This window comes from Acomys minous (genome assembly GCF_964271855.1).
Source record: "Acomys minous genome assembly, chromosome: 9".
Taxonomy (NCBI): domain Eukaryota; kingdom Metazoa; phylum Chordata; class Mammalia; order Rodentia; family Muridae; genus Acomys; species Acomys minous.
This window is the reverse complement of record NC_140490.1, coordinates 117262454-117334542: the sequence shown is the minus strand read 5'-3', so window position 1 is coordinate 117334542 and position 72089 is coordinate 117262454. Positions and strand designations below refer to the sequence as shown.

The following is a 72089-nucleotide window of genomic DNA, read 5'->3' as shown; positions in this document are numbered from 1 at the left end:
TGAAAGGAATGCTGTCAACCATCCTTCTGTGGTTGACTGTCTGCCTTCTGAGACCACAGCTCCCTAGGCTGTGCTGCAGACATTGTACTCAGTTCAACTTCCTACATTTCAGAAATGAATAAGACAAGCTTCAAAAGAGCATTGATTATTGGGAGAGGCAGCCCTCGTTCCGAGACTCTAAATTCAAAGCAGAATCCTCAAAGCACCATTGATCATACATCTGCCTATCTAACGGGCTCAACTGAAATCACAGGGACTTTCATTTTGTTGGCTTTTACAGAGAGTGTGAGAGAGGATTATGAAAAGCTGTCATGGTTTAGTTTGTGGATGCTTTTTTTTTTCCTTGTCTGAACTACTTTAGTGGAGGGAAAAGAGAAGGACAGCTGGGAAAGAAGCCAGTTCAGCAATTTGTTTCTTCCTGAACTACTGTCTGTGTTCCTCTGGGATAGAATCCTGGGGAATACATGGCAGGAAATCACAAAACAGCTCTAGAGTCTCTTGGAGAGGGAGTACAGGGAGGCAAAGCACAGTGTGAACGATAAGATGAAGTAACAGAGTCGTTCACTCCCTTTGGCACATGGCAGAAAGCTGTCCTCATGTCTTTGAGAACGAGGGCATGTGAAATTAAATGGCTTTATACCCTAAATGAAAGAAATATCATGCTCTAATGCAACAATCATAGGCATCCTTTAGGAAGATGAACACAGAAGTCAGTGTTGGAAGCATTATGCAGAATCACTGGGACTGTAATCTCAGAGGGCGTATCTTCATGCCAGTAGCATCTGAAGTCATAACACTGCCCTTTTTGAGTGGGAAGTTTGGCTCTGTTGTTTGCCACTAAGTGATGCACCATTGGGCACACTATCTTGTAGATATTAGCAACACGGTGAGCTGTGAGTACCCACCCGCCCCCGTCTTCTGGGGGCAAGCAGATACCTTCTACATCTTGTGTAGAGTAGAAGGCCACAGCTTTTAAAGTGCAGAACACTGTGTCTTCCACACAGGTGCTCCAAAACAGTTCAATAAAACAATATCCCAACATCTTCTTGTGATTTCCTGTAGGATTCTGAGTGCTTTACACCTGTTTTTTCTGGCTTTAGTTCCTTTCTGCCTTTATCACCTATCACCTGTTTTAGAATCCCTGTCCCTTTGTTCTCCTCCCTGTTTTACATACAGAAGCTGGTTTTCCAGGTTTCTTTGAGACAATTTACCTTGTTCCTCAACCTTCCCCCATCCCTCAAAGAATGTATTCTTTTATCAGTTGCCCCTGAAATGCCATTTCCCTGGTGAAGAAAGGAATTCATGTTAATAGCACAACTTTGCTGACTTGTTAAATTACAGCCTTCCAGGGGCCTGCATATTTTCTCACTTACACAATTATTTTTAGCAGTAATTCTACATTCTGACTTGGGCGATTTCTCCTACTTGAGTCTACCAGTCCTTGGATATTTAGTGCTCTCTCAATTTCAATTTTGAAGTTCTCATGAGGATCAATATGATGCCACATGTAGAGTAGGCATCCACGGAATATGTGCAGTAAGGAAGTAGATCGAAGTAAATTCTGATAGGTACCCAGCCAATGCTTTTCTCTCACCCAAGTGTGCCTCAGGGTTGTAAGTTATCCACAGAAAGCAGGAGAGGGAAATACATGAGGCATCAGTGTATGGACGGCAACCGATATGAGGCCAATAGTGAGACTCACAAGAAGCTTCAGGTAAGAGGCTTCAAGTGCCTTGATTTTTCAGTTATTCAGAGGTTATATGAAGGAAAAACATGGAAATCAATAAATTTAAGGCACAATGCAGTACATTCCACAAGCAGAAGCTGCAAAAGTATTGCTTCTATGATTCTTCCCCGCTGACATTCCGTCAGATTTTTAATTTACAAATTGATGTCAAGTAAAATCTCAGTCTCTTGATTGTTCTTCATTATATTTTATCTGGAAAGCAGGAAACATGTCAGTCATGTGTGTCTGTGCTTCTTTTGGTCCTCTTCCTAAGGAGAGAGGCACTTACCAATTTGGGTATGAAGGTTAAAAGAGCAAGATAATGAAAAACAAGCAACAACTGCATAGCAATTTGCAACCTTCCAGCTCTTCAGCCTGCTGTTGCACTTAACTCTCAAGGCAGCATTATGAAACTGCTATCGTTGTTCCTGCTTTGCAGAGGAGGAAAGTCGAACTAATGATGTTTAAGTGACCCGTGTAAGGTTACATAAAAGCACCAAGGCTGACAGGATGCTATTTATTCAGAGTAACACAGAACTGAACTCCAGTCTGGTTATACAACAATTTTCTCTACAATGATATGTACCCCTTGCTGATTGATCATAGTGAAACAGATGCTGTTCTGAGCACTTCATGTGTATTAATTCATTTAACTTAAACGTATCCCCATGGATTATTACTCCTCTCACTTCACAGAGAAAAAAACTGAACTCTATACAGGTTAAGTACATTGGTCCTGCTCTCATAGGAAATGAATTTCATAAAGAGTTGGAACCTAAGCAATATGGCTATCAAGTGCATTCTAAGAAATTCTAGTATTTCCATGGTGGTCATCTGCCAATGTGAGGTGGTGAATTTAGTCAATAAAATCAGAATGGTTTCATCCTTTAATAAGTTTACAGTGTTTTAAAATTATGATTTTCAAAGTCAACAAAGGTATTTCAGACACATAATTTGGAGACTGTGAGTCATTCTTTACTGCCAAGTCTGAATTTACTGCTTTCATCTCCCGGACCATACATTAGTTACTTCCATGTTCATTCCTAACTTCTAATAGAGACAACTTCATGGGGAAAGTGCTTACTTTGACCTATATTGCCAGAGGGTTCAATCCACTCTTACTTGTCCTCATGTATAACCCGTGGGGCCATGAAAAAGCTGTTCACATCCTGGCTTACATGCAAGGAGAAAAAGTAGGAACCAGGAATCAGTAGGGGATAATACATACCCAAAACATGCTCCAAGTGCCTTCTTTATGTGAGTATGTCTCACCTTCAATAACCTCTAGAACTTCACAAAATAGCAACACCAGTGAATCCTAAACATTCAACACACGAGCCTGTGGAAGTGCCTTCCGATTCAAATTTTATCAGATGTAATCACTCTCTTCCTTTCCTCTGCTAACCCATTACTCAGAACAGTACAGTAAACACAGGAAGGCTTTAAGAAAACATCTGTTGAATGAAGAAAAATAATTCCTTCAATGTTCAGTAGCCAGCAGCTGGGAAAATCAGCTTGTTTGGCCTGTTAGGAAATCAGATCACATATTGCTCATTCAGTTTCTGCATTCAGGCTGAAACCTGGTTTTCTTCTTCTTCTTTTTATTTTCCAGTCATTTTTCATGGCCAGCTGTTACTATTTAACATTTGTTCTAAGTGTATACTACTTGCTTTGAGAAGTGCTCCTTGCTTATCCTCCCTTTATCAAGTGTGAAGCACATGCTCTGGAAAGGAATATACAATGTTCACATTTTACTTTTGAATAATTTTTGCCATACATATATTTATGTCCCATCCAATGTTATTATTGCATTCACACAAGTGCACACCCAAATGCACACAGACTATGATCCTCCCAGAGCCACCTTGATAATTGTCTTATATAAAAGCCAGTTATGAAATCCTCAGCATAGTCACATAGCACTTGCATGCTGGCATCAGCATTGAGGGTCTTCCACTTATTCTGTTTCCATTTGGAATGCCTTAAAGAATGCTTACTATGCTTTGTAATTTTTGCTACTACCTCATAGCTTTAACAAAAGTTTTTTATTACAATTTCATTTCTACTCCTGAGAGAAGAGAGAGAGAGAGAGAGAGAGAGAGAGAGAGAGAGAGAGAGAGAGAGAGAGAACAAGAGACAGAGACAGACAGAGAAAAAGAGAACAAGAGAGAGAGACAGAGAAAGGAAGAGAAGAAAGGATGGAGGGAGACAAAAAGAGGTGGGAAAGGAGAGAGGGAGGGAGAGGAAGAGGGAGGGGAGATCAAGCAGGAGAGAGCAGGAGTTTTCCAAGAATATTTGTATGTTGGCTGAAGAAGATACTGAATGATGACAGAAGAATTAGAGTCTTAGTGTGGTCTCCAAAAAAGTAAATACGATAGAGTATATTTGGGAAACATTTAATCTTAAGTGATCTAAGTTTAGATTATATCACCTCACTTGAATTAATAGATCCGCATATATTTACTTTGGTTATGTTATGTGTATCTCTGGTTTGTGTTTATTATATTTTTATTAAAAATAATTCTTTCTTACAAGGCATTTTGATATGGTTTCCTGTAACTCTACTCCTCTAAGTTCCTCCCATGTCCCCTTCCCGCCTAGATCTATACCTTTCTTGTCTCTTGCTAATGACTATGTCCAAATGGTTGGAGGAGCAGAAATAAGCAGAAGTCCCATATGCTGTCTTCATAAAACATCCTCTCAGGGGATCCAAGATGGCAGCACCGATCTCACACTGCATCTGATTAGCAGGACAACCAGGACTTCACAGTAACCTAAAGACCAAACTGAGAGCTACAAAACACCAATGCTGATTCCCAGGTGAGCAATCTTAAGCTTGGAGCTCTCTTGCTCTCAACCTGCCTGGCTAACATGGGACAAGGACAGCACCCTCATTGGAAGAACCTCTAGGCCTGGTAACACCGTAGACAACCATATGTGTAGAGTACAGTGCAAGAAGTCTAGCAACAAAACTCAGAGACATAGAACAACACTGGAAACCAGTGATCCTAACATACAACCCCTGGAGATATGAACACTCACGAATTCCAAGAAGACTTTAAATCTGAGGTGATGAAAATGATGGAAGCTTTGAAAGAGGAAAATAAATCACTCAAAGAAACACAGGAAAATACACTCAATCAGATGAAGGAATCAAATAAATCCTATAATTATCGGAAGTATATCCAAATATATGAAGAAATTGAATAAATCCTATAAAAAGTACAGGAAAATTCAATCAAACAGGAGAAAGAAATGAATAAGACTAGTCAAGACCAAAGGAAGGAATTAGAAGCAACAAAGAAAACACAACCTGAGGCAATGTTAGAGTTGAAAAACATAGGGAAGAGAACAGGAGTGATGGACACAAGCCACACCAACCAAATACAAGAGATGGAAGAGAGAATATCAAGTGTGGAAGATACGATTGAAGTTCTCCATGCATCAATCAAAGAAAACATTAAAACTAAAAAGTTCCTGGCACAAAGCCCAAAAAAAAAATCTGGGACACTATAAAAAGACCACATCTAAGAATATTAGGAAAAGAAGAAGAAGACTCCAAGATCCAAGGCCTAGAAATCATTTTCAACAGAATCAAAGAAGAAAGTTTCCCCAGCCTAAAGAAAGAAATTCCCATAACCATACAAGAAGCCTACAGATCCAAATAGATTTGACTAGAATAGAAAATCTTCCCACCACATAATAATCAAAACATTAAATGTACAGAACAGACAAAGAATATTAAAAGCTGCAAGAGAAAAAGGTCAAGTCACATATAAAGGCAAATCTTTCAGAATTACACCTGACTTCTCAACAGAGACTATGAAAGCTAGAAGGACCTGGATGGAAGTCATGGAAACATTAGGAGACCACAGATGCCAATTCAGAGTATTATACCCAGCAAAATTTTAATCACCACAGATGGAGAAAATAAGATATTCCATGACAAAACCAAGTTTAATCAGTACCTAATGACAAATCCAGCCCTACAGAAGGTACTAGAAGAAAAAATACAACTCAAGAAGGCTAACAATAGCCAGGAAAACATAGGAAATAAATAACTCCACGCACACAAATACAAAAACACAGAAACACACACATTCTTCCACTACCGCCAACATCAAGACAAAAGGAACTAACAACCACTGGTCATTAATATCTCTTAACATCAATGGTGTCAAATCCCCTATAGAAAGACACAGGCTGACAAAATGGATGCAAAAACAGGATTCATCATCCTGCTGCATACAAGAAACATACCTCAGCAAGAAAGACAGGCATTATCTCAGAGTAAAGGGTTGGAAAACTGTATTCCAAGCAAATGGACCCAAGAAGCAAGCTGGAGTAGCCATTCTAGTACATGATAAAATAGACTTTTAACCAAAACTAATAAAAAAGATGGGGAAAGTCACTACATCTTCATCAAAGGAAAAATACGCCAAGATGATATCTCAGTTCTGAACATCTATGCCCCAAATGCTGGAGCACCCACATTTGTAAAAGAGACATTACTAAAACTTAAATTACACACTGAACCCACATTAATAGTGGGAGACTTCAACACCTGTCTCTCCCCAATATACAGATCATCAAGACAGAAACTAAATGGAGAAACAAGGGAACTAACAGGCATCATGAAACAAATGGACGTAACTGATATCTACAGAACATTTCACCCAAACACAAAAGAATACACCTTCCTTTCAGCAACTCAAGGAACCTTCTCCAAAATTGACCACATACTTGGCCACAAAGCAAACCTCAAGAGATACAAGAAAGCTGAAATAATCCCTTACATCTTATAAGACCACCATGGATTAAAGCTGGAACTCAACAACAAAAGAAACAACTGAAAGCCTACAAACTCATGGAAACTGTACAACTACCTACTTAATGACATCTGGGTAAGGAACAAAATAAAAAGAGAAATTAAAACTTCCTAGAATTCAATGAAACAGAAGGCAGAACATACCCAAACTTATGGGACACAATGCAAGTAGTTCTAAGAGGAAAGTTCATAGCACTAAGTGCCTACATAAAGAAACTGGAAGGGTCCCATACTAGAAACTTAACAGCACACCTGAAAATTCTAGAACAAAAAGAAGCAGGCACACCCAAGAGGAGTAGATGGCTGAAGATCATCAAACTCAGGGCTGAAATCAGTAAATCAGAAACAAAAAAAAAAAAAAAAAAAAAAAAAAACAATTCAAAGAATCAACAAAACCAAGAACTGGTTCTTTGGCAAAATCAACAGGATTGACAAACATTTAGCCAAGCTAACAAAAGGCAGAGGGAGAAGTGTCTATACTACATTTTCTCCAGGATCATTTTTTCACTCAGATAGAATCATCTGCATAATTATGAGTATATAACTTATCTGTATTTAACCTGGAATACAGGCTACAGGTAGTAGCCTGCTCTTCACTGTGGCATTTAGGAGGGATGGCACACCCATCGACTAGGCAGGATAGAGAGGTGGTACTCCACCCCCTCCACTCCCTCCCCCCGCCCCGCCCCGCCCCGCCCCGCCCCGCCCCGCCCCGCCCCGCCCCGCCATACCTGTGAGCTGCTGGAGCGCATGAAGGGGCCAGTCCTGCAGGGCCAAAGCTGCAGACAGGATCTCCACGACACGTGCAGCCACAGGGTATCTGAGAGGAGTTCCGGTGAGGATCCAGTATCGATAGCGTAGCAGACGGCAGAGACCTGGAACCAGAAAAAGGACTCACTGCAATGAACATTTGTAAGTAAAGCTCTTTGTGACACCATGAGACACCACAGCTTCCACAACAGGATGGTTGGTTTTGTTTTGTTTTTCTTTGGGGGGTAGGTTGCAGGGGTGGAGGGTGGATACGGAGGGGCAGGGAGATGAGTGGGATGGGGTGCATGATGTGATAGTCACAAATTTTAATGAAAAGTTTAAAAAAAAATAAATCTCAGGAGAAAACTGTTTGCTGAATGATTACATGAAAGAGTAAGGAATCCAGAATGAGCCAAGTGGCAGCACTGTCTAAAATAGAAATAACATGAATCACATAACTCTATGTTGGAAAAAGATATCAAGGAAGTTTATTTGCTATAAACTTGGGAAATTCCTTAAGATAATATTGAAAATTTTCCTTGCTTCCTTTCTAAAATGGCAAACATATAAATTTATAAATATTTTCGATTTCTTAACATGCATTACATATGATATAGACACTAAAGGCTTACCATACAAAAGTGTATGTTGGCGGGGATTAAAGTACACTTAAAACAAATTATACAATACAAAATTTCAATCAAACAAAAACGGAATCCCTAAAACTGAAATAGAAATTCTAATTTTTGAGCAAGAGGAGTGTTTAATAGATTTTCGCCATCGTGGAAAAAAAAGAAAAAAAGAAAGAAAACCCCACAAAGCATCATTTTGTAAGTTTAGCCCAATAGTTTAAGAATGTGTTTTCATGATGGATAACAGTTTTCTTTTTTCAGTTCTGTTTTGGTTTTCTTTTATGAATTTGTTGTTTCTTTGTTTTGGGCTTTACCTCTGGTTCAAATATCCTTTTTTATGTATGTCCCATTGAAGCCATCAGCCACTGAAGCAAATCTCTTGACTCACCGGCTTTTAGCTTTTTCATATCTTCTTTGGCTATGTAAAAACAAATGGACTGGTAAGGGAAACTTTAGAGTTAAGATAGTTCGGTATACATTATAAATGTTTGCTTGTTAACTCTTATTTAAAATATCTTTTTGGATGAGCCTGGTGGCACATGCCTTTAATCGTAGCACTCAGGGAAGAAGAAGCAGGCGGATTTCTGTGAGGTTGAGGCCAGCCTTGTCTACAAAGCAAGTCCAGGACAGCCAAGGCCACACAGAGAAACCCTGTCTCAAAACACAAAACAAACAAAAAAGAACCAACCTTTCTGGGTCTTCAATTCGATTCCATTGATCAACCAGCCTATTGCTGTGCCAGTACCATGCTGTTTTAAGTACTATTGCTCTATAGTACAGCTTGAGATCAGGTATGGAGATTCCTCCCTTTGTGGGGGAGGCCCAATGGCACTCGGAAGAAGGATAGAGGACTGCCAAGAAAAGACTTGATACCCTAGCACCATATTCAGGGGGAGGAGGTCCCCCACAGCCACAGTCATAGGGAAGGGGGATTGGGGTGAAAGTGGGAGGGAGGGAGGAATGGGAGGATGCATGGGATGGGATAGAAAATGAGATGTAATAGGAATTATTTTTAATTTTCAATAAAAATGTGTAAAAAAAAAAAAAAGAAAGGTAAAATTCCATGTGTACATAGATTTTTCTATATATGTGTAAATTTTAATATATGCATAATGTAAGCAATAAGGTAAAAACTGGCCATGTGACAATAGCAAAATGATTAAGTCATTTAAGTATATTAATCACAATACAACTTATGTTATTTAAATTCAGTTAAATGTCTATGAACAAAAACAGATAATTTTGTTAGATATAAAGAGTAAGTTACAAATCAATGTGTAAAGTATATTACTGCTTCATAAAAAGATGGTGTTCGAAATGAAAGTATTTAATCCTAATTTTAATGCATATGCATGTGTGTGCCTGTCAGTATGCACAAATGTTTTCAGGTACCCACAGAGGCCAGGGAAGGGTATTGGATCCCCTAGAGATGGAGGTTAGGCAACTGTGAGCCACAGGATGAGGGAGCTGGGAAGTGAACTTGGGTCCTCTGCAAGAGCAGTCGTTGTTCATAACTGCAGGGCCAAGGCATCAGCCTCCTAAGCTTAAAATGTTGTGAGGAACAAAAGGCAGATATGGAATAAATATGTGTTCAATCATAAAAAAAAAAAAGAACCAACCAAACAAAAATAAATATAATAGTAAAACAAAATATCTTTGCCCTGATGTATAGTCAAAAGAAAAAACAGAGACACAATGTCTCAAGCTGTGTCAGATATGTGTGAATAGAACTGCTGCTCCATGGTTCTTGAGCAAAGTCCTCCCAGGTACTTTGAGTTTTGGTGATTAAGAGGAACACTGAATGTCTTTCACCAGGTTAATGTAAGAATCACCAACAAAATATCTCAGTCTTTAGAAGACTAAAAATACACCCACCTTCCTTAAGAGGTCAAACTGAGAACCAAACCCTTCTGAGAATAATTTATGGGTAGGGTATGCCTACCAAGGCTAAAGGTTAGCTATTACAGTGAGAAATGTATCACATACAAATGTCTATAACTGTCTTGGCTTGCTGATTACTGCTTGATGCATAATTAATGTTGAGGTCAGAGTTGTCACATTCTCTTCCTTCCTATTTGCAGCTATTGGCTTTCTCAGTGGCAATTTAAACTGCCATGTCAGCTTGAAGTAGCTGTACCTAATCTGAATAGAAGGAAAATGTTCTGAATCAAAGAGTAATAAGACCTACAAAGATTTGCAAAAATGTACTTGAAAACAAAGTCCTGAATTTGCATAGCTTTTTCCTGTGAACCTGATTTTAAGCTTTCCAAATGTAAGTATCTTGTTATAAATTAAAAACATGCTCTTCCAAAATGCTCTGAATTTTTCTGGGGGAAAAAAACAAGTTAAAGTTTGAAAGCTTTCAGTTAATAGCATTCATAAAATCAAGAAATGGACCTCCTCCCCCTCTATATAATCATAGGTTATCAAGTCACTTCTTGGTAGCCTGTTATCCTTCCTCTGAGTGCCTCCTGGCCTCCCCACCAAGGGGATGTGGTCAAATATGGGGCACCAGAGTTTGTGTGAAAGTCAATCCCCGTCTCCACTCAACTGTGGAGAATGTCCTGTCCATTGGCTAGATCTGGGTAGGGGTTCGATGTTTACTGCATGTATTGTCCCTGGCTGGTGCCATAGTTTGAGCAGGACCCCTGGGCCCAGATCCACCCATCATAATGTTCTTTTTGTAGGTTTCTAGGACCCTCTGGATCCTTCTGGGGGAGTGGAATAGGGTGAAAGCGGGAAGGAGGGAGCGAGGAATGGGAGGAAACAAGAGATGGGATAACAATTGAGATATAATATGAATAAGTTAATTATATATATATAAAGAAATGGAATATGAAGCACTTTCCCCAAAGCAACAGCCACTACAATAATTTTTTTGGCATTTTCTTCAAATGGATCTCTGTAGTTTAAAAGGAGAAACTTCAGGCACAGTTCAACCTTATTTCCTGAAAGTTCTGTTTTTAGAAACTTCTATTTTCAACTCACCTGTTAGAAGATCTCCACAAATAATCATCCCACCTCCAGCTTGTATTCCAAGGTAAATACAGATAAGTTATACACTCACATTTTTGCAGATGATTCTATCTGAGTGAAAAAATGATCCTGGAGAAAATGTAGTGTAGACACTTGTTCCTGAGAGTTCTTATAAATGCACTGCTATACCTATATGTACACATGTTTATATACATTGTGTACTTCTGCTATGCTGCAGTATCATTGCTATTGTTCATATTTTCTTGCTGAACATTAACTTTGACCAAATTCTCAAGTGTAATCTTATATAACATTTCACTGGGTGTTCTGCCCAGAATGATTCTCCCACCAGATCAATGGAGTGATCCATCTAAGTGTTCTGAAATCTAAATAAATTACTGGTCAAGTATTGATTGATTTTTTTTTTACAGAATTAATTTTGTCCACTTAAAAATAGCCATTACATGTTTCTAATGTTAGAGTTTAGACAGGATACCAATATTTATAATTCATCATCTCACTCTTATAAAATCTGCCACCTATGTTGTAATGAAGGAAACTGGCCAGAATCTGAGAATTAGTTTGTATCTAAGTACAAAACCGCCATTAACTCAATCCCAATACTCAATATTCTTCATCCCACTTGGATCCTTGTTTCTGGAATCCTAAACTTCAATACTTCAGAATATCTGTCAAGTCAGAACACATTTACTTTGATAGGATAAGTTAGAAAGTGAACTCTTGTAGGTTTCCAGGACCCTGTGGGTCCTACTATTTCCCCATTCTTCCATGCTACTCTCGCCTAAAGTCTCAATAGGATGTCCTCTCCTCTGACCCACTTTCTTGGTAAGTAAAGTTTTTCATGGTACGTATCCCTTGAACTAGTGTTTTGATATAAGTGAGTACATACTGTTTGTCTCTTTTTGCTTCTAGGTGAACTCACTCATTATGATAATTTCTAGATCAATCCATTTGTCCACAAATTTCCAGAATTCCTTGTTTTTAATAGCTGAGTAGTATTCCATAGTGTAAATGTACCATAGTTTCTTAGTCCATTCTTCTACTGAGGGACACTTAGGCTGTTTCCATGTTCTGGCTATTATGTATAAAGCAGCTATGAACATGGTTGAGCATATGTCCCTGTTGTGTGGTAGGGCATCTTCTGGGTATATTCCAAGGAATGGGATAGCTGGGTCTTGAGGAAGCCCTGTTCCCATTTTTCTGAGAAAGAGCCAGATAGCTTTCCAAAGTGGTTGTACTAGTTTGCATTCCCACCAGCAGTGAAGGAGTGTTCCTCTCTCTCCACATCCTCGCCAACAGAAGAACTTTATGACAGGCAGATCTGGGTCCTGGGGTCTTCCTCAAACTAAGGCACCAGGCAAAGAGAATATGGACAGTAAACTTTGAACCCCTACCAAGACCTAGCCGACGAACATGATATTCTCCACTGTTGAGTGAAGAGTGAGAGCTGACTCTCACATGAACTCTGGTGCCCCTTTTCTGACCACGTCCCCTGGATGGGGAGGTCTGGCGGCACTCAGAGGAAGGATAGCAAGTTACCAAGAAGAGACTCAATATTCTAAGAGCATATATAGGGGGAGGAGGTCTCCCTCAATCACAGACATAGGGGAGGGGAGAAGGGGGGAAGTGGGAGGGAGGGAAGAATGGGAGGAAACAGGGGAAGGGCTAACAATCGAGATGTAATATGAAAAATTAATTTTAAAAATGTAAAAAAAAAAAGGAAGAAAGTGAAATCTTTAGAGATTGCAGTTGGATACTAAGCCAGCAAAGCCTATAGAAAGGATGATGCTGACGGCACAAAAACTCATAGTGGGTCTAACATTACAGAATTTGACTCATTGTTTTAATTAAACAATATATCATGTGGTCTTTTAATCCCTAGTCTCCAGATCTGTAAGAGGAGATAGCATTTTCAGTCAATCTTCATGGACATGTTTGGCCTTCACAACAGAATTTTATAACAGGTGCCTTTCTGCTTGTTGTCCTCTGTCTGAAATTCTTGTGTACTGCCAGTTTTCAAAATCCACATAGGGAAGTTATCTTTGTCTTCTGAGCTTTCACTGTGAAAACTTCTCAGCATCTCCCGCCCTCATCCTGTACAGGAATGTTGTTCACAGCATTGGGAGATGGAACACAACCCTGATGAGACTACTGCAGATGCAAAATTTATGTTGGACTTAACAGTTGCATAACCACCACAACTGCCCATGCCTGAGATTCCAACAGCTAGCAAAGTTTCCAGTGGGAAGAGTCATAATGGTTTTCTTGAGTCAATTAATATTTCTTTTCATTGTCATATCTAATTAGAAAGGCCAATGTTTTGGGCAGGGCTGCCACATTGCTCATATCAAAGTATTGAAAACATACCATCTGCTTCCTGCATGCATGCCTTTATTCTCCTTAAGGTACAATTTTAAAGGTTTTGCCTCTGGGTTGGCACCTAGTGCATCATGACTCCTTTAAGAGGTAGTGCTTAGTGAAAGTTCTTTTGTGTCATTAGGTGTATGCTCCTGATTACAAGACCCAAGTCTTTTCTTCTCTTTGCTTCTTAGTTATACTATACTGTCAGAGATCCCAAAGTAACTGGGAATGTCACTAATAGACTATACACTCTCAAATTGTAAGCTAAAATGAATATTTTTGATCTATAAGTTCATTGTTTCTGGTGTTTTGTTATAATATGAAAATTAATACATTGTAACATCTTAAATCTTATGAGACTCGGTCTGAATAAATGCAATTCTATAATATTTGTGTGTATATCGTGTGTTTGCCATATTTTCAATGTATGCTTACCATATACATGTGTATTAGTATGCATGTGTATGACATGGTTCTTAGTAATAGAGGCACGTAGACATTTTTTTAAAAGTTTATCTTAACTGTTATGTCCACAATATAAAATTTTATAACTAAAACATTGTCCTAATATGTATTATAAAGGAAGAATTTGAAATTCAAGCTTTATTGACATTTTTCTGATTTGGATTAGAGTCCATTTTCCATCTCTTTATGGAAATCATACCATAAATATAATAAATTATTTTGCATTTAAAATCATATAATGACTGAATGTTGTCATTCAGAATATCATCATTTATTGTCCAATTATAAGCAAGTATATACCATGAGTGTCTTTCTGGGTCTGGGTTACCTCACTCAAGATGATCTTTTCTAATGCTATCCATTTGTCTGCAAATTTCAAGATGTCCTTCTTTTTAATAGCAGAGTAGTATTCCATTCTGTAAATGCACCATAATTGCTTTATCCATTCTTCAGTTGAGGGACATTTAGTTTATTTCCAGATTCTGCCTGTTATGAATAAAGCTGCTATGAGCATAGTTGAGCCAATGTCCTTATTGTATGGTGGAGCATCTTTTGGATATATGCCCAAAAGTGATATGGCTGAGTCTTGAGGCAGAACTATTTCCAATTTTCTAAGAAAGTGCCATTTTGATTTCCAAAGTGGTTTACAAGTCTCCACTCCTACCAGCAATGGAGGAGTGTTCCCAGAAAGGAGGGCCTTAATGCTTCATTCTTTTATCATTTTTCCACACCATTTTTTTTTTGGTTCATCAGTATAAGCCCCTTTGTACAACAAAGATAAATCCAGCAAAGCTAACTTTGTTGCTTCATCTTTTCCTCAAGGGCCATAATATATGGAGCCCCAAGTCTTATATGCCGCATAATCACCTGAGGGTACAGTAGGAAGCAACTTTTAATCTGACGTGCTGCCAACTCCTCTAGCCTGCTGAGTCTTGTTTTTCCTTTTAAGTTTACTTTGTTCTGATTACCTTACTCCTGAGTATGTACAGGGACAGATACTCTAAAAGTACTTTTGAGCAGAAGCCTTGTAATGAGACTCTGGCATCTTTAAAAGACCTTCCAGTGGGACAGATAATGATACCTCCCTAAAAGTGAGACAGGACTTATGTTGAGAAGTCGCCTGGGGAAGCTTAGAAGCAGACTCTTGGTAGAAGGCACAAGCGATTTATAAGAAATTTTTCATAAATCTAATATCCCCAAGTTGTACAAATATTAAAAGTCCTAAAGCATGAAACACGTGGAGATTAAGACCAAAAGTGAAAATGGCACAGCTACAATTGTATCATGTGGCTCAACTTTGCTGGAAATTTGTCAAGCAGCTGTGCTGGCTTTCTGACTTTCACTGCTCCTAATTAGATATGGCTGTGCCAGGTATATTACTGCATAGACTTACATCTATCTGCCCATATGCTTCAAATCATCTCAGGATTTCTTACCTAAAACAATGTATAATCATATGAATAGCTGTTATATTGTAGTATTTAAGCAATGTCAAACATGCATCTACACATGATCAATACAGACATTACTTTTCCAAATGTTTTCATCAATGATTGGCTGAATGCAAAAGTACAGAATCCTTATATATGTTCAAATATTATATCTTAATGAATATAAATTAATTAAATATCTTCCAGACTGTTAAAAAATGTTGCTTCATATATAATTCCTGACAGCTCCTTGACCAATAGTGTTTATTCTAATAACTATAGAAATTTCCAGTCTACTTTTATAGATAAACTGTTTCTTCTCATGTTCCAAAATCAATTAACAACCAATAATCACATTTGTTCTAGTAACCATGGTAAAAAAAAATAACATTTACATAAATAAAAATAATTCAACCCATTTCTTCCTTCTTACCAAAACCTATCTGATCTAAGCACTTCATGCCATGTGGACATGCTTACACAGATTCCGCATTGCTGTCTTCAGTAGAGTCACAGGATGCCCATCTCTTTATGCAGGTCATTATTATGCTAGGCCTTGGGGAAGTCTAAAGAACATGAAGAATCTTACAGAAACAAAGGTATAAGGAGACAATCTGTGTTCTGAGAGGATCGTGGACTAGAGTGACAAAGGAAATGGACCCAGATATTCTTAAACTAGATTTGAAGAGAAAAAAATATGGAGAAGGAAAATTTTTTTAAATGATACAAAGTATGGGCCACATATGTAAATAGTACAGGCAAGAAATCTAAGGTGGCTTATAAGTAGAAAGGAACATGCATTTTCATCCAGTACCAAGCTTTGTGCACACATAGCACACCTTCAGTGTGCCAAATGGGTATGGCATAAAAAGCTTTTACAGCTGGGCGGTGGGCAGAAGAAATGGAAATGTGGAAACAGGGGGGCTGTGATTGAATGTATTTTGTAAGAGAAGAATAAATAAAATAAAAGGAATTAACACAGCAAGGAAGAGAGAAACAGAGGGAGTGGGAGAGACAGTCCACAGTACAGCCTGAGAGCAGAACATGAAGAATGTAAATGTTATCAACTCCTTGACATCATGTAAAACGTTAACTGTGTGATGAAATGTATGTGGGGTAGAGAACATTCTGCTGGGGATCTGGGAAACCACAACTTAGAACACTTACAAAAATTCATTTGCTGGAAACAAGAGAGAAGAAACATTATTAAATTGGTTGCGCATGTATTGCCCTCAGCATGGGTTCTTGTCTGTTAAACACATGTGAGTTTGCACACATTCTTGGAATTGTTACTGAAAAATAGCATATTGTCAAGACTGAGTGATTTGCTGCCTGTCCAACAACTTTATTTTCTTAACAGTTGAACTGCTTAGTTAGTGTTAAACAGCCAGGATGATCTATCTGTTTATGTACCCCTTTTTTCCTAAAAGAATTTGACAGCTTTTTCCAGACCAAGGAGCTCTGATGCTTAATTTCTTTATGCTGAGAGGAAAGTACCAGACCAGGCACATAACCAGGCACAAAAAAAATGGGGGTATGAAGCTTATTTTATGAGTGTAGAAACAAGAGGAAAAGACACTGGATGCTACCAGGAATCAGATCACTAAAACACCACAGTCTCGGCTAAGGCATTCTCAGACTAAAGAAAAACATCTGTATAGTTCTTGACACACACAATATTATGTTTTATCAACATTTATAATGCATCAGGGGTCTATTAGTAGAGGTTTCCACATTCTAACATTGCTGAGCTGCTTAACAGTTACATAAATTGTTCAAAGTCTCTGTAAAGAAATGGAGTGTGGGCTGAAATGTAGTTCTGTGAGATACCAAATCCTTGTCCTTTGCTGTGATTTTTAACTCAAAGAATTTGCATTCTCATAATGATGTTGATGGTGGCAACCTGAGTGTGTGTATTAAATCATGTCTCATGTCCATGGGGTCAATGTTTCCAGTTATCAGTCAGTGAGCCCACACCATGAAGCAGAGTTAATGTTTGCAGTTATAAGTCAGTGAGCCTTAGTTGTACGCTGGCTCCTAATCTGCATGTAGTAGTGGAATCACCTAAGTGCTTGCGAGTACAAACTGGTCCCGGGACAGCAGAGGCAGCTTGATTTGTTCCTGCCTCCTATATATTCACCATGGAAAAGGTACTTCTGACAAAGCCCACAGGTTGCATTATGGGTCTGAACAAACAACAGCATCATTGCATGTGGCAGGAACAAAGGCATTAAAAAAAAAATAACCTTTCCAAGCTTTTCCCCCCCACCCACCTTCTAAAGAAAAGTCTGCATTGCTGCTAGTGTACTAATACATGTAACGGGTCGAGAGAAAGATAAAAACCGAGAAATTGATTTACTAAACATAAAAAAGATAAAGAATGAGAGGGCAGGAGGGTAGCAGGATTGAGGAAAGTGAGCAAGGGAAAGAGAAGGAAGATGGAGAGAAGGAAAAGGAGACAGGAAATGAATGGGAAAGGCAATAAGGAGAACACAGAGGGAGAAAAGGGAAAGGAGAGAGATTGTAGCAAAACAAGTGATACACCGAGTAAAGTTGAAACACCCAGAGAACATGGAAGCGATAACTCAGAAGTGGGCTTCTCAGTCTCTCCTTGATACATTTTCCAACACTTTTCAACATCTTAACAATAGAATGTCTGTCACAAATATGAGCCACCACAGTAGGGTGAAACTCAAGTACAAAAGAACTCCTTAATTGTACAGTTAGAGAAATAAGTTTTAACAGGTGAGAAGAATGAGTCTGTAAAGGAGACATGGGTCTTCCTTATAACTTAGAAGTGACTCTGTGTAGAAACAACTTTTCTCCAAACAGATATTGACCTAACTCTAAAAGCAATCTATAATAATAAGTAAATATTCATTACACCATTATAAAAGCATGTGTTATACCTTCTATCTCCTTGAGTGAAACCTTAAAATTAGTAGAAAGTATCTGTAAACCGTATTTTAGATACAGAAATATTTATTTTATATTTATATATCAATCATAATTATATAAAGAATATCCATATATAGTTAAACAATAAGTTAAGTGAATTCTGAGATAAATTTCTGACCAATAGAAAGCCATAGGAGAAGATATAGCTGGCCCATGTAGGAAATCTTCCATGAAAGATGTGCAGAATCACTTACACAGCAAAAGCAGAGGAGCAGTTTCTGCATTCAGAAACAAAAAATTACCTGGGCTACTATGATAAAGCAGCTTATGAATAAATTTAAGAACATACACCACCAATAAGCAGAGCTGTGTCCAGTCATACTCCAGTTATATTTTTGAAGATGTATTTTCAGGAGTCCGGGCAGAGTTTGGGTGGCCTGGCCACACGGAAGGACAGAATGCTACTGACCAGAAGCCCACTGTAAGCCTGGAGATGGAGACCATGCATCTCAGTGTGCTTGGGAAAAGGGCACATCACACAGCACGTTCTCTAGAAAAACTGTAGGAGAGGCAGCAGAGAGACTCTTTGGAGCACAATGTGGTGCTCTCCAACACTGTCAACATGATAGAAAAAAATAAGAAAATAGGTAAAGATGGAAAGGTACTTGCACACCTAAGTTTACAGCTGCACTACTCACAATAGCCAGGGCACGGAACCAGCCTAGATGTTTACCAACAGATGAATGGATTAAAAATGCCATTTCCCAGCCCCAAGACACTTTCCTACATACTAGATGGGCAGTATCTGTTGTGCTGCTTATGCTGGTCTTGCATTTGGGAATCCTCCTATTTCAGCCTTCCTGGTCCTGAATACCACCTGTGTACCAACATGAACGGTTCTGAGTCCCGCTCTTCAGCTTTTGGGTCACTGATTTCTCTCTGGGCCTCCTGTTCTTTCCTGAGGATCTGACCATGTCACATTTTTTTTAATAAGGAGAACATCTACAATAAGTTAAGGCCTGTTTTCATAATAGACCTTATTTTATTCCATTTACCCATACTAAAAACCTATTTTTCCAAAAAGATTTATCATCACAGATATCTTAAGGTAAGACTTCATCATATAGACTTCAGGATAGGATATATAAATATCCTGGGCTTAGCTGATAATTTTTATATGATAAAAATTAAAAATAAACTATATTCTTTCTATCAAGGACTGAAAACACACTCCATTCTGACTCTTAAAAAGAGGTAAGTAAAGAACAGTACAAACAATTTATTCAACACTATTCTCAGAGCAAATAAAAGCAAATTTTGTAGCATTTTAGACTCTTCGATTTTGGCTACTAATATGATACTAAAACCCACTTTTGGAAAAGTACAACCATAAGCTCCAGGCTTACATGTTTTGCTTAACCACAGAGTCAATTTTAAAGTACATAAAAGGGCAGATTAGTGGTCTTATTTAGCATAACTTCCATCAATCTTTTTGCTTATTGTTATAAACAGGTGTTCTTCAAGTTAAGCCGTTCTCAATAACAGGAAGCTACCCACAAAAAGATCCACACAACTTAGTGCATAATCAACACCAAAGCAGAGAAAGGAATCATTTTTTCCTGACTCCACTGTCCTGTGCCTTTAGCGTTGCCATCACCTACAGGACTTGGAAACGCAGATGGTACAGCTTCCTCCCAGCATTTCTAATTTTGAAGTGAGACCCAAGATTGTATGTTTCTAAAGGATTTCCCTTTTCTATCAGTGTCATGGGTCCACCACTGCCCAGTTGGACCTTGAGATGATTAAGTGATTTCTTCCAACATCCTCCCCTTTCTTTAGAATGTGGGGCAAGTGAGTAGGTAATTTGCTTCTGGGAATCGGGATGAAGACAATCAGGTACAGTGTGATGATGGCTTCGGTTCTCTCTTACGTGCCAAGGTGTTAAGCTAGTTTGGTGAATGTATGGATGAGAGGCTGATAAATCCTCTGCTCCTCCCCCACCCAAAAAAAAAAAATATTCCAACCAACCAAGCAAAACCCCTTGGATTGGAATTGGCACAAGATTAATGTTCTGAACTCTTCATGATGCTAATTAAATACCCTTGTTGTCATCCTATGAAGAGTCTTCTTATGAGTTTTAAGCTGCAAAAGCAGGATGTACTGTGGTGGTAGAAGTAGCTCTTAGTAACGCAGAAGGAATTTCTGTGAGAAAGCTTGCCTCCCATCCATTTCAGAGCTAAATGATCAAAAACCATAGGAACCTCTGCTGCAGATTAAATCTGTGCAGCTCGTGCAATCTATTCACTGTGCCTGCTGTTTCTGGCTCCAACCCAGGAAGAATCAACCAGTCCAGAGAAGCACCACACAGTAGGACACAAAACAAGAAGAAAGCCAGACTTCACTGCCCCCTGTGGCTTCCCATCTGTAGCACCTTTATCTAAAGATAAAGCAGCTCAGATCCAACCTCCAGTGAGGTTCCTCCAGTGAGGTTTCATTGCTACAACAGACAGGGTGATGCTAATGCTACTTGACTTTTATACTTAGAACAACCTGTCAATTTTAAGTATCTGAATAAACTCATAACTGCTAATGGACCTGCATAGAAATTCATCAAGGGACAAGGGAGCAATGAGTCTGCTAATCTTGTCTCTAAAGCTTTAATCATTTAACGTACCGCTCCTATCCATAAATCTACCCATTTAACAGCATTGAGATTATTTTCCCAGGCACAGGCACGTGCACTAAAGGCCAGCCAAATGCCTCAAGCTATCCCTCAGCACCTTCACTCTCTGGTGAACTGCACCAAGGCCTCAGGGCCTGAACAGGAATGGGTGCACACACCAAAGCCCAGCCAAATGCCACAATCTACCACTCCATGCCTGCACTCTGGCAGACTGAACCAAGGCTACAGGGCACTGGTGGCCACAGCCAGGGTTTCCAAAGCCCAACCAAGCACAAGATAGTGTGTTATACCTACACTCTCTCAGACTGAACCTTGGGATACAGAACACCAGCATCAGCATCTACTGGCACAGTGGGGAGCCCAGGGTTTAGAGCAAAGTCTGCCCCAGCTGAACCAAGGTCACCTGCATGATCCAGGGAAGGGTTCTCTGATCCCCACAGGTGAGAGGTCTCGACCTACAGACCAATGAACTGTTCTCCATGGGCAGTAAAGGACACCAGAAACTACCACCCAATGTCTAAACAGCAAGACGACTAAAGGCAAGTGTAAAAAACACAAACAACAGAAGCCAAAATATTATGACATCTCTAGAATACAGTTATCACAAACGAATTAACCCTGAAAACTCAAACACAACTTAAGCACAAGAAAATTGCCTCAAATTGTTCATAATGTAGATGATAATGGGGGAAATAAATAAAAGCCATAAACAAATATGAGAAGATGCATCCAAACATATTGAGGACCTTAGAGAGAAGCCTAATGAGAGAAAATGAAGAAATCACTGGAATTCATGAAAATGCAAACAATCTGATGAAGGAAATGAATAAAACGCTTCAAGATCTGAAGATGAAAATGGAAATAATGATAAAAGCACAGACAGCAGAAAACCAGGAATGAGAAAACTTGGAAAAGAAAACAGGAAGTGTTTTCACCAGTAGAATAAAAGAGATGGAGGAAAGAATCTCAGGTGTAGAAGATACAATAGAAGAATTTGATGCAACCACCAAAGAAAATGTTAAATCGGAAGAATTCCTGACACAAAACATCCAAGAAATCAGGACAACATGAAAAGATGAAACCTGAGGGTAATAAGAGTTGAGAAAAGAGAAGAGGCCTAGCTCTAAGGTCAAGAAAATATTTTCAACAAAATCATAGAAAAAATTCCCCCAATTTAAAGAAAGAGATACATATAAACACACAAAATGCCTACAGAAGGCCAAATAGAATAGATCAGAAAAGAAAATCCTCCAGCCACATAATAATCAAAATACAAAATGTACGGAACAAAGAAAAAAATATTAAAAGTGACAAGGGAAAAGGCCAAGTAACATATAATGGCAAACCCATCAGAATCATACCTGACTTCTCAGCAGAGACCATAAAAGCCAGAGGGGCCTGGGTAGAGGTCTTGCAAACCCTAAGACACCACAGATGCTAGTCCAGACTACTATATACAGTGAACATTTCAATAATCATAGATGAAGAAAACAAACAAACAAACAAAAACACTACCACAACCAACATCAAAATCAAGAGATGTAACAATTACTGGTCATTAATCTCTCACAGTATCCATGGTCTCATCTCTCCAATAAAATGACACAGACTAATAGAATGGATTCATAAACAAGACCGAACATTCTCCTGCATTCAAGAAACATATATCAGCCACAAGGACAGACATTACCTAAAGGTAAAAGGCTAGAAAAAGGTCTTCCAAGCAAACAGACACAGGAAGCAAGCTGGTGTAGCCATTGTAATATCTATTAAAATAGACTCTCGATCAAAATTAATCAAAAAAAAATGAGGAAAGACACTTCATATTCATCAAATGAAAATTAAAACAAGATGACATCACAATTCTGAAAATCTATGACCCCAATACAGGGGCAACCCACATTTGTAAAAGAAACATTAATAAAGCTTAAGCCACACATCAATTCTCCACACATTAATAGTTGGAGACTTCAGTACCCCACTTTCACCAAAGGATATGTCAATGAAACCGAAGATAATCTGAGAATTAATGATACTAACCTATTGGAACACTTCCCTTTGGTAGGAGGCCTGATGGCACTCAGAGCAAGGGGAAGCAGGCTATCTGGATGAGACCTGATAGGTTTTGATCATATAGTGGGGGAGGAGATGCCCATCTGTCACAGGTCTAGGGGAGGGAAATAAGGTGAAAATAAGGGAGGGAGGGGGAAATGGGAAGATATAAGTGAGGGGATAACAATCGGGATGTAATCTGAATACATTATTTTAAAAACAAAAATAAATGAAATAATTTAGAACATAAGTAAGCATGCTAGCAAGTATTCAACAACAGTATTACCCAACACCTTATGTATGGCATATGTGACCATGCTTTTGTTTTGATAATACCCATCTAGTGGGTTACATGGTATATCAGATTATCCCTGGGCAACTGTACTGTGTTGCTGTATTTTATGTAAAATTTTTCAATTGAATTCCCAAATAAAATATTCATTATAAGGAACAACAACAACAAAAAGATTATTTTCAGATTCTGAGGTTTTGTTTCCATCCACCATATATAAAATAAAGAAACTTCCTTTTTTAACGTCATTTTCAGAGAAAACATATATAATCATTTAGAATTATCAAAATCCCAAATATAGTGTCATAAAATATTTGTTATGGACTATCTTGAAATACTATGCAGACATAAGGAAATAAGCATAATATGTTCTACTTATGTCAATAAATGTAAATGGTGCATTTTTTAAAGGTCTTACAAAACTTAATAGTGCAGACCAGTCAACAATTGCCTTTTTTTTCTTCCAGAAATATTTTAATAATAATTGGCCTTTTCCAAGAAACACCCACTGCATGGCCATTAGTAAAACAAGAACTGTAACAAAATAGAAAATCTACCACGTGGCTATGATTTAAAGAAGAAAAGGCACAGCCCTGAGCATCTTAGCCAAGACAGATATTCAAGCCAAATCCTTCTCAGAGCCCCAGCAGGAGCCCGGACGGACAGCAGAGTAGAGCATAGAGCGTGGCGCCCAGAGCCACGTGAGCTCAGAGGTCTCGCAGCAGCACCCTCCTCAAAAGCCTTCAATCTGAGGAGTGATTTTAGGATAAAGCAGAACAATATCAACAGAACATACATGTGATCAAAAAAAAAAGTCTACAGTTCTGTAGATTCACTTACTGTGAATCTGAAAACGAATCTAGAATCTTTATTACTTTTCTTTAGACAGCTGTCAGGATCGGATTCAGATAAATAAAAGTCACGCTTTTGCTTGGTTTTGTTATCAGATTTAGGGGTTTGTTTTCTTGTGGGGATTTTTTTTTTGTCCTTTGTTCCTGTTTTTCTTTTCCTGTTTTTCACAAATACAAATAAAACATCAAAAATTTTACCTCCAAAAAAATTGAACAGTTCAATGGAAGTCCTTAGCTGTGTCCCCGACGTTGACAGGCTCCATCACAACTTAAAATCCAGGGGTAAAAATGTATTTCCGACTGTTTGGAGATTACATGTCAAGAGAACAAAGTTCTGGAAACACCGTTTATTCGACTAGCCACAGCAGCACGGACGCAGCGTCAGTAGCCAAACACGCAATTTTTCTACACCAGAAAGGATATACAATATGGATTTTTCCCGCTTCTAAAATGTTTATCAAGTCCTGTGTGTCCCAACAAATGAATATCCGTTGTCAGTGAAAACCGAGACCCGCGCCTTTGGGGAATGATTATTACACTCCAGTCAGTACATTCAGCATGAGGAGGAAGGCCAGTCTCTCCTCCTCTTTAAAAATCTATTCCTCCTAAATTATCTTTCTGGAAAACTGGAAGTGAGGAGGAGAGAGGGGTGGGGAGCACACGTGATGAACACAAGCAGAACTAAAATTGTACAAACTCAGGCAGTTTATAATAGACTACTGTGAGGCACCAAAGGCTTGGCTGAAGGAATCCATCATCCGTCAGAAGCCGCGACGGTGTGTTACGTGGAGATCTGGGCCAAGCAATTCATTGGTTTGTAGTTGTAATTTTACTGCCCACGCCAAACTCTGGCTTCTATACGCTGCCTCCTCGGGGAGGGCCTCACATGCGACTTCTTTGCCCACCACAGGTCCTCCAGGTCCCGGAAGGTGATTATCGCTGCGGACACCTTCCGTGGCAGCTCGAGTCTTCTCTTCCACATTCAGAAGGACCGCTCCTTGGAACATGATCGGCCGATTGTTAAGGATTTCTGCATAGGCTCAAATTTATCAAACACAACAAAACCGAAGTTGGGTAACTTCCCGCCACTGCAAATGCGCACATCCATCATGTTCTCATACTTTTGAGGGGAAAAAAAATCCTTCAGTTCTGATTTGTCAACCTCATCTGGCAGGTTCCTGGTGAAGGTCTGAAGGCTCTCAGGATGCCTCGCCGTCCTCGAAGGGTCCACATCTCCTGATTCACCAGCTTCTGTGGAGAGATACTGATCCGTTGCTCTCGAACTCGCTGCTCTCCCTGAGGATCAGGCTTAAATTCTGGATGGGCCTGTGAAGGTGGCACTTTGACTACAGGAGGTGGTGTCCACGCCACTGGAACAGTCCCACTGGGAGGAAGGTTCTTGCTAGTCACAGATGCCCAAGAAAACGTCCTCAAGTCATCCCGTTCTGGGGCCATGTTCTCTGGGGCCGGGGAAGCGCTTATCTGCACGTCCTCAGGAGCAGCTTCTCCCAGCGCAGGCTCAGCCTTGTCCTCTTGGATGTCGGGCACAGGTTCTGGCTCCGGCTCCGGCTCCGGCTCCGGCTCCGGCTCCGGCTCCGGCTCTGGTTCTGGCTCCAGCTGCACAACAGGGTCGTCTAGCTGTTTCTCCAAGTTTTTGTGATAGTCTGATGATAGAAAGTTCCTGAATCATCAGGCACCACGTCTGGTGTCTGCTGTCTTTCCTCAGGTTCCTCTACTTCTTCCTCAGACTCCTGTTCAGGCTCCGTGACAAAGCCATCAAAGACCCCATGTTGATATCTGAAGAGCTCGTTGTGAGCATAGAGTTTGTTGGTAACGGAGCCCTCAGGAGCAAGGACAAAGGGCTGCATGAACTTCCACAGAGCCGGATGGTTGGTCGCACAGTAGCCCCTCCACTTGGACCACCACCCCGTCATTCAGAGTGGCGTGAGCATCAAGACAGAGGATGTTGGTGGGCAGTTGGTGAGGTTTTGTGGCATCACTTTCCTGTGGATTCCCTTCTGCTCACAGACTGCTTCTGCTGTGTTGGAATCCAAGCCCCGTGGATAAAATCTGTGCAGCATGTCCGGGGCTTCTTTCAGCAGGGTGTAGTACTGTCCACAAACTCTTGCCCAACCAGCAGGGGACTAAGCCTCTACATAACCACCATTTTGGTCCATTCATCCTGTTCAGCTGAACAATAGAACAGGGCTGCTGCGTGAGAGGAGGTGGCTGCATCCCTTGCAAGATCTAACTACTGTTTCTTTAAAAAATGTTTGTATGATATTGGATTGACTCATTTCCTAAACCGTTTTAATTTTTTTTTCTATCGGCAATTAATCATTCCTACAAGATGCACATCTGCCATAAAGAAAATCTAAACTTTTCATATGTATGATATAAGGCATGTACCTTCTATGCATTTTTAAAGCCCTTTGTATGCTAGCAAAATAGCATAAAGGAACGGGACTATGGGAAGTCACAACATAGGCACACCAAAACATTTTACAGTAAAATAAATGTTTTAAACCTAAACATCACTGCACTATTTTCTGCTTGAAAGCATTGTGTGCCATGTTTTTTTCTGTTGCTTTTCATTGGTTTTTAATCATTATCCGTTAACTTTAATAGGAGGTGCCCATGCATCTTGAATTTACAACCAAATTAAGGCACATTGTCACAAAACATAATAAATGCTTATCTAACTATGTAAAATGAAAAATAACTCCATTTCCAATCAACATGTGCTGACTTGGCTTCTAAACTGTCCAACAAAATTTGTGTTCAAATTTAAAGTATTTTTTGTTGTGGTTACCAAACTGAATGTGAGATTTGGGGACATTTGTCAAATAAACATTACCTACAGACATCACTTTAAGGAAATATAAGAGATTTTCTACAAATGGGTCAAGGAATTTTTATTGTCTCAAAGTAAGTAAAACCATAACAAAGCTTTGCCTGTATTTTTATAAGTTTATTTAGTTATTCACTTTGTACACTGGATGCATCTCCTCCCTGCCCACCCGCCCACCTTCTTCACCCTTTGTGCCCTCTCCTTACTCTCGGAAAGGGGAGACCCTCCCCCCATCAACCCACCCAGCACATTAAGTTGCATCAGGACTGAGCAAATGATCTTATACTGAGGCCAAGCAAGGCAGCCCCACTGGGGTGGAGTGACCCAATAGCTGACAGCAGAGTCCATGTCAGAAACAGCCCCCATTTCACTTGCTGGGGGACCCACATAAGGATAAAGCTGTCCATTGGTTTTCTATATATATGTGGGGTGGGTAGGTCCACACCATGCCATGCATGCTCTTTTGCTGGTGCTTTAGTGTCTGTTAGCCCTCCTGGATCTGTTAGTTAACTCTGTTGGTATTCTTGTGAAGCTCTTGTCCCCTCTAGATTCTTCTATCCACCCCACCCTACACACACACACACACACACACACACACACACACACACACACACATACACACACACACACACACACACACACACTTTCACAAGACTCCCTGAGCTCCACTTAATGTATGGCTATGAGTTTCATCATCTGTTCTATTCACTGCTGGGTGGAGCCTCTCAGAGGTCAGTTATGCTAAGCTCCTGTCACAAGAGTAGTGTTAATAGTGTCAGAGGCTGGCTTTCCCCCACCGGTTATGTGTTAGTGTTATATATTTAACTTGAATATATTCTCCATCTACACCATTGCAAAAGCACAATAAATATAATACCCAATCATAGTAGAAATAAATTAGGGCAAGTGTTAGACAGTAGAGAACAAAGCAGTACTATAAAAAAAAAATCAGAATTCTAGGGATGGAAAGATGGCTCAGCTGTTAAACGCTAGGCTCACAACCAAAAATCAGTATTCCAGTATCAGGCAACATACCACAGCTCTAAATGACATTTTCATAAGTTCTGAGTAGTATTAAAAGAAAGGTAAGCATGCTATGACTCTATATGAGTACTGATTGTAACACAGCACAAGGCGATGTCATGGTCTATAAGTTCACCTGGGTTCTGCTTGTTGACTATATTGCCCACTTGCCTTACTTAGAACGGAACAGTTGCTCTAGAGTAGTCAGCGCCTTATGCTACCCACTGACTGACGCTATGAGTGATTACAGACCAAAGGATGAAGGGGGTGAGCAGAGGAAGAGAGGGAAAAGGGGCCTTTAGAACTAGCCAGGCTCAGGTTGAAAACATACTGTGCCATATCCAAAGTAAAAACCTTGGCCAAATTATTTGCCTTCTCTGTCTTATTTCACTTAAAAAATGAAAATAGTAATAATACCCACTTTCTAAAATTGTTAAAAAATATTCCATGTCACAACATATGTTAAAATCTAGTATAATATAGGTTTTCAGTAAATGGCAGCTGAGTTTTTACATCATGTATACAAAGATGCTTTTGGAATATGATGTGTTTTCCAAAGTCAAGTCACTAATATCATGCTCTATATTCATATAATGTTATAAGAGATTCTCTCAGGAAAGAGGCCCTGTGCTGTGTGGTCTACATTTATTTTCTCTGCTCATGTCTTTCCTTTGTCCATCCTATATTTTCCTTTAAACTCTTTACAGGGGGGTCTACTTTTCCCACCATCTTTAAAATCTATTATTTCACTTGCCATTTGACCACAGAGCACTGTACTTATTTAATGACTCTCTTTACTAAATTACTAATAATTTACCACAGTCTGGTATAATTATAAGCAAATATTCCTGTCCTCCAGATAGTTCCTTCATAAGTTTCCAGCTCAGAGAAACCTCATTTTTTTTTAAGCAATAGTGTTGTTCATGCTGAATTCTCTCCCCATCTATGTCACAACTACCGTAGTTTCATAAACAAATGTCTATTTTTTTTTAATTACAAAGAAATAACATATCCATATGCTAGATAAGTGCCTGAAAGATAATGCCCGAAAACTTTTTAAGAATTACACGCTGCAGCTGATGCGCAGCAGGGACCAAAATAACCACAACTCCAGTGATACCTTTCCCTAGACTTCCCATTAAAGTACAGAGAATTTTCAGGCTTCCCTATGCCAGTAAAACGCTGGAAGCAGGCAAGGTTTTGTAATAGGATCATTGGCTAAAACACAGTGTGTCAATCTGATCGATAGAAATTGCACATGCAGCAAAGAGCTCTTAATGGACCTGATCTCCATTAGGCTGAGCTGGAGGAAGTTGCAAGAGAAGCTGCATCGCGTTTCACTCACTTACAGCAGCACTGTGGTCTATGCACAGCTCTCAGTGAGCAAGAATGCTCATCCTCCTGTGCTTTGGGACAACCATCAATGGGACGGTGTGGACTTGCATCACTGGTGTTCAGGAAATGTCCTGGGGAATACTCTAGAGAATTGTCTCCAAGGTTTATTAAAATTTTAAGAAGGAGTTCATGATGGGTCAACCAGATGAACACTACCACACAAAGCTTTTTGTTAGGTGTAGTTAAATGTGGTTTATAATTCCTGAAAAATGGATAAAACCCAAAATGAATTTTTCAGCTTGTTGCCAAACGCCCACAGAGCATGTGCTATGAAAAGAATGATAAAGGTATGTTTTCCATAAAGGCACAAAGTTTGCAACTGACACATGAAGATCTGAAGGATAATGTAGCGTCTGAATGTCCTGAATGTGAAATTAACTTCTCTCAATTCAATATGCATTAACTAAAGAACCATGTCAAAATTCAAAAGAAAAGGAAAACTATACACAATTTAGAAGATTACCCATTGTTCACAGAAATTACATCACAATAACTCCTAATTAATTCTGATTGAAAACTTTGATTTCAAATAGTATGAAGTGTAATATATGGGCATTGCAATATATGTTCACTTACCCTCTTTACAAAGTCCTTGATATCAAAGACCAAAATAGAGTAATTAAGAGGAGAATACTACAGTTCTTTTTTTCTTACTTTAAGTAAAATTGTGTGACACAAATTCCAAAAGCAAAATCAACAAAAACAGAAACAAAAACAAAAAAATCCACCTGGGCTATGGTACTGATATGTATAGACCAAATGTTTCAGCTAATTACTTGGAAATATGTACTTTTTTCTATGCAACATCAGTAATTTTAACCACAGCTGCTTTTTTAATCTTTGACCTAGTAGAGTATCATTGCTTAATTTTGTTCACTTTGTACTTAATCATTGAGTATCAAGTGGGTCCTTCCTCACACCTAATTTCCGGTTAGAATATTCCAGGAAATTATTTGACATACACTCAATGAATAAATGAATTGTGTATCCTTTCAGAGCCAAAATGCACTTTTTAACAACTATTCTTATATGCCCATGACAATGATGACACAACACATTTTGTTGACTAAATAAAAAATGAATAAGTAAGTTTGCATATAATAATTTGAAACATATTTAGAAAATTTTGCTTATTTTATAAATGCTTGAATGATCTTTGTATGCATGTCAAAAAAATTACTTCAAAACAGGAATATAAAATAAGAGTCAGGTTTTTCTGTCTGTCTGAGTACATTCACAATGAAGATTATACCAACATCTGTGAACTGTTCAGACATGCTACTTTATTGTCTTCAGATACAGGAATTAAAAACATAGAGTTAAAAAGTTTTAATCATTGGATTACACCACTACTAAATAGAATGATCAAAAGAAAAATAGTCAGCCAACTAAATTTAATCTCCTTGGAACTGAACAGAGAGGTGAAAGAAAATGTTTAATACAAGTCAATTGCCAATGTCAGAGGGATCAATAAATAATTTGTTTAAATTATATTAATTTCATGCACCAATTGCTTTGATTTTGGAAAGACAGTCTTAGATGGGATGGTGATGAAACCATAGGAGTTCAATGTGCATCACTCAATGAAGAAATGAATCGACCTTGTTCCAAGAAAATAATGTAAAATAAACATCAAGCTTCCATTTGATATCAAGATAGCATATGATAAATAGTACCTATATACCTAGAATAAACAAATAAAAAACTACTTTTCTTTGTCTTTCATAATTATACCACAACCCCTTTGGGCCATTAGATGTCTTACCTGCTTCCAACAAGTTGGAAACAGGTACAATAACATAGGAGAATTTAAGGGCAGGGAAGAAAGGGTATTTTTTTATAGAAAAATAACTCTTGATAGAAGACATTTCTAATATTTTTACTTTAAATTCATTATTTACTACAAAAATATGTACATTAGATCAAATGAGAATTTTCCATCTCATATTTATTTCCATTAATAGTATGTAATTCATTATTGCCATTGGATTTTTTTATCTATATGTGAAAAAATCATAGAGAACCTAAAATCAACATTATTATACCTCTTTTTGATTGAAAGGAAAGGAGAATATGTCTTGATATAATAAATTCTGATTGTAGCAAGTATAGGATTAATTTTATATTAATCAAAATATTCTTTTATATATAATTTATTTTACTAAAAGCAAAACTCTAGAATTCAAGGTTATTATAAACCCATTACCAGGTTTGGAGTTCAGCTGTGAGGATAAACTAAGTGCAGGGCTTGAACACTGTGCCATTTTTTTAAAAAAGGAACCTGTACATGCTTGTCTCTAACAATGCCTTCATCAATGAATAGACATGGTGTGACTCACTCAGTAATCATGGTCCCTGCCTTTGCAATTTCCAATAACTGTTCTACCAGCAAAAAGTCAGAGACAAGGAAAGGTGCCCATTCTCACCATATCTCTTCAATACAGTACTTGCAGTTCTAGTTAGAGCAATAAGACCACAAAAGAGAGCAAGTGGATATAAATTAGAAGGAAAGAACTCAATGTACTGCTATTCACAGATGATATGATATTATATATAAGTGACATGCAGATTTCCACCAAAGAACTCCTACAGCTGATGAACACCTTCAGCAAAATGGCTGGATAAAGATTAATTTTTTAAAAAAAAATCAGTAGCCCTCCTGTATGCAAACAAGAAATGGATGGAGGGAGAAATGAAGGAAACCACCTCCATCACAATAGCCACAAATAATAAAAGGTATCTTGGCGTAATTCTAACCAAGCCAGTCAAACACCTATGTAACAAGATCTTCAACCCTCTGAAGAAAGTAACTGAAGAAGATAGCAGAAGATGGAAAGATGTCCCATGGTCATAGATATGTAGGATTAACTTAGTAAAAATACCCATCTTACCAAAAGCAATCTACAGATTCAGTGCAATCCTCATCAAAATACCTACACAATTCTTTACAGACCTTTAAAGAACAATTCTAAACTTCATAAGGAAAAACAAAACAAAACAACAACAACAGAATAGCTAAGACAATCCTATACAATAAATGCACTTCTGAAAGTATCTCCACCCCTAACTTCAAGCTATGCTACAGAGCAATAGTAATAAAACTGCATGATACTGACATAAAAATAGACTAGTTGATCAATGGAATCAAACCAAAGCACCCAGAAAAAATCCCATACATCTACAAACACTTGACCTTTGACTAAGGAGCTAAAACCATACAGTGGAAAAAAAGACAGCATCTTCACCAAATGGTGCTGGTCTAACTGGATGTCTACATGTAGAAAATGCAAATAGATATTTATTACCCTGAAAAAAACTCAAGTCTAATGGATCAAATATCTCAACATAATACCATATTAACAGTTAAAAATGGGACTTATTAAAACTGAAAGGATTCTGTAAGTTAAAGAACACTATCAATAGAACAATATGAGAGTCCACTGATTGGAAAAAGATATTCATCAATCCTATATCTGACAAAGGGCTAATATCCAAATTATATAAAGAACTCAAGAAACTAAACTCCAGCAAACAAAACACCCCAATTTAAAAATGGGTACACAACTAAACAGAATTCTCAATCTTGAATGATGATGTAACACACTTAAAGACATTCTCAAATTCCTTAGTCAGCAGGGAAATACAAATCAAAATTACTCTGAAATTCCATCTTACACCTGTCAGAATCACTATGACCAAACTATCAAGTAACAGGACATACAGGTAAGGATATGGAGAAAGAGGAACACGCCTCCATTGCTGGTGGGAGTGCAAAGTTGTACAACCACTATGGAAATCAATCTGGTGGTATTTCAGAAAATTGAGAACAGCTTTAACCCAAGACCCAGCTATACCACTCCTGGATACATATCCAAAAGATACCTCACCATACAAGAGGGAAATTTGCTCAACTATGTTCATAGCAACTTTAAAATAGCCAGAATGTGGAAACAATCTAGATACACCTACCAAGAATGGATACAGAAACTGTAGCACATTTACACAATGGGATACTACTCATGAAACAAATAAATCATGATATTTGCAGGCAAAAAGATGGACTAGAAAAGATCATCCTGAGTGAGGTATCCCATATCCAGGAAAACACACATGGTATGTACTCACTGATAAGTGGATTTTAGCCATATAGTACAAGGTAAACATACTACAATTCATAGGCCCAAAGAGGATAATAGCAAGGAGGATCCCAGTGAGGAAGCTTAAATCTCACCCAGAAGGGGAACTAGAATACACAAATGCAATGGTTGAGGAGAGGGACAAGGTAGAAGAAGGTACGCAGAGAGGAAGAAGGATAGAGATCAGACCTGGAGAAAGCAGGGGAGGAAGAACTGAAGACCTGGAAAGAAAAGAGAAACTGGGTAGGATTATCTCTCTGACATGATGGAGACCTAAGTCAGGGTAGGCTCCTGGTCAGATACACAGGGAACCCTAGCAGAGACTCATAGTAGCAGGAGCAAAGGAAACTGAAGAGGATACTCTTTAACTAGACAATTCTCCTAGTAGAGGAAGGGTAACATCAATCCACCCACAAAATCTTCCTCCCTAAGCTCACCCTGCCTACAAAATGTGCAGGGATAAAAACAGAGCAGGTAGAGCAGAGATTGAGGGAATACACAACCGATGTCCTGCCCAACCCAAGACCCTCCCCATGGGAGAGAGCAAACCTCTGACACCATTAATGATACTCTGCTATGCTTGCAAACAGGAGCCTAGAATGGTTGTCCTCTGAGGGGTTTCACCCAGCGGTGCTTGGATACAGATGCTAATACTCATAGCCAAACATTGGGCAATGTGTAGGGAGTCTTGTGAAAAAGTGGAGGAAAGAAAAAAAAGACCTGGAGGAGACAGGAGCTCCACAAAAAGTCAGAGCCAACTAACCAGGGCCCAGAGGGGCTTGCTGAGATTGAAGTATCAACCAAGGACCATGTATGGAATGGAACTAGGCTCCCTACACCTTCGCTCGGGGTTAGATTCCATGCCCAACTACCCTCTTTACACTGGAATTTTTGTCTGGATTAAGCTTGTGGAAATTTCTGGCATGCTGTCACAACTACTGTGAGTTCATATGTGCAACTGCTTTACTGTGTCTTTTTCAATCACACACTTGGGTCTGCTTTTACAATATTTCTATCACCTCTTCCTCAGGGATTCCTGATCCTTATTAGAGGCCTATCTAAATCTTCCATTTTGAGCTGAATACTCTCTTAGACTCTGTTTTTTGGTCAGTTGTAGGTGTCTGTAGGTAGGTGACCTATTGCAAATAAAAACTTCTCCAGTGAGGAATCAGAGTTGTATTAACCTATGCCAAATGAACTCCTGATGACTTATGGTCCCAATAATGATGCCATGTATGGAATGCATCCTGTGGAATGGGACTTAGATCTAAGCAGAAAGTACTTGCCATGATTATTAAGTGGGCACGTCTTGCATGGGGGTCATGACTGCACTTCAAAGGATTCACAGCTGGGCAAAATGAACAGTTGTCTCCTCCATTAGTGTACATAGCACTTAAAGTACCACCAAAACTAGGCAGTAGGGATAAAATTTCCAGGCACATTTCCCAAGTTCTGTGGTTCAAGTACATGGTGTGTTTTTAAACAAGGTCTTAACACCAAGATTTCAAGCATATGTATTTTAGGGTTTTTTTAATTCCTAGGTCTAGTCTATGAGCAAGCTATGTTATAGAATATTTATTATGCCCTAGAGGACTATGTTATGGCCTGGCTACTGCCCCATCAAGACAGAGACATATTGGTTTATTTAAATAAGCCTTAGGCACAACAGCTCAGCAGGTATGATTTAACTAACTGTCTAAGCTAGTCTGGCTGTCTCCCAGGTGCATTCCCTAAGGTACTTGCCAATAAGTCATGCTGTATAGACTGGATCCACTCCACCAGGTCATGGTCTCTTTCTCCATCTTGTTTCTTCTCTCCTTCTCCCACTTCTCCCAGCCTAATGGTCTCCAGGTGAGATCCCCCACTTCAGGAACCAAAGCTCTGCCTAGCCTACTTCTCTTATATTTAGTAATTAGCTGTCAACAACTTTAGTTAGCCAATCAACAGATAGTGGGGAGCAAAGCTTATACAACATTATTCAGTGTGCCTGACAATGTATTCCTCTGGATTACAGTTGCCCATTGAAACCCTGAGTATGTATCAATGGTATGTATGATGTATGTACTTTGTTTTCCAAATTCTGTAAAATGAAACACATTTCATTCCTTTTGGTACTCCTAGGGTTACTTCCAGCGGGTAATAGAGTTTGGTTATACAGAGAACACTTAGAACACTTTTTCATTATTTCTTGGTCTTGGCAAAATGAGGTTACAGGTTTTTTCTTTAAACCTTTACTGTTAACATGATGCTTTTCCTGAAATTGTGCTGCTTCTAACACATTTCCTAAGAGTTATTGGTTAATTTCCTTACTTCCTTTTGCCAATGGACTTGGTAAACCTGTGTGAGACCCAATATGAGTAATATATAATGGACAGTTTCTACATCTGTTGGCCTGTTGCAGTTCAATAAATAACAAAGTCAATTCTGAGTTGTCAGGACTAAATTCAGAAATTTCTATATGCAAAACAACTCTTTCTTCATACTGAGAGTCAGTAATTATATTGATATTCAGTTCTGATTTTTGAACTGAGGTATATGCGCTTTTGATCACCTTTGTTGTCTTGTCTGACTTATATCCTGCCATTCCCATCTTATATGCATAAGTATAGAATGCAGGTCCCTCTGGAATCGGTGTTCACTTTATAATATATGGAAGAATCCAAGTTGTTCTTTTTATAAACTGCATATGTTCACTTTTAAGGTATTTGTTATTAATTTCTCCCAAGTAGTTACTACAAGCTTTTTGACAATCTTTATTGATTACCCACAATGACGTAATCCCAGCCTTAGTAAGAGGCACTACATTGCCACCTGGGTCTTTTAGTGATAGGTGATACAGTCTTATCTTACCTTTTATAATTAATTCAGAAAAGTTTTCTATGTATATCCTTAATTTTTTACTTTGTTTATATGCTACAAAAATTCATTTCATATCCCACTCTCCCTGGAGGGGGAGACCTGGTGGTACTCAGAGGAAGGATAACAGGTTACCAAGAAGAGACTTGATATCCTATGAGCATATACAGGGGGAGGAGGTCCCCCTCAGGCACAGTCATAGGGAAGGGGAATAAGGGGAAAATGGGAGGGAGGGAGGAATGGAAGGATACAAGGGATGGGATAACCATTGAGATGTAACAAGAACAAATTAATAAAAAAAAAAAAGGAAAAAAATTCATTTCATAGTATTATCATCTCTTTTCATAAGGAACCCAGTAGGAAAATGAGTTGAAGGACATGTTTAGAATCAATTCTATGCACATATGCATCTTGTGGTCTTTGTTCTGCCAGAATTAATTCATTTTCTGCTTCAGACATTAAACACCTTGGACTGTTTAAGTCTGAATCTTCTTGTAAGGCTTGAAACAAGCTACTTAACTCATAAGTAGCAAATCCAATTGTAGGCCTCAGACAGTTAATATCTCCCATTAAACTCTGAAAATCATTAAGAGTTTGCAACTGGGATCTATAGATCGGTACCTTTTGTGGTCAAAGTTTTTGTTGAGTTATTTTATAGCCTAAACAGGTAATTGAATCTCCTCATATTTTTCTGGAGCAATTTGTAACTCCCAGCACTACAGAATTCTTTGAGTTTACTTAAACATTTTCTCTAAAGTATATGCAACAGAATCAGCCACCAAAACATCATCCCATGTAATGGTAAATGATAGATTGAGGAAATTGCCTACAAATTATTTCTAATGGTTGTTGCACAAAGTATTGACATAAAGTTTGACTGTTCAACATTCCCTGTGGAAGTACCTTCCAATGGTATCTCTTTATTGGACCACTACTGTTCAGAGTAGGTACTGAGAAAGCAAATCTTCCCCTACTCTGTTCATACAAGAGCACTGTATTTATGACCTATATTAGTGCAGAAAGAAAGCTAATGACTTTAAATTTGTGTTTTAAAACATTTTCAAGCTAAAAAGTTAAGTTTGTATTTCACAAACAGTGAAGGTCTGAAGGGTTACCTGAGGTCAAGGAGTCAGGTAATGAAACCGGTGTCAGTTCTTAACACAAAATAATGGTCCTTTCTGCTCTCTCCATGCTGCTGTTCTGCTAGGCCGCATGATCCAGTTTTCCTATTTTGGTGGTGACTTCTTTGTCCCCAAAGAAAAGTCCTATAACTGCAGTCCTGGAAATGATAGGATGTATATCAACCTTAATGGTAATAAGATTATTCATTACCTATAATTTACAAATGAGACAGATCATTTGAAATGCCAATAGCTCATTATGGCATAATTTTGGGATGTAAAAGGCTTGTCATAACAGCCACAGAATAAGAATAAGAAATAAGAGATGGTTTTTACAACATCTTAATAAAAGGAATAAAGAAAACTACCTTATGTGGGACTATGAGAGCTGACGTTAAACTCAAATTATGATACCAACCTCCCTCCCACCACAGCACTATACCACCTTATCTAGGATGGTCAGATGGTCAGATATTGGGTAAAAATATTGGGTAGGTCACATTTACCCTAAGTCATATAAAACTATTCAAATACGGAAAGGTGTGGTAAAATTTTACTAGCAATTTCACACTCATCATTACTTGAGCACTGTGGCTTGTTCTTGACATATTAGGCAAAGAGATGTACAAGCTCCACAGAAATTATACCATCTGCTTTTTCCCAACCTACCAGAGTTGAAAACCTAAGCCAGTTTAAGCACTGGAGCCATCTGAAAAGGAGAATGCAAAACCACTGAGTGCTCCTCCAGGAAAAGGACAAATCAGTCTAGGAGCAAATAGAGTTGTGTCATTGGGAGCAAAGGCTCGCACACATGGGCTGACATTTGGCGTTTACATCCTGGGATTAATGTTGCTCACAGTTTATCTCCTCCAATTCAGCTTACCTGGCTGTGCTCTCCCCAAGGTGGATGCCACTGTGAGGTAAACCAAAGATGTGAACCTTAGCTTCTAGGCTACATGTTAATTAAGCTTCTTTACTTGGCTTTGAAAAAAACAAACAAACAAAAAATAAATAAATACACATTGAAAAGACATAAGAAGAATATCTGGTAATCCTGACTCAGGATTTAACATCACATATAAAAACTCTCTTCCTTCTGTGAGAAGTATACATGGCTTGTTATTTGCCCTTCTTCCTCCTTTTGAATTTATGTTAGAAAAGTTATGGAAAGGTATTTTACTCGAAAAGTCCCATTCACACTAAATAAATTATAATATGTAACATTTTGTATTCATGTTTGCTAGTTTTGCTTAACTTTACGTAAAGCCAAGTCTTCTATGGAAAGGTTTATAGCTCTTAACAACCATGAGAAAAAGCAGGTCCATGTTCTGTATCTTCCTGTAATTTTCCATTCTGAAAGTTAGTGGCACTTCACAGAACAAAGTCTGGATGTTCTAGGTGAAAATAACATAAATTGTAGCTAATGTGCTTTCTGCCACTAGGAAAGATAAAATTATAATTTCAGTTGGGAGCCATCTCTTAGACCATTGTAAAATTTCTATTTGAACATTCTCGCCTCTGAGTTTTATTAACGCTTGCCTCAGGGGCTGCCAGAAAGTCCACGGTTTTCCCAGACTACTTTTCTGGACAGTATGTAATTTGATATGCTAACATAAACTTAATCTCTCTGTGTTTAATTTTTATTGGTTGTGATGGTAAATTTTTGTGGTATTTTGTTTTAACATACAGCTTAAAATTTAAACCACACTTCAATTGTCTAATTAATTATTTTGATGCTGAGTAATTCCTGATGCTGACATGTCAATTTTCTATCTTAAAAATGGTAATAGCCAGGCAGTAGTGCACACCTTTAATCCCAGCCCTTGAGAAGAAGACACATCAGGATCTCTGAGTTCAAGGCCAGCCTAGTCTACATAGTGAGTTTCAGGACAAGAAAGGTTACACAGAGAAACCCTGTCTCGAAACTGCCCCCTCAAAATAGTAATATGGATATGATTATATAGATTTTTTAAAAGTTGTTATACAATAGTGAAGTTCTGGCATGCAAGAGGTTCATACATGTTATATAATTTGCTAAAGGAGCAATCATCTTGTACCTATCACCAGAAGAAGCTAGTGCAAAGGCTCAAGAATGAGGCCACACACACACATGACACAATAAACAGCCAAGTGGGAAATGGGTACAAATCTTCCTGTCTCTATAGTCCTGCATGTGAGGTAAGGAAACATCAGACACATGGGCTTGTCCACAGGCACATGTTGAAGCAATCATCTTTTAGCATATTTCTCATTTGATTCAGGATTGAAAGGGTTAAAGAGAGGGCAACAGCTGGTTCCTAGGTGCTGGCTGTCCTTCTGTTTGTTCCATCTTGTTTTGTTCTGATGCTGTACCAGGAAAGTTCTGCTCCTCCAAGAAATATCTGAACTGAAAACGTAATTGGTATTCAAGACACACATGTTTTCTACCAGAAAATAAGAATAAAGTGCAATGGTATTCTTGAAGGACACTGAGTGTGCTTGTGTGTGTGTGTGTGTGTGTGTGTGTATGTGTGTGTGTTCTGAAATTCTGCATTTTCCAAAATGACAGCCGCTTTGTGAGTGACTAAAAACTCTAGAGAAAGAATTTGTAAGAGAAAAAGAAATTGTGTTTCTGATCACTTTTACTCCATGCTGTCTTCAAGTGGTATTTATTAGCTGGTCCATTTTTCCCCCAAAACATTGTCAAGGCAGGAGCTCTCCACCCCGCTTCCATTTCTGACAGGTTTGAAATGATGCTGCAGTGGTGAATATTTTTAAAATCCCTTTTAGCACTCCTCTCCCATATATCACCTTTCCTTTTGAGCACTCAAAAAATGTGCTTTCTAGGATCATAAATGAATATAATGTATCACATTTATATCCTCTGCTTGTAGGAGGAACTCAAAAAATACTGTGCCGTTTTCACTTCAGAAAGCTATTTTTCCGCAAGTGCATCAACAAATACAAATGTTCCACAGCCATTTTGTATTCATTCTCACTCTTTCTGATTTATTACTTCATAGTCTATAAATTTCCAATCTCTCCTTCACACAAATAAAAAGGTGTAGTATTTCATGTAGTTTTGTCAGCCAAATCCCAGTTTAGAGACGAATGTATATTAATAAGGTCATATGACGGTCTCTACTACAAAAGCACAGCTTCAGGATGGAGCCTTGCCTACCAAATCTACACATGGTCATTCTGCAAGGAGACCTTTCTTTATCCAAATAACATGGCAGATTATAAGTTCAAACTTGAAGAGACGTTGCTCTTCAAAGTAGGGGCAAAATTCTTACACTATAGCTGTGTATCAATGTCCCATTGCTTTGGTCCAGTATTTATGGAGCTATAAATCATAGAGAAATTTAATGTAATAAAGCTTTAGGAACTCTTCCTCAGTAGAGACCTCCCATTATCCCAGTTCGTCCATCTTCATTGATATAGTCCCACAATTTATAAAGCATCAGATACATCTGCTCAACGATTCTTTCTCAAAGCATATAGACACTCCAGTTGCGATATCTTAAATAATATGTAATTAAACTTTTTTGAATTTTTGGTTTTTCCATCCAAGCAAGCTTACCTCAATACCTTGGATATATAATCAATATCTATGGGCATTTTCTATCTATTCACTTTGTATTTAGTAACCCATGTCATATACGTATAGCATCATTTCATGCTGAATGAAAAAAATCAAAGCATGCCCAATAAAATCAAAGACAAGTCTAGGTGACCACTATGAATTTCTACTTAATATAGTGTTTGAAGTGTTACCTAAAACAATAACTCAAGAAAATTAAAAATATGTTTTAATCCACTTTTATTGTTTCTTTTGAGAACTTTCTATTAAGTTCTATAGCTTAGCACATTTAAATTTTTATTTATTATTATTTTTATGTATATTCTTGGCAATAATCCTTTATTAAATGTATAGATAGCAAAGAGTTCCCTCTTATTATTTGAGTAATCCCTCACTTGATTGTAAGAAGCTTTTTAGTTTCCTGAAATCCCAGTTGCTGGTTGTTAGTCATATTCCTTATGATAACTGGAATCCTATTCAGAAGACCCTTACTTGTGCCTATAAATATTAGGCTGTTTTTTACTTTTTCCTACAGCACTTTCAGGGTATCAGTTGTTATTTTAAGGCCCTTAGCTTATTTTGAGTTCAATTTTGTGCAGGATGAAATATAAAATTCTAGTTTTCTTCTTTTTCCATGGTGAAATTTAGGTTACCCAGCACTATGTATTGAAGAAAGCATCTTTTCTTCAGTGTATATTTCTGCTGTTTCTGTCAAAAATCAAGTAGGTATAGTTGCATGAACTTACATCTGGGATCTAGTCTGTTCCATTGACCTATGTGCCCACTTTTGGGTGAGTACCATGTTGTTTTTTTAATACTTTGGTTCTTTGGTACAATTTGAAATGAGTTATAGTGGTACTTTCTGTAGTATTTTCTCTGCTCAGGATTTCTGTAGATATCCTTAGTCTATTATGCTGCCATGTTTTTAAAGTGTTAACATCTTTATCCATCATAGAAATGCAGACTAAAACCAAAATTCCCTCTTCCTTCAGTCTGAAAGACAATTATAAGGAATACAAGTATCTGTTTCCTGGCATGGAAAGTATTGTTTAGGATCTATGGTCTGTCCCCTGAGCTCCATTGTCAGGCCTCAGGCTTCCTCAGCCTCCCTGAGGCATCTTTCATCAGGAACCAGGAACAGGGACAGCCAGATGACCAAAGGCCAGCATAACAGGACAATTAAGAAGAGCCAGGGTACCATCAAAGCCCAACTATCCAACTACAACAAGCCCTGAATACCCTAACAATGCCTAAGCTCAAGAATATGACTGTAAATTCAACAAAAAGGCAATAGAGGCCTTTAAAGAGGAAATTAATAAATCCCATAAATAAATACAAGAAAAGTCAGTTGCAATGACACATGCTTAAAATTACTCTCCTTATTTGTTTATATTTTAAATTTTATTTAGCTTTCAAACTATTGGGTGTGTATACCATATTTTGGGGACCATAAAATGCAGTTTTGCGGGGCAAATTAGGGTGTGCCTTATGGTCTGGTTGCTGTTTTTACTGTTTTTCTTGTTTTACTGCTCTAAAACTCAGTGTGTCTTGTGGTCAGATGTGTCTTCTAGTGCAAAAAATACGTAACTCTTTTTTGATACTTCCTTAGTTTTGATTAAGTCATCCTTTTTTCCCATTCTACCACCCCGTCCCTGTTTAGACCTTCTACTATTTCTTCTTCTTTCATATTGTATGTACTCTCCTGTCCTTTCCCATTGTAGTTTTTAACTGAGTTACAAAATAGTCGGTTTCCATATTTCTTTTTCATCCATCCTTAATTTTGGTTAGACTTTCTTCCTGCTTTCCCCATTTCTTCTATTCCGTAACCGTTGTCCTTATTTAGGCATTTTCACAATCGCCTTCACAAGTATTTGCCCATTTCACTCTAATTTCATCTGTGTTCCACTATTGCCATCCTTTATCGCATTCACCCTCAAATGCCCCTTTCTGGTTTTTTTTTTTTTTTTTTTTTTTTTTTTTTGGCTTCCATGTGTACTCTGAATTAACACATGTAAGGGAGGCCCCAGAGATGTTTAGAATATATCACAGGCTATTGCCCTTACTTTTGATTACCCACCATAAATGAAGTGTTAGAGCCTATAGGTGAAGATACTGTATACTTTGGATCAGGACATAGAAGGATAAATCTACAACTGGGCAACTTCTGCCCTACTAGTAAGATTTCATGTGCTAAAAGGTGATATGCAGGCCACTGGGGGAGAAACGTCATCCATGTTCTTACTCAGGGATGGACCCTGCATGCTATAATCCTGACCTACCAAGCAAGGCGTGGCTGCTGGTACAATAGTGGGATGACTCTTATTGAAATAACCGTCCACTTTCTTACTGGATTTGGGGCCTACATCACAGGAGGGATAAGATTAATGCCTGACACTGTAAATACGGTCAAAGTTCCATGCCCTGGGAGAGCTTTTATTTTAATTTAGTAAACAGTCATGATGTCAATTTTCTTCTAAACATTTATGATGTTATTCATAGGTCTGTAATGATCTCAACCATAATCAGAGAAGTTTCACTTATCAGTGATTAGTAGAGACTCACAGCTGTCCAAACTGCTGAAAACAATGATATTCAGGAAACATTTCACAAGAGAAGACAGAGAAAATATGAGCCTCAATATGGGGAGGAATACTTGAAATGTTGCTTTCTAGGTATGGCATGACTACGGCACTTATGAGATCACAGTAGCTGTGATTTCTGCATAGGACCTTCATAAGAAAAAGCCAGCCAAAACGCCCACATGGATGGTGGGGGGGAGTCATTTTTCTTTTGTGTTTTGTCACTAATAGTTTGGCCATGCTTATGTGGATGATGCTACAACTGTATGAATATGAGAAATATTTAATGAATGCAGTGGTATATATATATGTTCTCCCAAGGGTCATGAATCATTGCAGAAGATATGGAAAAATATAAGATCCAGAAGTGATGCATGACTATAAGAAAACAGTTTTTTCCAGACAAAATGGGAAAGTAATACATATGAATCACAGTGATTGTGTCATCTTTCACAATTTCTGCACAATCTTCAGCGAGATAAAATCCCAGCATGAAGGAGATAGTAAACCTAAAGTCCCACTTATATCTGAAGAGCAACTGATAATGAGAGAGATGGGGAGTCAGTTTTCTCATATGTGTGGACCCGGGTAGGTCAAGTGAACACTAGTGAATGCTCACACGCCCGAGAGTACATGAACAACAAAAAGTTCACATGATATTATTTGTTTAAAGGAAAAAACAAAGTTGGAAAGGTAAGAAAAATGGGTAGATACTGGAAGAATTGAAGGAGGAGGTTCAATATGGTTAAAATACATAGATGAAATTCTCAAAGAATTAAAAATAAATTATTACAAAACATTAACAGATTGTGCATGAAGGAATAAGAACATTGAATCCAAAATTATATTAATGCCCTATTCCAAATAGATACATATACATACATAAACATGACTACATACTCATAGGCTGTTATTGACATGCACTCACACACACACACAAACACACACACACACACACACACACACACACACACACATACTGAGGGCATTGTGAAATCTGTGTGTTACCAAAATATTCATTGAATTGCATAGAGAAACAAACCAGACAGTAATATAAGATACATTATTTCTTCAGAAGCACCTGCTGTTTTAGCAAACATAATAATCATTCAGTCACACACACACATTTACTCAAGGCTTACATAATTCTCTTGACAGCTCCAACTTAAAATATTAGCATATGAATGCTGAAGTTTACAGTGATACTCACCCACCAAATGGGGTTCATATGCAAATACAATGAAAAGATATCTGAATGACCGTTCTTCATCCTGAGTTGAATCTGTCAGAGACTGGACATGAAGTATGTTAACATGTATACAACCCAGAATAAACACAGTCTTCCTGTATCCATCTGCAGAGAAGAACTGAGACGGTTACAATAGTACTAAATTTGTATTTCCTTCCTAAACAATACATAAAACGAAAACCTTCAATTTCATAGCACTGTGCATGTGTTATCTTCTTCCACTTCCAATATTTCACATGCACTAGGCCAAATGTGATTTCTTCCAATGTCTTTCTCTCTTCGTTTTACATTTGATGCCATCCTTTTCCTCATTGCCAAGATTTACTCACGACTCCGGGAAGAACATTTCCCAATTATTTCTATATTCTGCTCAAAACAGCATCCAGTATATTAGTTTATGTGATGCGCCTTTCCCAATGGAGCAGAAACTGTAAAGAGAAACACATAAACCTTCACACCTTTAAAGTCACTCCATCTTTAGGACATGTGCCTGGAAAAGCAACCATTTATCATGGCACTCGATTCAAATTGGGGGAGTAGCTACTCTCAAGACTTCACCTGCACGCACAAACATGTGGCCCCATTTTTTTTAGAATGGCCAACAGTCCACCAGTTTTCAGCTTTACTCTGAGGTCTGGCATCAGGTACTGTCAGTAGAGTGCCTCCATCCCCTTCCATTGGCCTCGCATCTGCTGGTAAGTGATACAGCCTTCCTACACACTAACCTGGGCAGACACCGCAAGGCTTCTCTCCGATAGCCTTCCCTCAAACAGTATCATCTGCATCTAGTCTTATTGGTCAAGCACTTCAGAAGATTAGTCCAGACTTAGATGGGGAAGGAAAAAGAGCCAATCGTGTAGTATTTGGACTGTCAAACTCACCTAGAAAAGAAATATGAGCGATGGGGAAAGAAACCAGGTATCTAGTAATAAAATAACTCCTTGTGACATGCTGTTATACCCATAGATTAGCATATCACTGAGCATTCATCTGGAAGCTTCTTGCAATAGATAGCCATTGACACAGAGATCCACAATTTCACAAAAAGAGTGAGAGTCTTTGGAGCACTGAGGCATAAATGGAATATTTTTATCAAACTTCTCTCCTCAGGACTCAGAACTCTATGGGGATGAGGAGGCAGAACATGAAGAAATGGGGAGGGATATATGGAACATTTTTGGAGGCAAAATACAGAAGGAAAAATTTGTAATTAAAGTTTAATTTCAAAAATAAAAATATTAGAAACATATTGAATGAAAACAAAAGGTTTTTGTTGGCAACAAATGTAATTTTATATACTTCTGTTGTGAATATGGAATGTCAGCAATTCAGAGAAATGTTAACACTAAATGCAGAATAAGACATGTACTTTTTGACCCAATGGTCCCATATCTTACAAATATATACTGAGAAATATCTGTGTAATATATGCACACAGAACTATTTCTAATAGCAAAAAGTATAACAATTTAATTTCATCTTTCTTCTTCTATCTTTTGATTTTTTGTTTTGCTTTGTTTTGTTTTTTTCGAGACAGAGTTTTCTCTGTGTAGCCTTTGCTGTCCTAGACTCACTTTGTAGACCAGTCTGGCCTCTAACTCATATTGATCCACCTGCCTCTGCCTCCCAAGCGCTGGGATTAAAGGTGTGCACCACCACACCTGGCTAATTTCATCTTGACTCTAACAAGGCAACTTAAAAAAAAATAGCGACCATAGATGAAACTAGACACATAGCAAATTAATTTTTTCCTGTTGTTGACTTTAAACTATTATATTTTATTCTTTCCTTCTTTTTAAAATGTGTTTTTAATTTATATGTCACATTACATCCCTATAGAGGCCTTCTCCCTCCTCCTCGCCCAGCCTCTCCCTCAAGCCCTCTTGTCTTAGAAAAGGGAAGCCCCCGGCAACCTACCCCAGCAAGTCAAGTCTCGTTAGGACTGAGCTCCTCCTCCTCCACTACGGACAGGCAAAGTTTGAGGGCCTGGAGAGAAAGGGGAAACTGAGGGTAGAAGAACCACTGATACAAACTGGAGACCTGCAACAGGGTACAGGCTACAGGCAGCATATGGGGACGTCTCCTAGCTGCGATAGGGGAAATGAAGACTAAGGAGGCTGCCTTCTACCTGAGGAAAACCTAAGGACAGCCCAGTTATGGCGAACTGATCCAGAACAGGCAAGAAAGTCCATCTCACAGACAGCATCTGCTTAACTTACTAGGAACCCACATGAAGATGAAACTGCCTGTTGGTTACATATGTGTAGGAGGTCTAGGTCCAGTCTGTGCATGCTCTTTGGTTGATGCCTCCATCTCTGTGAGCCCCGAGGGGCCTAGCTTAGTTGATTCTGTTGGTCTTCTTGCAGTGTTCTTGGTCCCTCTTGGTCCCTCTATCCTTCTCTCTCACTTTTCCACAGGACCATTGAGCTCCACCTAAAGCTTGGCTGTGAGCCTCAGCTGCAGGGTGGGGTCTCTCAGAGGACTGTGATGCTAGGTTCCTGACTGCAAACACAGCAGTCCTTAATGGTGTCAGGGGTTGGCTTTCTCCCACGGGGTGAGTCCCAGTTTGGGCCAGGCATTGGTTGGCCATTCCCTCAGTCTCTACTACCTTTATCTCTGCACATCTTATAGGCACAGCAAATTTTAGTTCAAAGGATTTTTAGGTGCATTAGTGTCCCTACACACACACACACACACACACACACACACACACACACACACACACACCACACACCTGGCACCGCTATAGGCCCTGCCTGGCTAGAAGGTGGCCTCCTCAGTCTCCTGTCCCCTGCTGCTAGGAGGCTCAGCTAGAGACACCTCCATATCCTCCCTGTAGCCTCCCCTGTTGCTTGTCTCAGTGATGGCCCTCCCTTCTGTTTCCTTTTTCTTGCTAGGCCCTCAGACCTCCCCTCCCCACCCTCCCCAGACGTGTAACCCACTTTGTTCCCTTCCCACCCCCTTTCCTATCCAGCTCCTTCTGTACTTCCTCTTCCACCGTCTATTCTATTTCCCCACCTGAGTGAGGCCTCCCTCGGGCCCTCCTTGTTACTTAGCTTTTTCTCGGGGGGGGGGGCATGATTTTTTATCCTGTAATAAATGGTCAATATCTGCTTCTACACGAGTACATACCATCTGTGTCTTTCTGGGTCTAGATTACGTTGCTTAGGAGGATCCATTCTAGTTCCATCCATTTGCCTACAAATTTCACAACGCCCTTGTCTTTAATAGTGTAAATGAACCACAGTTTCTTTATCCATTCTTTGCTTGAGAGACATCGAGGTTGTTTCCAGTTTCTGGGTACTATGAATAAAGCTGCTATGAACATAGTTGAGCAAATGCCCCTGTGGTATGGTGCCACATCTTTTGGGTATGTGCCAGAATGGGTGTAGCTGGGTCTTGAGGTAGTACTATTTCCAATATTCTGAGAAAGGGCCAGATTAATTTCCAAAGTGGTGGTAAAAACAGTAAACACCAGGAGCTGAGTGCAGCTGGTCAGGATGATCATGGATGTGCAGCTCACCATCTTTGCCAACATCCTGGGCATGTAGGCTTTACTCCTTGTGGTTCTTAATCACTACATAGCAGTCAACAACAATCCAAAGAAGCAGGAATAAGAGCAGCGTTTTCTCTGCTACAGGGATCCAGGGCAGATTCCGGGACAGGATGGAGTGTGGGGGACCAGCCCTAGCCTTCCAGATGTTGTGAGAGTCCTTGGTGAATGGGAGAAGCTCAAAATCAACACTCGAGTCAGGCAGTTTGGTCCAAGCTGACAGACAGGCAGTGTTCTCAGTAGCTGCTGGCAGGCAGACATACAAGTAAACAGGCAGACAAGCAAGCATAGCACAGAACACAAACTTCAGTTCTTTAGTTTTTTAGGGAAGTAACGTCGGTTATTTCACATGACAGTTGCATACAATTCTGCAGAATTTCAGCCTCATCTAAATTTCAGCAAAGAGAAGCAAGCTCCATGTCTATGCCCCGCTAACTCCAAAAGCAAGCACATCATTTTATTTCTTATTAACTTCAATGTTTGAAGTCTTCAGGCAGCTTTGGTTTTGGCTGAAGGGCACAGCCTTTGCGGTTTCCTTTCAACTAAACATTAGTACTCTTGGGCTATTTTTGTGTAGATATAGTAGACATCACATCAAATTGCGGTTAACCTTTCAAGCTCAGCTTGATGCCTAGCTGGGCATCTTTCACAGAATCCTTGAGTGCAGCAAAATGAAGCTGCAGCCCTAAGTGCTTCGGCTCTAATATATTCTTTAAGAGTCCTAATCTTTTCTTCTTTAGTGTTACAATCCTATGCTTTGCTATCTGTAGCAGCTAATCTTTCCATAAAAGTCAAGTCGTTACCCCAAGATTCTCTGCTCACCACTCCGCTCTTGGTTTACGCCTTCTTCAGAATCCACCCAAGCCTTCTCTTTAAAGTTCCAAGTCACGGGCATTACTTTTTTTTTTTTTTATTCAATCAAAAGTTCATCCCTAGGAATTTCTTTCCTCAATGCCTCATTCTTTTCATATGCCATTTGTAAATCATAAATCATTGAAAAATTTAGCAAGGGATAATTCTTATATTTTCCCCCAAATTATAGCTGCTTGATCATTAGAAACAGTCTTATCCTTAAGCACGTATTGCTGGCCAGGCACTGTTGCCTGATTTTGGCAGAACATCTAGATTTCTGTGCTCAGGGATTTTGGAGAAGGAAGAACATGGGAGGGCAGTCCATCAAGACAAGGAGAGAGGAGAGCAGAGAGAAAGAAACCATATGAAAGTCACAGGTGATGTCACAATAAGTGACGAGCTCGGGTCAGCAGGGATCGGATAACTAGTGTCCATGCAGGGTGATCTGGAGGAGACCTCAAGCTCGGAGCTTTGTCAGGTGAGTTGCATGGCCTCCATTCCTGGGCCTCTCCTACCCATCACAGCACACAAGCAACTACTTCTGGATTTTTTGAAGCACCTTTTATGTCCTCAAAGTCTTCCTTAACCTTATGGAACAAGAAGCTGTTACTGAATAAGGCTCAGTATAGGGGCTGCTTTCTTTTCTACTTCCTCCCCCAATACAAAAATATAGATATAAAAAGAATAAATATCAAAAGAGAGCTTATGTAGGAGTCATTTTCAGCAATGTACGAAGGAAACAGTCTAAGACACATATAGAAGTCAAAATTATGTTTGAAACTTTAACCTGTTCATTCACTCAGTTAACAAACATTTACTAAATGCCTACAAAGAAATTTAGTGCCTGTCAGATACTTTGGAAATGAGTAAGCAATAAGCACGGGGAGCTCCTGAATGCTTACAGCATACTAAAAATAAATTAATGTGATAAAGAAAAAAACAAAATATAAGATAGAGTAGTATTTAAAAACACAGACTTAAGTTCTAGTCATCTTCCTTAGGTAAGTAAGAATTTTTTAAAATTTTAATTGATTAATTTTGTTAGTTTAAAATTGTACCCACATATAATGTATTCTGGCTACTCTCCTTGCCCAATCCTGTCTTAATTCCTTTTCATCCCTTTCAACAGCCCCCAGCCCTGCCAATCCTTTTGCCAGATTTAAGACTTTTGTTATTGTGTGATGAATCAGATAGTTTTTCAACGGTCATCCATGTGACAACTGGATGGAAAATATATATTGAAGCATGATGATGTCACTAATGGGTGTATGACAGAAGAATATGATTTCTCTATTTCCTGAATAGCCCAGCATTGAGGTACACGGTCTCTTCAGTTCTTCCTCCATTTGTGCCTAACTGTTGATTCGGCCATTGTTATGCACACAGAAAACAGGTGTTTATAGCTGCCGTGAATCTGTGCTTGAAACAGCCGTGCCCTGCCCAGAAGATGCTTCACAGCTCTTTTATTTGCTGGGTCATATATTCCTTCCTCCCTCTCTATATCATGCTTTGAAAGTATATGTTAGTTTTCTGAATAGGGTCTTATCTTCCAGTTCTGCTGGACAACAAAGGAATGGCAGCAGCCTGTGGTGACTGGCAGGGAAGGCTCCAGCTCCTCCCTGACCAACAACCCAATAGCGTGCATCTCTCCCGTAGAACTGATGGGTTTTTTTTTAATAACCCATGGCTACTGGGAGCAGCTTTTTCCAGCTATATGGGCTATCTTCCTCTAAATACCCTTTTAAAAATATATGTTATATCTGTGAATTTTGTTAGAAAACACTGGGTTTCCATCTGGCTCATTCATACCCTCTTCATTTTGGTTTCCCCACTACCTCATCTGAAAATGTCCCAAGTACTGTCGGGTCTGAGGGTCACAAGTTAGGATTCTATACAAGGAGGAAGTTACAGCTGCCCCCTGGAGTTTCAGTTATAGGAGAGAACTGAAAGCACAAAAAGGGCACAGAAGGCAGATGGCAACTGAGAAAGGACAATGAGAAAATATCAGGAAGAATTGGTAGAAAGTTAAACCTATCATGAGAAAGAATTGTATTAATCAATATTAGTATGAAACGACATAGTTTGCTTCCCTGTATCTTTTGGTGATTCTGTCTTGAACAGTATTTGAATTGTTGATAATTTGAAAGACAGCTGCTGAGACCAAAATAATCCCTAAGTTCTAATATGCCTAGTTTAACAATGCATCCTCAAATACATAAAGGAAAGAAAGTGAGAAGGCAGAAATACAAGTACTAAATGAAATATATTACCCTTGGAAACCACAAGTTATGAAATGGGATGCTTAAAAAATATGTCATTCTTAAATCAATAAGTTTTATATGATATTATCTATTGTTGCCATGTCTTTCCGAATAGAATGATTAATAAAATACCAGAATATGACCTCCACCAAAATAATTTCTGCTATTCATTGCTTAATGCTTAGAAGATATATGGGGAAAATAAATTCCTACATCTTGTACATACGTGAAATTATTGTTTCTATCCTCCTTATTGCCTGTAGTATATTTTTTCATTTTTAAAAATAATTCAAGCTTGATAGTCTGCCTGCTTTGGATTTTCCTTAGAACAATTTGCTTTTAACAAGAAACTATTCTACATTTTTAAAACTGTGAAAGGTAGAAAAAAAGAGAGGAAAAATGGGGACGAAAACGCACGACATGGATGCACTGGATAAAAACACAAAAACATTGCCCCTTGGAGACTTACTTAGTCTGGTCCATAGGCCTCTTGTCAGTAGCTAGTAATTTAGTGATGATCCCACAGAATCCCTGACAATCTCCAGAGATCTGCTTGAAGAACCTTTTTCATAACACCTACACTTGCCTTACTTGGGTCCACTCATGACTCCAGGGATGCAGTTCAAATGTCCAGTGCATTCCAAGCACTTCCGCAGCTGCCCAAACTTACTCAGGATGCTTGGATTACTTACATGACTGCCGTCACTGTGTCCTACACCACCTTTCCAATCTCCACATTTTCCTTCTCACAGAGCAAGGTGACTCTCACCCTTCACGTTCTCCAGGAAGAGAACATTTTCAAATGCCCTGAAATTACAACACTAACAAAGAGGATGTGCTAGATCCTGTATACATTATCACACAGCTCAGATACCATACATAGCCTTTTCTTCTCCTCCTTCTTCTCCTTCTTCTCCTTCTTCTCCTTCTCCTGTTTCTCCTCCTCCCCCTCTTCTTCTTCCTCCTCCTCTTCCTCCTCCTCCTCCTCCTTCTTCACCACCAATATTCTATAGATGCATCACTCATTCTGGTCAATTTCTGCCCTCTAAAATGTAATAAGATTTTACAAAGGGAAAAAACATAACATAAATTAGGATTTGTAAGAAAATATGAGGCATAATACTTCCACATGTAGCATATAAATATTGCAGTGCAATTTACCCATAGAAATACCTAAGTTACCAGAAAGCTTTGCAAATTTGAAAAAGAAACTTAAAAGGCCACATGCTTTTTAAATTCCTTTCCTGAATCCTCAAGTATGTAAATGAGGCAAGAAGTGAAAACAGTAGGTCAGGTCCCCACTTGTCTCGAAATGTTATCACAGTTTAACAGAATAAAAAAGGGACATGCTTGTGATATGTTAATGATTTCAGACTGTGAAGTGTGTGTGTTTCCAGACCTAGGCAAAGCTCATTAAAGCCTTAAGTCTAAGAAAAAAAGTTCACTTTGGTCTCTCATGTGACTTGGAATTTTCTTTACCCATTCTGTGTCCTGTCCCCCCCCACACACACACACACATACTTTTTATCCCATTTATTTAATTAATCATATTAAAGCCTGATCCCAGCCCTTCTCTGCTCCAATTCCCACCTTTATGACCCTTTCCCCATACTCCTCTCTCCTTCTTCTAGAGAAACTGAGGGCCGCAGGGGGTACCAACCCTCACTGGCACCTCAGGTCACAGCAGTACTAAGCATATCCTCTAACGCTGAGGCCAGACAAGGCAGCACAGCGAGGGGAAAGGGATCCAAAGCCATGATGCAACAGTCAGAGACAGCCCCTGCTCCCATTGCTAGGAGACCCACATTATGGCCAAGTTTCACATCTGCTGCGCCTGTATAGGGGCTTAGGTATAGCCCATGCCCAGTCTTTGCCTGGTGGTCCAGTCTCTGTGAGCACTCATGGGACTTGGCCAGCTCCCTCTGTATGTCTTCCTGTGGTATCCCTGACCACTCTTTCTCTCTAGATTTCACACACACACACACACACACACACACACACACACACACACACACCTTTTTTCTACATAACTCCTCTAGCTTGACTCATTGCTGGGTTGTGGGTCTCTATTTCCATCAGCTGCTGGATGAAACCTCTGAAAAGACAGTCATGCTAGGCTCCTGTCTGCAAGCATAGCAGAGTATCATCAATAGTGTCAGGGTTTGGCTTTCTTCCGTGGGGTGCATCTTAAGTTGGGCCAGTCATTGGTTTGCCATTCCTTTGATCTTTGTTCCATCTTCATCTCTACACTTCTAGTAGGCAAGACAATTTTTATAATTTCTTTGTACATCTTGATCATAGCCCCATCCCTGCTCTCTTTCAGACCCACACTTCCTCTCTCCCCTCCCCTATTCCTCAGAAAAGGGGAGCTGCCCTTCCTACGAACCCCAGTTTATCAAGTCATGTCAAGCCTGAGTGTACTCATCCTTGGCCTGGAAAGGCAGTCCCATCAGGGGAAAGTGATAAAAAGGCTGGCATCAGAGTCGATATCAGAGACAGCCCCTGCTCCCTTTACTAGTGGTCCCCCATGAAGCCGTTGTCTATATCTATATAGGGGGCTAGGTTCAGTCCACGCATGGTCTTTGGTTGCTGGCTCAGTCTCAGCGATCCCCTCTGGGCACTGGTTACTAGGTTCTGATGGCCTTCTTCTGGAGCCCCTGTCACCTTGGTGTCCTTTTCTCCTTCTCCTCTCTTCTCCATAAAACTTTGCTGCCAGGTCCACCTGCGGCACAGCCAGCAGCAGTGAGCTTCAAACTGTCTCCTGAGCTCCACTGAATGTCCTACTGTTCTTCCTGCCCTTCCCACGAAGGCCTGGTGGCACCAGAAACATCCAACCAACCCCAGTGACAATCAGATGGCTACAGGACAGCATAAGAACACAATCAACAATCGCTAGGGCAGTTGTTGTACCACCAGATCCCAGATGTCCTACTACAATAAAGCCCTGGCTGTCCTAACACAGCCGAAGCACAAAAGGATGACCTCAAAATCATCTTATAAAGGTAATAAAGACTTTAGTAAATAAATTCCTTAAATAAATACAGGGAAATACAGTCAAACAGGTAAAGAAAATAAACAAAATCTTCAAAACCTGAAAATGAAACTAGTAGCAAAAAAGAAAACATAAAGTGAGGGAATCACCACCAACAGAATAAAGAAATGAAAGAATAGTAGACATAGAAGACACAATTGAAGAAACTAGTACATCGGTTGATGAAAATGTTAAATCTAAAAAGCTCCTGACACAAAAAATATGCAAGAAATCTGGGACACTACAAAAACACCAAGCCTAAGAGTAATAGGAATAGAAGAAGAGACTCCCAGCTCCAAGGCCCAGAAAAATATTTCCAACAAAAGCATAGAAGAAAAATTCCCCAACCTAAAGAAACTGATGAACATAAACTACAAGAAGCTCCCATAACACCAAATAGATTTGACCAGAAAAGAAAATCCTCCTGCCACATGATAATCAAAATGTACTACATGTGCTGAGTGTACATTTAACTCAAACTGTACTGAACAAAGAAAGGATATTAAAAGCAGCAGTCATCAGAATTGTACCTGACTTCTCAACAGAGACTCTAAAAGCCAGAAGGGTGTGGGCAGATGCCTTTCAGACTCCAAGAGACCACTGATGTCAGCCCAAACTACTATACTGAGCAAAACTTTTAATTACTATAGCTAGCGAAAACAAGATATTGTAAAAAGATCAATTTAAACAATTTCTATCTATACATGCAGCCCTACAAAAGATACTAGAAGGGAAAGTTTAACCCAAGGAGGTTGACTACACCCAAAATACACCAACAGTATAACTTAGTTTCAGCATGTAAGTATATAACATGACTTAAGAAGTAAAGCAATTCTAAAATGATACTTACATAGATGCAAGCAGTACACTGACTATATTTACCCACATTCTTCTTCTCCTTCCACCTCTCCCCTATTAGACCGCTTTGTTTTCAGGTAGTTTTACTTCTAGTTTGATGCCATAAATATATCAATTAGTTTATCTGTGTAGGATTCAAAATGAGAGAAAAGATGTAACACTCCATTTCAGAGCCTGAAATAATTTGCTTTAATAGAATGATCTCCAATTATATTCATTTTACTAGAAATGATATAGTTTCACTCCTTCTGTGGCTAAATAAAATTTTATTCTGTATATAGTGTACATTCTGCTATCCATTCCTGCATTGGCAGACACCTAGGCTGTTTTCATAACTTAGCAAATATGAATTGTGCTTCAGTCAACACCCATGTACAAATATATTTGCATACATTTATATTTATATATTGCTTATATACTATATAACATTTATATTTATTTATAAATATATGTATATGTATATTGTTTGTATGTATACATATATGTTTATATATGTTTATAAATATATGTATATTGTAGATGTACTATAGAGGTGTAGATTCAGCTGCTCTTCTACTGGGGCTGTCTTAGCTAGGTACAAATGTTACTGCTAATCATGACTCATTTGTCTCACTGTTATTTACAAATCAATAAAATGCTCCTCTTAGGTATCCAACACTAGCAGCTGCTCTCAATTGCTGTTTATCTGAATATGTTCTTTTGTTTGTGTGGGTGCCTAAGTTTCTAAGTTGCAGTTCCATGCATGTCACATATTTTCTGCTAAGACTTACTTCTGCTAAGAATCCCTAATCTGATTAGGGATTCAAAACCATATTATAAATAAAGTGACATTTGAACTTGGTTTTGAGAGATGGATGGTTTTTACCAACAAGATTTCTAGATGCAGAGGCAAAAGATTTTGTGACGGTTAAAACCCGTGTAAAGGAGGGCAAGCAGTCTTCCTACAGAATGCTAACTCACAAAATGAAATTTAATATTCACTATTCATTAAATAATAATTGTTATTCATTAAATAATCATTAAGTATAATTATTTAATGAGAATAAAAATGAATTATGAAAGTAAACTTTAAAAGTCTGACAAATAACACACATCACAAAATCAAAATATGGTACCGTATTGATACGGTACATATCATAACATAATATAATATAAAATACAGCAGATTTTTTGATAAATACTCTTTGATCATTTTGTGACACTGATTTTAAAATATCATACACAAAAATGGAAATACATTTCACTCTTCTACTGATATGGCTCTTCAAAATTGTTTGACATTATGTTACAGAAAGTGTGTTTTTGTTTCTCAACTCCTTATATTTAATGCCAAATAAACTTTTATGGAATCTGTAAAATCTGGAGAAATATTTACTCAAATTACTTCTTTTAAGAAACTGACTCATTTTCGAAGATGGTGGTGAAAAGTGAGGACCTTGTCTAAAAGTCAGAGTTATTGAATCTGGGAAACGGACTCATTTTAATAAATCAGCACCAAGCTCCCCATCACTGCAGTGGGACAATGCCGCAGTTCAGAAGGAACAAACTTCCAAAACACTGTGGTCCCTAAATACAGGACAGAACACAGACACCCTGGGGGAACAGAGTGTCTGCGGGAGGCTGCTGCTGTGGCTTCAGGCAGCTGCAAACAGCAGTGAGCTATGGATTGTGGTCAATGGCGAGCAGTGGCAACCGGCACAGGCCCCGGAGGCTCAGCCCAGCAAAGCAGGTAAGCTAACAAACAGGCCACTTTCCAAACACAGACTTGAGGGCCCCTCAGTCTAAACAATTGGGGAAGATAAAAAGAAGCCCCCAAGGCCAGACCCACTTCCCACCTTGGCTGGTCTTACCACGTGATTGGGAACCACAAACTCTGAGCACACTGCACTCTTTTGAGTACTGGAGTGGTTTGGTTGCCCTGTGGGAACAAAGGATTAACACAGTATAAGCCACACAGCATGTGGCATTCAAGCTACACTATTCTACTGTGTGGCTGACTCCTCAGAGGAGAACAAGCAGCCAGAGGAACCTTACAAAATCAAGGATCCTAGGTGGCAGAGCTTGAACGAATATCGATACAGGAAGACAGTGTCTGCCAAGCCAGTATAGGAAGCAGCTGCCTTCCAAAGGTACTCACCCTGGTGACTGCCAGCTTAGGAAGCCCAAGCCCTTACCGGATGCCTGACAGGAAGAGTAAAAGGACAAATAACAAAAACCAGGACATTATGGCTCCACCAGAAAGCCCAGACATCAACAGATAACTTAACACAGTGGAATCCCAGGAAAATGACCTTGAAACTATACTTATACAGTTATTTGAGAATTCTAAAGAGGAAATGAACAGATCCTTCCAAGAATTCGAGGAAAAAACTAACAAACAAATAGAGGCTATCCAGGAGAAACAAAAAACTACAATTAAACAGGTGAAGGAAATGAATAAAACAGTTCAAGACTTGAAAACAGAATTAGACAACATTTTTAAAAATCTCAAATTGAGAAAACCCTTGAAATGGAACAATCATAACCAACAAAATGCAACATATGGAGGAGAAACTCTCAGGGGCTAAAGATACAATGGAAGAAATTGATACATCTCTCAAAGAAAAAATTAAAACAAAAAAGTTTGTGGCACAAGGCATCCAAGAAATTAAGGACCTCATAAGAAGACACAATCTCAGGATTATAAGAGTAAATGAAAAGAAATATGTGAAGTCCTAAAGACCAGAAAATGTTTTTAATAAAATCATAGAAGAAAATGTCCCCAACCTAAAGATGGAGATACCCTTGAACATACAAGAGGCTTACAGAACACCAAATAGTATAGACCAGAAAAGAAATTCCTCCCACCACATAATAATCAAAACATTAAATCTGCAGAACAAAGAAAGGATATTAAAAACAGCAAGAGAAAGAGGCCAAGTAACATATACATCAGAATTACATCTAACTTCTCAGCAGAGACCATGAAAGCCAGAAAGGCCTAGGACTGATTCATGAAGACACTAAGAGACCAGAGATGCCAACCCAGACTACTATATCCAGCAAGAATTTCAATCACCATAGATGGAGAAAAGAATATATTCCGTGACAAAACCAAATTTAAACAATATCTATGCATCAACCCAGCCATACAGAAGATATTAGGAGGAAAACTTCATTGCAGTGAGGTCAACCACACCCACAAAAATGCAGCATACAGATAATCTCACATCAGCAAAACCAAAATAGACACTGCCACACACAATCACCACCAACTCCACAATAAAAGGATCCAATAACCATTGGTTACTAATATCTCTCACCATCAATGGCCTCAACTACCCAGTAAAAGTACATAGGCTAACAAAATGGATGCAAAACAAGATCTGTCATTATGCTGCATTCAAGAAACACATCTCACAACAAAGATAGACATTACCTGAGAGTAAAGGGCTGGAAAAAGATTTTCCAAGCAAATGGACCCAGGAAACAAATGCGAGTATCCATTCTAATATCTGATAAAGTAGACTTTCAAGTAAAATTGATCAAGAAAGATAGAGAAGGACACTTGTTCTCATCAAAGGCAAAATCTACCAAGAGGACAGTACTATCCTGAATATCTATGCACCCATAACTTGAGCATGTGCATTCGTAAAAGAAATAATTTTAAAGTTTAAATCACTTATTGACCCCCAACAATATAATAGTGAGAGACCTTAACACTCTACTGTCACCAATGGCAGACCTTCAAGGCAGAAATTAAATAGAGAAATAATCAAGCTAACAGAGGTCATCAATCAAATGGACCTAACAGCTATCCACAGAACTTTTTGTCCAAATAGAAAAGAATATAACTTCTTCTCAGCTCCACATGAAACCTTCTCCAAAATTGACTATATAATTGGTCACAAAACAAGCCTCAATAGGTACAAAAATTGATATAATCCCCTGCATCTTATCAGAACACCATGGTCTAAAGCTGAGCATCAACACAATAGAATTAACAAAAAGTCTATAAACACATAGAAACTGAACAATGTTCTACTCAATGACAACAGGGTCAGGGATGAAATAAAGAAAGAAAAGAAAGACTTCCTAGAATTCAATGAAAATGAAGGTACAACATATCCAAAGCTTTGGGACACAATGACAGCAGTGCTAAAAGGAGAGTTCATAGCACTAGGTGTTTTCATAAAGAAATTGGAGACATCACATACAAGCAAATTAATGGAATTCCTGAAAACTCTAGGAAAAAATGAAGCAGATACACTGAAGAGGAGTAGATGGCTGGAAATAATCAAACCCAGGTTTGAAATCAACAAATTAGAAACAAAGAAAATAATTCAAATAATCAATGAAACCAAGAACAGGTTCTTTGAAAAAATCAGGAAGATAGACAAACCCTTAGCCAAACCAACTAACAGGCAAAGGGAGAGTACCCAAATTAACAAAATCAGAAATGAAAAGGGAGACATAACAACAGATACTGGGGAAAACCAAAGAATCATTAGGTCTTACTTCAAAAGCCTATCTGCCACAAAATTTGAAAATCTAAGAGATATGGACAATTTCCTTGATAAATTCCACTTACCAAAGTTGAATCTAGATAAGGCAAACAAATTAAACAGACCTACATCCTCTAAGGAAATAGAAGCAGTCATCAAAAGTCTCCCATCCAAATGAATTCAGTGCAGAATTCTACCAGACCTTCAAAGAGGAACTAATACCAATACTCCTCAAACTATTCCACAAAATAGAAACAGAATGAACACTACCAAACTCATTCTAAGAAGCCACAGTCACTTTGATACCTAAGATACACAAAGATCCAACAAAGAAAGAGAATTTGAGACCAAGTTCCATTATAAACAAAGATGCAAAGATACTCAATAAAATTCTGGCAAACAGAATCAAAGATCACATAAAAATCTTATCTATCATGACCAAGTAGGCTTCATAGCAGGCATGCAGGTGTGATTCAATATACAGAAATCCACCTATGTAATCAACCATATAAAGAAACTGAAGAAAAAACACATGATGCTATCTTTAGATTCTGAAAGGGCATTTGACAAAATCCAACACCCTTTCATGTACAAAGTCTTAAAGAGATCATGGATATAAGGCACATACCTAAATATAGAAATGACAATATACTGCGACCCTATAGACAATATCAAACGAAATGGAGAGAAACTTAAATCAATTCCAGTGAAATCAGGGACATGACAAGACTATCCATTCTCTCCATTTCTCTTCAAGATAGTACTTGAAATTCTAGATAGTACAATAAGACAGCTAAAGGAGATCAAGGGGATACAAATAGGAAAGGAAAAAGTTAAAGTTTTTTTTTTTTGGAGATGATATGATAGTATACATCAATGACCCACTAAAATTCTACCAAGGAATTCCTATAGATGATAAACACCTTCAGCAAAGTAGCTGGATACAAAATAAGGTCAAAAAAGTCTGTAGCCTTCCTGTACACTAATGGAAATCAATCTGAGAAAGAAATTAGGGAAACCACACCCTTCACAATAGCCACAAATAATATAAAGTATCTTGGTGTAGCTCTAACCGAGCAAGTGAAAGAATTATATGAAAAAGCTCTGCAGAAGGAAATTGAAGGAGATCTCCCATGTTCATGGATTGGGAGTATCAATATAGTAAAACTGGCCATCCTACCAGAAGCAGTCTACAGATTCAATGCAATCCTATCAAAATACCTACACAATTCTTTACTAACATTAAAGGATAAGTTCTCAACTTCACATGGAAAAACAAAAAACCCAGGATAGCTAAAACAATCTTATACAATAATATATCTTCTGGAGGAATCTCCACCCCTGATATCAAGTTGTGCTATAGAGCAACATTAATAAAAACAGCATCATGCTGGCATACAAATAGGCCAGTTGACCAATGGAATTTAACTGAAGACCCAGAAATACCTCTCCACACCTATGGTCATTTGATTTTTGACAAAGAAGCCAAAACCATAAAATGTAAAAAAAAAAAGACAGCATCTTCAGTGTATGGTGCTGGTCTAACTGGATGTCTACTTGTTAAAAAAATGCAAATGGATCCTTATTTATCACCCTGTACAAAATTCAAGTACATATCGTTATTTCAAATTCTGTATAGTGCTAGGATTTGATCTACACATGCATGCCTACTTGTAGCTAGGAATGTGCAGCAGTCTCAGTTTGTTTGAGCGCTTGTATTCATTATGTTGTTCTAAACAAACGATAACAAAAGGCTGTGAACTCACATTTTAGTCAGCACAACCCAACTAAGTAACAGATGACAAACTAGTTTGACACTGTTTATGCCAAAGAGTAAAAACACAACACAGAAAAACAAAAGACATCACATAGAGAGAAGAAATCCCTAAAATGTCTCAGCACAACCACCAGTATCTGCAGTAAAAATAACATATTTCAGAGGGATTTGAGATACAGTGTGTAATAAACAACTTGGCACCTTAAACACACACAAGAAACAATGCTTGGCTCTGACCTCTTTCACCAAATATGTCAGATTCTGGCAGTTTTACAACAGAGAAGGGATACTGGATCCATATTCCAGTTCACAATTAAAACTCTCAAAGCAAAATCAGGCACTTCTTAATACTCTCCAATTTTTCTCTATTATTATTTGAAATCAAGCCTTCTTGCAAAAGAAAAAAACAGACAATTCTTTGCAGATAACTGCAGCTGAATAATCTGATAATTATTCACTTCTGCTTAAAGCGAGGTTGTAAATAGCACTTCAAATAACTGTAGCACTGACTTGATTTTTAATCAATGAAAACTGACATTTGTTGAAAAGCCCTTCTGAATAACTACCCTACATTCTTACTATTAAAGCAGATTCAACAGAAAATCAATACAAATGATATTAATTACATCGTATTCTCATCATATATTAATAGGTTCAGAAACAAAATATTAAATTTATGGAGTCAGTGTAATGTTTATGTGCATCTTTGTGATGGAAGCAAGCTTAACTTTAGTTTCTCCATTGCAGTGCTTTGTCCTTCTATTCTTGGGAACCCTGAGTTTGGTAAGAGCTTAGGAGACCAGATATTGGATTTATGATTGGGATTCTCATTAGACTACCTAGAGTGTAAGCAAAGGTGACTTTCTCATGCTAAGTGACACGAGTTGCATTATTAAAGAGTCATAACCTACTATTGATTCTTTTGCTAATTGAAATATCTATGTTTTCCATGACAAGCTTACATTAAGCAAAAGAATGCTACCCTGTAGCTATGCACTGAGATCTACTATTATTATCAGTGTGTCTACTAAATAATGGAGCATGTACAGTCAGCAGCCTGGGCACAGGACAGCATAATTTCTCTGGACTTCATCTGCAGGACTGAGCTCAAGACCGTTGCGTCTTTACACACATGTTCATCTTGAACTCTAGCTGTTAATTTGAATTATAAAACAGAAGCAGCATCTAATTTCCTAATTGTGGGACCTTTTTAAGTTCTAAAATTTTTTCAAGGGTCATTTTTCTTTTTCATTTAAAAAAAATACTAATGTTTCTTCCAGCTGATTTGGAATGAATGAGACCTTTGTAGGGGCCCAAATAAAATTGTGGAAAACTGTTAAACAAGCTAGGAATAACATTTGTGGTCTAGTTTCTAAATGTTGAGAAAAATCCAGACTGTATGGGACAGTCTGAAATGCTGGACCAACTGGGAGCTGTCCTGGGAGCTGTCCTGTTCTGATGAGGAACAGCAACTGAAGCACTTGGTGCTGGAACATGAAGGATGCAGAATGTCTGCGCCCAGCATGCTGAGAGGAATGAATCCTGTCAGGTCTGATCCAGCATCAGCATCTGGTTCTTTTGTCCTGAAAATACATTTTTTTTCCTCACAAGCATTACTCAGTCCTAAAATTATAAATTTATGAGGTATGCATGATGCACAGACAATTACGCTGGTTCTCTGCTCTTTGTATGAGCAGAAGAAAAGGTATCTATAAATCTTCATTCATACCGTACAAAGAATGTATCTAATAATAAATCATAGGAATACTGTAGCCAACAGGAAGTACTGTATATGCATAGACATTCATGTCTCAGTCTCAGAGCTATTCCCATGGATAGCACCCCACTTCCCTTACAGGGGTTTAGGTGGGTTTTTGGTCGCTTTCTCTAGTGATAGATGTTTATTTTCATTGGGAGTCGGTTATAAGACATTATTGGTCTCATTTAGAGAGAAAATAAGGTTGGACTTAGGGGTGTCTCTCTTTCCTTTATCTTTATTTCTTAGGTTTGGAGATAGGGGTTGAAAAGAAAGAAGGGGGAATATAGAACTATATAGGGACAACAGGACAAACAAGTAGCTCAGTGAATCTACTCCTCAGTGTAAGGCCTTAATTGATACTAACAAGGTTATTTTTAATTCATTGGTGTATAATTTTGTATATAGATCCAAAATAAGTTTAATATTAGATACATTTGTATAGAATTCATATTTAAGATTACTCTTCACATACATTATATATACTTCTACTCTAATGTATGGTATTGTACCCATATAACTCAATTATAATACAAGGTTTACTTCCAATACTTTGAAAGTGGTATGCAGGCTGTTTATGATAAGTAAGTTATACAAATTAATTTTTAGTTGATCAAATCATGGCCATATCAATTACTAGTCTATTTTTATCACAAGAATATACATCCTAGGTAACAGATAGATATGATTCTATAGAAAGATAAGTTAAAATAGTTAGATAAAGACTTCAAAAACCTCAGAGACATATGGAATATGGCATTTAAAGGTGGTTTTATTGTTGTAAAGATTCATTGACAATGAGACAGGTTAACTCCTGGCAACACACAGCCTACCTCAAAGAAGATGATGAACATCAAAGGACCTCCTTATGGACTTGGCTTCAAATGTGGCAAACAAGCCACTGGGCAAAAGATTCTCATTTCTACCACAGACAGAATTCTGCCTAAAAATGGGCAAGCTTTGATGCAGGCAGAGTCAAAGACCAAACTCTGGCAAGACAGAGTAAGGAAGTCCTCAATAGTTCCTGGCTCACAAATATATCTGCCAGATATACTGGGCCAAAAGGCTGATGATGATGCTCCAATGTATAAAGAGATATTGGTGACTGTTCAGGCAGCAAACTGTCTCTGTCATCTTCTCGTTTGGGAAGCTGCTAACCTGCACTCCCTGGATTCTCAGGTAGTTAATTTTATTCCTTCTCAAGTCTCTGATGAGGTTGAAGACCAGCTGGCTTCGTTTTACAGTTAAGCTTAGTTGTTTATAGGTTAAGATGTTTTAGGTCTAGATAGATGTTTTGAGTTGATAATGATGAGATATGATAGATATTGATATACATTCAGAATTTTAGACATACCAAGATTGGAATGATGTTTTTTTTCAAGGATGTCAAATACAAATAGCCAAAACACTATGAACATAACATTTATATGATTCCTGATTGTTTCGTGGTTCTTCTTGCTGTAATATAGTTTCTCATATATGTGTGAATAATATAAATGTATATTTAAAAAATTAAAAATTCACTAAAAACATGCCTTTGATGAAAATAAAATAAGAACATGAATGCAAATTGCTAATCACAGTTCCTAATATGCCCTATGCTCTCAATCAGTGTTATTTCATACTGAATTAGTATGATTAAGGGTCTTTCTTTGGCCATGTACACCAGTCATGAAAACAAAAGGAGAAAACAGAAAGTTGTGGTTTGGACTAACAGGTGGCAAGAGTCAGATTGTTGTTATAATGAAAAATAATCCGAAATGTTCCATTTTACCAAGAATGACTCAGGAGCCAGATGCTGAGGCAAAAACCTGCTATTTTTGAGAGGCAGAGAAAGCACTCAGCTGACCTTCTTCCTCAGTCAACATCCCAGAAGGAAAATAGCCCTTCCTACTCAGCTTATGTCCCAGAAGGAAAAAGCCCTTTCTCCTTCCCCATGATGTCTTAGATACCCTTCAACTCAGTGTTCCTCCTTTCTACGTCATCTGCACCTCGTCCTCTCCCGATGGTTGTTTCCCCATCTTCATTTCCTGCCAATCTGGTTCTTGCTCTGCCTCTTGACCTAAGGTTCACTTTATTTAATCTTGTTTGGAGAAAGCTCTTGGATTAAAGGTTTGTGCTAGGGCTGAACCACACCACAAATACTTGTTAACAGCAAACACAAAGTTCTAGAATCAATGAATGAGCCATACCACTAATAGAAATAAGTTTTTACAGTTCATCTTGGGGTTCACAATGGGATCAAATATCCATCTAAAATGCTAGAAAACCACATCAAACAAAAAAATTTTAAGATGCTGACATACAAGCAGTACATGACAGGAAAACTGAGAGGCTCGAACCAATTAGGTGATTGCTGCTCACCAAGGCTACTTCCTTGAAAGAGGCTTCCAGGCCGTGCTGAAGGGAAGCACAGTCAGGCAGAACCAGAAATGCTCAGAAGTGAGGAGATGGAATTGAGAGTCCCTGAGAGCAAGACGCTGGAAACCGAGGAGTAAAGTAAGAGATACTCTGACTGTGTGGAGATCCACACCTATCTCTGTGGAGGTTCAACCAGCTGTAAGTCCACCATGCCACGTATAAGCAGGGACTCACCCAGGCAGGGAAGAACTAACCCTGAGGACTAGAAGGAAGAGAAACTGAACCCTGGCAGGGTTAAGAACGTGGCTTCTCCCCACCCCACTCTATCACCTTCAGACAGACGAGAAATGCACATGGTCTATGAGGCTTTAGAGAAGGTGTTCAGAACAGTAAAATTAACTCCATATTAACCACTGCTCTGGAGTTAGCTAACAAAATTTAAAACAACTTACAGTGGTCCCAAACAACACTCAAGGTCTGTAGGAATAAAATTCCACTCAAGGCCAATATGATAATAGTAACATTAGGTATGCCAAAAATTCTATAAAACGAAAGTCATAAAGACTAAGAAAATCCAATTAATTCAGAGAAGACATGTTAGAACTAGCAGATAATGTCACAAAATAGGTTGCATGCTTTTAAAAAAAATTGGTCAGTCAGATGATGCAGAGGGTAGAGGTGCTTGCCCCTAAGCCTGGTCACGTGAACTTCATCTCCAGAGCACACATGATAATAAATTGCTGATGCCAGACTCGTACAAAATGTTCTTTCACTTCCATATGTACTGTGTATCAGTGACATAAACATGTACAGAGAGAGAGAGAGAGAGAGAGAGAGAGAGAGAGAGAGAGAGAGAGAGAGAGAGCAACTATTTTAAAGTTTTAATAGTAAGACAGCTAGAAGAAAGAGACTAAGAAGATCCAAATGTTGTCTCTAGAAACAAAAACAATACTTTTCTTTTCAAATTAGACCAACTAAGCCAGCAAACCTAACTGGAACTGTAAAGAAAACAACACATCCAGGCACATCCTACTCAACTGAATGGCTACTGGCAAAAAACACTGACGCGCAGAGCATTCTTGGAAGCTCTTCTTCATTATGTCACAAGTATATAGTGAGTCTGTATGGAACAGACAGATTTGTTGATGCCATAGTCATCACTAAGACTGGAAAGGAATATCTAGAGAGGGGAAAAAGAGAGAGAAAGAGAGGGAAGGAAAAAATAGCTCTCACGGAAGGTAAACCTAATGGCAGAGATGTCTCTACAGAAGCCTTTATAAAACCACCCTTGCACTTATCAGTCTCACCAAAAGGATACCTCCAAGGCCTGAGAGTGCAGCATGATGCGCTCAGCACAAAGAGGGTTCCGTGCACACAGATTCAGGCATTACTTCAGCTGTTCTGTGTCCAGCTTCTTAACAGATCTTCTTCTCAGGCTTTCATTGCTGGATTATGGGGATCCATAGCTTTTTTCATTATGTAGATCCTCTCTTTGGTTACTGCATTTTCTCCTGGTAAGTTACATTTCCAAAGCTCAGAAGATTAATCTTTACCAAGGAAAGATTATCATTTTGTGCTAACAAAGTAAAATTAGAGCTTGGTCATGAAACTGTAGAGATGACCACTCATTTACCTAAAATACTTGTGTCTTAACTCTAAATAATAGTAAGTAAACAAAACTCCCAGTAAATCGGTGGTTCTCAACCTTCCTATGGTGATACCCAACCATGAGATTATTTTGTTGTTACTTCATAACTGAAATTTTGCTAGTTATGAAGAGAAATGTAAATATCTGATATTCGGCATGTTTGATATGAGAGCTTCTATGGGTTGTGAACAACAGGTGAGAACAGCTGTAGTAACAAACATATTTTAGAACTTTCTTGGTTTATCCTTACACTTCATTCCACATATACTTAAAAATTGTTGCAACTAATGTTAAAATACTGAGAATGTGGTTTAATTTTTTTCTTTCTTTATCAGTGAATATTTTTGAATAAATAAAATAACAATACCAGAACAAAAAACAAGTTATAAAATATAAAACCCTTGTTCTAAGTCAGCTCAATACTACTTGAAACAAAATTCAGACTTGAGATCACAGAGGTATGATTATATGTTTATTTTCAAGCAATTTTTATAGCATTTTAACCTTAAATAATATTATCAGCATGGAATCTAAAACCATACTCTAAAATATAAAGTGAGAAAATTAGTTTTCACTAGCACTAGACTGAGCCTGTGGTGTTTAGAAAACTGGTATCAATCCTTCCATCCCTCAACTCTTCCATAAAACTTTTAGCTCATCGCCCAGAGTCCAGCTGTAAGTCCCAGTTTCTGTCCTGTTACCCTGCTGGGTGAAGTCTCTCAGAGGCAAATATCCAAGGATAAGTGAGTATATACCTTGTATGCCTTTCAGGGCGTGGGTTACCTAACTTAGGATGATCTTTTCTAGTTCCATCCATTTGTCTGCAAATTTCAAGATTTCCTTGTTTTTGATAGCTTAATACTATTCCATTGTGTAAATGTACCAGTTTCTTTATCCATTCTTCAGTTGAGAGACATATAGTTGTTCCCAGATTCTGGCTATTCTGAACAAAGCTGCTATGAACATAGTTGAGCTAATGGTGAAGCATCTTTTGGGTATACGCCCAGAGGTGGTTTAACTGGATCTTGCAGTAGCACTATTCCCAATTTTCTGAGAAAGTACAAGATTGATTTCCAAAGTGGTTGTACAAGTTTGCCCTCCCACCAGCAATGGATAAATGCTCCCCTTTCTCCATATCCTCACCAGCATGTGCTGTCACTTGAGTTTTAGCCATTCTGATAAGTTTTTAAAGAAACCAAAATTTCACTATGTGTTGCAGTCAACAAAGCTGAAAGGAGCTGGCATTCCATAGAGTTCTTTTGACATCAAACATGGAGTTGGAGAATTAAGAGTTTGCTGGGTTGGTTTTATTCTTGCTTTGTTCCAGAATTTTCTCACTATTTCCTTTTCCTCCTTAAGGTAATGATACTGTATATTCTGTGATATTGTGCGTTGTAAGTATGTGATCTGATTTTTAACTTGGTTTTAAATAGAGTTACAATTAAGAGATTTCCCTGAATCTCAGAAAAGACATTGGACTTGGAAGCAATCTTGAGGCTAAAATACTTGGGGACTTTTAAAGTTTGTCTGAATGATTTTTTTTTTCATTTTGAATTATGATATGACTAAAAGGCTGTGTGGGCCATGGAGTGGAATGTGTGGGCTTGAAGAAGAATGGCCCCCATAGGCTCATATATTTGAATGCTTGGCCAACAGAGTGTGGCACTATTTGAGAGATAAGAGCTGTGACCTTTCTGAGGGAAGTGTGTCACTAGTGTGGGATTTGAGATCTCAGGGGTTTAAGACGCCTGTCTTGAGCAGCTCTCTCTTCTCGCTGCCTCTGGATCCTGACGTGGAACTCTTGGCTGCTTTTCATCTAGTATCATGCTTGTCTGAGTGCTGCCACGCTCCCAGCCATGACGATATTGGAATAAATCTCTGAAACTGTGAGCAAGCCCCACTTAAATGCTTTCTTTTATAAGAGTTTCAGACACTAGCCCAAGGGACATGTCCGATGAAAGTCTTGACCTACCAGGAAAGTGGGATAGATGTGAAGACATCCTTTTGAGGCTCTAGGTGAGATAAATGTGGGAGAATGGAGAAATAGAAGGATCCAGAGAGTCCTAGAAACCTACAAGTAGAACATTATGACAGGCAGATCTGGGCCCAGGGGTTCTGCACAAACTATGGCACCAAACAAGGACAATACACGCAGTAAACATTGAACCCCTACCCAGATTTAGCCAAGGGACAGGTCATTCTCTACAGATGAGTGAAGAGTAGGGACTGACTTTCACATGAACTCTGGTGTCCCATATTTGATCACGTTCCCTTGATGGGGAGGCCCAGTAGCACTCAGGGGAAGGATAGCAGGCTACCAAGAAGAGACTTGATACCCTATGAGCATATACAGGGGGAGGAGGTCCCCCTCAGGAACAGTCATAGGGGAGGGGAGTAAGGGGAAAGTGGGAGAAAGGGAAGAATGGGAGGATACAGGAATGGAATAACAACTAGATGTAATATGAATGAATTAATAAATAAATAAATTTTTAAAAAAAGAGTTTCTGTGCACAGAGTACCTCTTCACAGCAAAAAAAAAAAAACCATTAACTAAGATACATGCCCTTGTTAGAAAGTTTTAGTTAAGTGTTTAAAAATATTTATACATACTTTCATTCTTTTCCAACAGTGCTTTTCTATTTAATTTTTTAAAATATTTTAAGACTTTAGTACTAATAAATATAGATATTTTTTAAATGCTAGTAACTCAAAGTTGGCCGTTATTGTTTTAAAATCAAAACTTGTTGCTTAGAAACAAACCTTTTAAGTTGCCAAAATAGTTAAATCTCAAAGAAAATTTATTAAAAAGTTATAAACTATCAACAGTATTTAGCACCATTACACAGGTTTTATCAAGCCAAGAAAGAAGAGCTTGAATCTCTGGCTTTCGATTTCACAGTTATTAGATTTATTAACATTAAGAAATAGCTTGTGTCATTTACATCTGGGTGTCAGTAATGCTAGCATTCTATTGCAACCTTGGACAAGACTTGCATCTGTATAATTGTCCAGTTTCGCATGAATACATAGTTGGTTAAGACACCTGGGCAGCATGGGAAAGGGTCATAAAGGGCCTTACAGAAATGCTTACGGTGCTAATAATCCTAGGTGTTCTTAGAAATTGTGAAGACCATCCCACAGGGAGCTCTTGGGAGGAAGCCAGGGCACAGCAGCTGGCACCGGCTTAGAGGTCTCTTCAGCATACACCTCAATGCTGGTTCTTGTCACTCCACATGGTATCCCTGTGGCAAGCAATGATCACCTCACATTCTGTAGATTATCATTCAAAGTGATTTCTCAAGTGTACTCGTTTGGTGATAATTTGAGAGCTATAGACAGATAGCAAGGAAAAGGCACAGAGGTACAACTGGGGGAAATGGGGGATGAATTGATGATAGGTCTCTGGAAGCCCCTCACCCCTTTGCTAAACCTTGCTCTTCCCTTTCCTTGCCTGCAGGGTAAAATGATTCAGCTGCTGTTAATGGCTAGGAGAATCTGGGGTCCGCGTCAGCCACCTTGTTTTCCCATGCTATGTTCTCGTCATCAACAATGACATCACCTTGAGGTTCTCATCCTCTAGTTCTGTTTTGTCCTTGAGAGGGAGGTGGAGCCAGTTTCTGGACTTTGCCATAAGACACAGAAGAGTTCTGGACCAGAGGTGTGAAGGGGAGACACTGGCCATGTGCATACGTAAGACAGATCAAGTGGCCCCTTCCTGCCAAGGACTGTGCTACCTTCCTCAGCCACACATAGCATGTAGAGGGCTTTTAGCCAGTGGTAGTGTCTGAAGTTCCACCGTCAGAACCCAAATCATCTTTTACTCGTTTTTAAACAGGCAATCACAGAGCACGTTTTGTCCAGACAGTTGCATTAAGCTCACTGCATTTATGAAGATAAAATAATGTTAAAGAAACCAGCCCTCATATTTCACAATCAACTGAGGAAAACTTAGACATTTACTTTAAACATTATAGAAATGGGTCTCATGAATAAGACCATTTTAATGAATAGCCTTGACTTTTTTTTCCCAAAGGAAATGGTTTTGTTTTTAATGGGTTTGCTCCATTTTTATTATTCTGTTTTCTGAACATAGTTCTACCAGTGTTTGCCTTTTGCCATGTCTAAAAATGGCATATGCAACAGAACAAAGACATAAAATGGCGCCAATTACTGTCAATCAGTCCCAGGTGTCCTGATGTTCTGCTTTCCGGCAACTGTGAAGCTTATTAGAGTTCCTCAAGTCTATGGTAAGGTAAAGACGTGGTGGTGCTAACAAGCAACAAGAGAAAGCAGACCTGCCCATCCTAACACACACACACACACACACACACACACACACACACACACACCGGCCATTGAAAACATACTGGTGAGCCCACAGTACACTGAATCACTTGAAAGTAGAAAGGGAAGGGTTGTGGCAACAAACTGGATTTTATGGACTGAAGAAAAATGAGAACACAAACTTAGGTGAGCAGGGAAGGTAAGGAGATCTGGAAAGAGCTTAAGATGAGGGGATGGGTATGATCAAAATACATTGTATGGAGTTTTCAAAGAATTAATTTTTAAAATTAAGATTTCAGAGAGAATTGGGAGTGAGATGCCATCAGAACTATGCAAGTACACAGCTCCCACAGCCCACAGAACATGCTGAAATGCAATGTCTGGGTTCCGCAACTCCACCAAGGGGCGTTAACTGCTCATTCTAGAAGCTCCACATCAACATCACTTCCCACTATACTTTTCACGTACAGAGCTGTATGCCTAATGT

General features: G+C 38.6%; 1 long non-coding RNA gene and 1 pseudogene across 3 annotated transcripts; one reads left to right on the top strand and one right to left on the bottom strand.

Annotated features, from left to right (window-relative positions):
- Window positions 1-24772: 24772 nt before the first annotated feature.
- On the bottom strand, window positions 24773-26105 carry LOC311604623 (ras GTPase-activating protein-binding protein 1-like; annotated as a pseudogene). The gene has a single exon. The product of its transcript is annotated as a ras GTPase-activating protein-binding protein 1-like (transcript).
- Window positions 26106-47906: 21801 nt separating this feature from the next.
- Window positions 47907-71474, top strand: LOC311605452. Of its 2 annotated transcripts, XR_014781957.1 has the most exons (4): window positions 49581-49620; window positions 67973-68061; window positions 69241-69334; window positions 70776-71474. It is a non-coding gene; the product is annotated as an uncharacterized lncRNA (long non-coding RNA). The 2 variants fall into 2 exon arrangements; XR_014781956.1 differs by lacking the exon at window positions 69241-69334 and having other exon boundaries at window positions 47907-49620.
- The last annotated feature ends 615 nt before the right edge of the window (window positions 71475-72089 follow it).